The 50,998-nt window shown below is 36.3% G+C and overlaps 4 protein-coding genes and 1 pseudogene across 4 annotated transcripts; 2 read left to right on the top strand and 3 right to left on the bottom strand.

Moving 5' to 3' along the window:
• Positions 1–1,191: 1,191 nt before the first annotated feature.
• LOC113075858 (serine protease 56-like) lies at positions 1,192–3,245 on the bottom strand. Its single transcript, XM_026248518.1, has 4 exons — positions 2,810–3,245; positions 2,401–2,463; positions 2,106–2,212; positions 1,192–1,623 (listed from the first exon to the last, which is right to left on the bottom strand). Exons 1-4 carry the CDS (start codon positions 2,967–2,969, stop codon positions 1,450–1,452), a joined length of 504 nt encoding a protein of 167 aa, XP_026104303.1. The 5' UTR covers positions 2,970–3,245; the 3' UTR covers positions 1,192–1,449.
• A 2,723-nt stretch (positions 3,246–5,968) lies between these two features.
• LOC113075853 (serine protease 56-like) lies at positions 5,969–10,950 on the bottom strand (the record flags this gene model as incomplete). Its single annotated transcript, XM_026248513.1, has 7 exons — positions 10,235–10,950; positions 8,397–8,884; positions 8,033–8,222; positions 6,681–6,789; positions 6,405–6,561; positions 6,143–6,285; positions 5,969–6,037 (listed from the first exon to the last, which is right to left on the bottom strand). Coding segments are annotated over exons 2-7 (759 nt in total), but the record flags the coding sequence as incomplete, so codon positions are not given.
• A 7,573-nt stretch (positions 10,951–18,523) lies between these two features.
• Positions 18,524–35,663, top strand: vwa5b2 (von Willebrand factor A domain containing 5B2). The gene is made up of 22 exons (XM_026248510.1): positions 18,524–18,600; positions 21,310–21,452; positions 21,549–21,764; positions 22,311–22,536; positions 22,776–22,933; positions 24,554–24,685; positions 25,551–25,675; positions 25,783–25,959; positions 26,259–26,369; positions 27,462–27,664; positions 29,531–29,645; positions 30,389–30,574; positions 30,704–30,941; positions 31,343–31,620; positions 32,575–32,806; positions 32,921–33,226; positions 33,321–33,455; positions 33,576–33,704; positions 33,997–34,047; positions 34,366–34,441; positions 34,514–34,631; positions 34,715–35,663. Exons 2-22 carry the CDS (start codon positions 21,314–21,316, stop codon positions 35,282–35,284), a joined length of 3,921 nt encoding a protein of 1,306 aa, XP_026104295.1. The 5' UTR covers positions 18,524–18,600; positions 21,310–21,313; the 3' UTR covers positions 35,285–35,663.
• A 1,931-nt stretch (positions 35,664–37,594) lies between these two features.
• Positions 37,595–41,756, bottom strand: LOC113075849 (dol-P-Man:Man(5)GlcNAc(2)-PP-Dol alpha-1,3-mannosyltransferase-like). The gene is made up of 9 exons (XM_026248509.1): positions 41,546–41,756; positions 41,049–41,148; positions 40,359–40,506; positions 39,552–39,712; positions 39,223–39,343; positions 38,902–39,107; positions 38,616–38,692; positions 38,333–38,477; positions 37,595–38,163 (listed from the first exon to the last, which is right to left on the bottom strand). Exons 1-9 carry the CDS (start codon positions 41,724–41,726, stop codon positions 37,995–37,997), a joined length of 1,308 nt encoding a protein of 435 aa, XP_026104294.1. The 5' UTR covers positions 41,727–41,756; the 3' UTR covers positions 37,595–37,994.
• A 1,395-nt stretch (positions 41,757–43,151) lies between these two features.
• On the top strand, positions 43,152–46,859 carry LOC113075857 (mitochondrial ubiquitin ligase activator of nfkb 1-A-like; annotated as a pseudogene).
• The last annotated feature ends 4,139 nt before the right edge of the window (positions 46,860–50,998 follow it).

Raw genomic sequence — 50,998 nt, 5'->3', positions numbered from 1 at the left:
CAACACAACAGCTGTTTGCAACACTTCTGTGACAGTACTTCTGGTATCCGCCACACCATCTCATGCATTATTTTTGTCCATTCTGAAGTACAGGGGGCCCAAACTGATCCCGAAACACACTCAAGGATCATATAAACATGTCAAACTGTGAAGCTACAGTTGATTGGCACTGAAAGTGAATTTACATTGCACCTAAGGAACCTCTTACGAATTCTTTTTAAAGGTGGAACAGACAATGAGCTGCAACTGTCAACTATCAATCATGCAGCCATGGCATTTCTCAGTGTTCCTTTAGGATCCTCCAGAATCTTTAGTGCTCATTCTGAAGCCCAGAGGATTGTCATCAGCTCCAAATAAAGAATCAGAATGATGTTTGTTAGTAATGTAGGGACACCTGTTGTGGAACAGCACAATTAGGACAGTTCCCGTATACTAAAACCCCTCAGACACTAAATCTGAGCCAAAAAAGACCCCCTGAGTTCCAGCACTGCTTCCTGCTGACAGAGATGTTCAGCTGCCACGAACTGACATGATCATAGCAAGTGCAGATTCAGGGAAGGTAAACAAGCCTTTAAATAAGGTGATTTCTGGCAGACGTTACTTCCTTTTCCCATAAATCTGAAATAGAATTGTTACATGAGAGTCAGCAGTAGTGCAAGTAGAAATATGAGTAGGAGTTAAAAGAATGGGTTAAATAAATACAACAGGAATTAAAGATTAGAATGGTGTGAAATACACACCTGGAAAAAAAAAGGAAGTGAAAAAATTAAAAAGTGAAAGGAGGAGAAGGGGAAGGAGCAAAAATGAGAAAAGAAGGAATAAAGGGGAATGGGAAAAAGAAAAAGAAAGGAAGAAAGAGGGAGGTTAAAATGAAAGTGAATTGCTCAATTTAATAAAAAAAATATTGTAGCTCATACTGTATACCACAATGGTATTTTTATTTTATCAATGCACTGTCATATACAATATATATATATATATATATATATATATATATATATATATATATATATATATATATATATATATATAGGTAATTAAAAAAAGAGTTCTTGACAAGCTCATGAGAACAACCTTTATTTAAATATGGTTAAATCTTTCACTCCATTTTATTCTTGATTTTTTTTTTCATATAAAAAATACAAATAAATATATAACAAACATCAAATATAATATCTGTACAGTTTGCAGCACAGACAGGAGGATCAACCTCTGTTCCTGTGAAATAAGTTAAGTCAGGGTGGACATACAGTCACCGTCAGTCCAGTCTCAGTATGCAGTGACCAACTCAAAAGTGGCAGCTGTCCTGTGATGACTCTAGGAAAGAGGCCCCTTCCAGTCATTTCCATAGCAGCAGATCATATTAGAGAGTCAAGGATGTAATAACGTTTAATGTTGGGGATGCTGTTTCAGTTCAAGTTTACTTTCAGCAGCTTACATGAGTGTGTTTTACGTTTTTAGAGCACCAAAGGCAACAGCAATGATGCGTGGCATGCTGCGGTAGAAAGCCTCATTCTCTAAACCCACCAAGCTGTAAAAGGTCAAAGGTCGTCCACCAACAGTGGCCTTGATCCGTGACTGATACAAACCACGTTCATTCTTAGAATTCAGGTCAACCAGCACCTGAGATGATGAACACACATAAAGAGATACATACAAAATTAAAATCCAGCACCACAGAAACATAACATAAATTACAGATGTTTGGGGTAAGTAGATTTAACTAAGGTGCATTAAATTTATCAAAAGTGAAGGTAATGTAGAAGGCATTTATAGTATTTTTTTTGTCTTTTGAACTTTCTACTCATCAAAGCATCCTTGAAAACCAAAATATTAAGCAGCACGACTGTTTTTAACATTGATAATAAGAAGAAATGTTTCTTGAAAAGCAAATCAGCATATTAGAATGATTTATTAGAATGGAGTAATGAGTGATGGATTTGCCATCACAAGAATAACTGATTAGTAATATAACTGTATAATAACTACTTTAATATTACAAAAACTTAAAGACCCCTAACTTTTAAACAGTAGCGTATATATTATCATCTAATACAACTTCTGCAGAGTGTGTCTAGTACCTTCTGCGACACACACACACTCACCTCCTGGAAGATCATGTTTATGCTGTTAGAAGGAACAGACAGGATCCAGTTGTACATCTCGTTGGTGGTGCTGACCAGCTGTGCTGATTCAGTCACTCCTGAGCAAACTACAAAACACAGAGAACAAAGCCTTTAAAAACAGTAAATAATAAAAACTAAGATTCCTTAATATAAATCTAATGTTAACCTCATATTCCTCCAAATAATATGAATGGCACAGCTGACGTGTGTAGGCTCTATGACACAATTTTCAATGAATAGAAATGCAAAATGTAAATTAAACGAGAAACTGTACCTTTTTCACTGGCTCCTCGTTTCTGTCGCTTGTGTAGATCTCTCTTTCTCCTCCACAGGAGCTCTGAAACAATAATTAGTCTTTATTTTTATTAAATGAATAATGCATTTTTTTGTAATTAATTCAAATAATTATAATCATTTTATTTATAAATATATATTAGGCTTACTATATTAATATTCCTGATTGTCCTAATGTCTTTGAAATGTTAAATTTAGTCTGAAGCTTTTATTTTTGTATTTGTATTTACATTAATTCTTTTCAAAAGTATATATGATTTGAATTTAATAGGTGAAAAAAAAAATCCAGTAATTGCAGAAAAGTCCTTTTAACAACTTTTATGAATTAAAGTTTCCTGTTATTCTTCCTCAATATTTTGGCACTCCGTTTTTTCATTATTAACTCTTACTTTTGAAGAGTGGCTGTTGAAGCAAGGGCATCTGGGTAGGGACAGGGTGTTTTTCAAGCACTGAGTCAGAAGGTTCCTGGTTCTTGAGTTTCAGCGGTTGTGTTGAAGGCTCCACAGATCTGGATGTTGTATCCATGTCATCCCGAGGGGATGCTGTCATCACCGGACGTCCTGTGACACTCCCTGTGCAGCTTCCTCTCAGAGCTTTATATATCAGAGCAGTCAAAATGTCAGCTGACAATACAGACTCCCTAGATTTGGCACGATTATCCTGTTGTTGTTTTCCAGTGCTGGTAATGGGGAAATCCCTCTGAAACAGTTGGTAGTCCAATTCTGGTATGACAGGAATGTGCAATGATTCTAGTTTGGAACGCAGGATAGCAATGGAGGAGCGCAGTGATCTGTCGAGCTGCTGAAGAGGTGCTTTTTCACTCTCCTCATCCTGAAAATTTAATCAAATGACCATCAGCGTTAGCTCATTGTGAAATGCTGCTCCATCATATTAAAGCCATAGTTTAAGTTAGACACGTTTACCGGTGTGAAGAGTTGTTGCTCCTGAGACAGTTCCTGTGAGTTCTTCAGTTCTTTGTTTTGATCCAGATCTTCAGCAATGCCTGTAAGGTAGCTCTCCCAGTCGTCCACCAGGGGGCCCACTTTCTGGAATAGTGCTGGCCGGCCTACCTGCTCTTTGAGAATAATTTGTTGGTTAGATGTATAACAAAATGGAGAATAATAAATACAGATTCTGAAAGATATTTCATGCTGGAACGCACTGTATACATACTCATGTGCTCTGATTGAAGCAAAAAATCAGGAAAGTTTAATGGCTCTACCTGTTTCAAATGCATTTCTGCGTCTTCGTGGTATATGAGCAGAGCTGTACACATTCTCCACCAACTGAGGAAGAGTCTGAGTGAAGAAGGTCAGATCGACTTTATCTCTGATATAGTCATCGGCCCTCTGAAGCAAGTCCAGAAGAGTCTGCAGGAAGGAATGCAGCTCTGTAAAGAGAACGACAGTGGACGGTGAGAAAGGCAGTAGTTGGAGGAAAGGGAAATATATTTTATAATATATATTCAAATAAAACACTGTTTTACTGTTTTTACGTTATTTTTTAAAAGTACACCATGAAATGACTAAATGTAAGCATAGTTAAAATCTATTTATTTATGTTTACTGACATATTGTTTGAGTCTTTATAAAATGGAAATTAAACTTTATTTGGAGTATCACTTGTGAATAACGCACATTTCTTAATTTTAAGCCTAATATCACTACTGATGAGGATTTTATGATCTTTGAATAATATCAGTCTTTAAAAGCAAGATATTTAAAGTGCACCTTAAAGGGGGGGTGAAATGCTATTTCATGCATACTGAGTTTTTTACACTGTTAAAGAGTTGGATTCCCATGCTAAACATGGACAAAGTTTCAAAAATTAATTTGTACGTTTGAAGGAGTATTTCCGGTTTGTCACAAGTTTCGGAAAGTTTTTTTTCGAGTATGGCTCTGTGTGACGTTAGATGGAGCGGAATTTCCTTATATGTGTCCTAAGGCACTTCTCCCGGAAGAGCGCGCGCTCCCGTATAGCAGAGCACTGAGAGCACAACAGACGTTAACTGATCAGAGCGAGAGCATCGCGAAATGTCACAAAAGAAGTGTGTTTTTGGTTGCCAGGGCAACACAACCCTGCACAGATTACCAAAAGAGAAACAGCATTAAGGGACCAGTGGATGGAGTTTATTTTTACAGAGCATCAACAGAGTTGAGTGCAAGTGTTTTTGTTTGTTCCCTGCATTTCGAAGATGCTTGTTTTACAAACTACATGTACAGCTTAAAAAAAAAAAAAACGACATAAAGTGGAACATTTTCCAAAACCGCTAAGCAAATATATACAGTTTCAGTACATACCACATAGAGACGTCGTTGCTGATGCTGCTCTTGTTCAATTTCAGCCTCTGGATCTGATTCTGGATCATAAATATACGCTGAATCTGACTGTTAGCCATGGTTTGTTTTGGATAATGTTTTTTTCCTCAAGGTAAAGTCACAGCTTCCAAACGCTCTCAACGCAAAAGCTTACTCGCGCTCGTGATTCTTTAGCTCCGCCCACACGTCACGCCTCCAGTCGCTCGTGTTTTTCCGGGAAAAATCGGTACAGACTATCTTATTATCTTATAATAAAACGAAAGACTTTTTGGAGTTATGAAGGATGCAGTACTACTCTATAGGTACTCAAGATTAACAGGATATTGAGTGAAAACGAGCATTTCACCCCCCCTTTAAGTTTACTTAACATGAAATCAAATACACTTTAGTTTACAGTATTTACTTTTCACTAGGATAAATTTATGAGCTTAAAGTTAAAGTTAAAGTTACATGTAGATTTCTTTTAAAACTAGTTTAAATTCAAAAAATTTTTTAAATTGATTAATTTCATAGAAGTGAGCCAAAAAGTGTCCAACGTACATGTAAAACTCCTTCGATGCAGTTTAAAAAGCATCACAGAATACACTCTTTTAAGGTGCAGAGCTAGTCAACAAAACTACATATTTCCATTTATGTTACTTCATAGTATACTGACTTTACTATTATTCCAAACACTGAAAAATATTCATATTAAATAATGAGCATGCACATCCAAAGTAGCACTTGTACTGTACTGTACTGTAGGTTAATTCTGTTGAAATATGTAATTTGGTCTGGATGACTTACGGCACTTTTTAAACCGGCTTTGGCATTTGTCCTGAGCGAGACGCTGGCAGGCAGAGGGGTCGAGGGTTGGAGAGCAGGATAGTGTGTAGAAGTGGCAGAGCGTGGTGAATTCTGACATCTGCTGTTCTTCAGACAGCTCTGTTGTCTTAAGCAGCTCAGGACATGTGGGCTCCCGACTCCCAAAAGACTCTGGAATTTGGAGAAGGGAATATAAAAAAGATTTTGCAGGATTTGTGGCTTTCCACACAATTTGGATTTGTTACCTTTCACAGAAAGAGTAGGAGGGTTTAAACTCAAGGCAGTGGAGATTTCTTTGTTTCAGTATTGTGTGTGCAACATGTTGAGCAACTCACTCTGTATCTCTGTCATGACCCAATCAGAGAAGGCGGTGACCCGTGTGTAAACGCCAGGCTTTCCCCTCTCCCCACAGCCATCCCCCCAAGAGGTGATGCCAAACAGTTGAAACCGTCCTGATAAACTGTCCTGGAAGATCAACGGCCCTCCAGAATCACCCTGTTGAAATATTCAAGTCAGATGCAGTGCTTATGAAGCAGATATGATGTTTCTTCATCAGGTGTGGTGTCCATAATGCAAGCTAGGATGATAACGTGGAGATACCTGGCATGAGTCAATGCCTCCAGACAGGTACCCAGCGCAGAACATGGTGTTCGTGAGCAGCTCCTTCCCCAGTGCACTGTGACAGGTGCTCTGAGTCAGCAGGGGCACCTTTGCCTCCATCACCACATCTGCAGAGGGTCCGTCTACACTCATACAGAGAATCAAGACAAACATAACATAACACTTCACGGCATTCTAAGCAAACATTGTGTGATATTACTGAGCTCTTTTTCTAAAATATTAGCTATGCAGATTGTCTTACCCTCATACAAAGAGCCCCAGCCGGCCACCAAGCAGGGTGTACCAGCCGGTGGATCGAGGTCAGAGGGCAAGCAGACAGGTGTGACCCGTTCAGACAGAATAACTGGAGAACTCAGCTCTACCAGGGCAATGTCGTTATTAAATGTCTTTGGGTTAAACTACACCACGAGGAAAACATTGGACACAGATGGGACACATTTAATAATAATAAAACATTCTGCATTGTTTTAAATATTTTTAGATATATAGTATTACAACAAAGTTTTTTTATGTTTACCTTTGGATGAGCGATGATGCGATTGACTTTCATGATCTGCTCATCAGGGTCAGTTTTTGTGAGGTCAAACTCTCCCACTACAGCTGTCCAGTAACTCTCACCACGGCTCCTGTTTGGGGAGATACATTTTATATGTTCACAAAATAAGTACATAAGTACATTCACAAATAGAACAGTACCACAAAGCACAATTTATTTATTTTTAATGTTATGGCACATTTAATTGCTGTTAAAATTGTGTATTGTTCACCTATTTTACAACAAGTCGCTAATAAAACAATCCACCTGTTTTATAGACCTTATGCATCAGAGAGACAAATGCACAGAAAAACTTACATTTTTGCGGGAGCTCACTGTTAAAGAGTAATTAGCTGGTGAAGTGTTTTGACTTATTGTAGAGCTAATGAAAGTTATCATGTTCATCATAATGATCATAGTGTTAGTAACAACAAATGTCAGTTGACCAGGAAGATTTAAAAACTAGCGTTTCATTCATACATTTCTTTTGACTTTGACCTTACGCTGTGGAAATACAAACCATAGGACAGAAGACAACGAGCGCAGTGCTGAAAAGGGGCAGGGCTACGTGAGGTCTATAAAAGTGCAAAATCATTTAGTGCCTTCAGTGGAAAATTTCTTATCCATACCAATAGCGAGATTTTAAAGTAGAAATGCAACAGTTGCGAAGGTTATTTTTTACATGTATTAGGTTGCAGATTACAAGTTACCCTATTAAAAATGTAATGAGCCGTGTATCTCAATTATTTTATTAATGTAACTGATTACATTTAATAACTTTTGGATTACTTTTCAAAATTTCTAACAAATGTTTTATGAATTAAGATTTTATACACACACACACACACACACACACACACACACACACACACACACACACACATATATATATATATATATATATATATATATATATTAAAGCACAGCCACCACAAGATCAGACTTTAGCACTTATTTTTACTTTAAGATCGTGGGAAATAGTTTAATAGCTAAGATAGATACTAAGATAGAATGCCTTGGTCAATCTTAAAGAATAAAACACAAATGCCTCCTCACATATTTTAGAGCAGTAAATGCAATTTGGGAAATATGTCAATTAAATCTTTATGTGTGTGTAAAAATATTCAGATAATCGTTTTAGACATTTTCAAAAGTAACTGTAATTTTTTCTCACTAACTGTAACTTATTATAGTTCTATTTATTTTGTAATTAGATTCTTTAATGCCATTGCACATAACTAATTACTTCCAAACACTGAAGATATCCCGCCTAACATTAAGTTTCTAAATTATGTAGTTATGTATTTTGTAATACATGTATATGTATTTTTTACCCAGCAAAGCAGTGGGCAGCAGTGAGGACCCAAGAGCTGTCAACCAGAACACCCCCACACATCAGAGCCCCATCCAGCCGAAGGTTCACCAGCCATGGCCAGCTGCCCAGAGGAGCAGGAGATCCCCCCATGATACGAGAGCGAGGCTGTGTCAGGTTTTGCGAGACGGCGAAACGCTGGCCACACACAGCTACACAAAGGAAGCCAAATGATCAATGTCAAAGCTGAAATTACATTAAAAGGGAGCTTTATTATTTATATTTCAGTAAAACTGAAGGTTGATTTTTAAAGAAACATTTAAAAGTTCTTAGTATGTTTACATAATCCACTGAATTTTTTTATTTTTGTGTTTTTTTTGTTTTACCCTGTGCTGTGGTCTGTGTGGTCGGCTCCAGGTTCTGCATGGTGTTGAGCAGACTGCACTGCAGGACCCGAGCGCTGCAGCTCTCTCCCATGACTCTGATGCACAGGTCTTTGTTCACCTGTGCAGGTGTGCAACGATGTCTGTAGAAGCCACAGGCCTGACTCAGCAACCAGCTCCTCTCTCCTTCATCAGCTTCCTTCTGGGCGCGAGATATGACCTCACAGCTCGGCTCTGACTGTGTGTCCTCTGGAGATGCTACAGAGTAACCACCACCATCAGCATCCGTTTTTAAAGTCAAAGAGTCAAATAAAATGTGTATTCAAGCTTACCACAAGCGCCGTTTCGCTGTCCACAGTCCTGAAACAGGCAGGGCACACACCCTCTGCAGCCAGCTTCGACTTTACTGCGGTCCGATACGGCAGCATCTACGGCAGACAGAGCGCGGGACAGAGCCGCCTCCATCACTACAGTTCCTCTATCAGACAGCGCTGTAGATAGAAGCAGAAACAGATGTAAGCAATAGTGAGTACATCCCTCAAAACATTTAATACAAAGCAAATCAAAGAAAAACATTAAAAGTAGGTATAAAGAAGAAAATTAGACATTTTAGCTCAGCGGAGCAGAAAATTGTGTTGATTTGGTGTTTATGTGTAAATTAGAGAAGATTAATGAAATATTTTTGTTTCAACAATAAAATGGTCAGATATGCATATAAACAAATACTAAAACTACAGGACAGAGACCCAACTAACAAAATATATACTAAGAATGAAACATTTAAAAACTCTTGGTTGTGCATATGTTAGAAAAACATTAATGGAACATTCCATTTGATCATTTTGCAAACATTATGATAATGTTACTTTTGAATGTTCTCTGAACAATTCACGAATTCTGTGAATGATGTAAAAATAACTTTTTTGCCATAACATTGAGAATGTTATTAAAGACCAGATGACTTTGAATTACATTTTTATTTTAACATTGCTGAAGAGAACCTTGCAAGAATGCTCGTCTGTTCCCTGTTAGGTGGGGAGAAATCCAACATTTGCAAACAGTCTGAAAAGATTTCTTCAGCAAAAACAAATCCATTGGGAGTTTCTCAATATATTACTGGCTGTGATAAAACTACATTTATATAATACATTATGTAAAAAAATGTATATATAAAAAAATCTATATGTGTGCAGTATTTTACTAGTAATGTTTTTTTCATCAGGACAAGTGAGCAAAGTCATGCTCAAATCAGCACTAAAGACACCAAACCCAAAGTTCAAACACACCGATTCACATTCAGCCGTCCTCTCCTCTCTATATCCCAAAGAGTGAGAGAGACATCAAAGCTGATTGAGATCTTAATGAACGGCCTGAACTCTGGCCTCTGTGGTGACTATGCTAAACTCCTGAACACAGTCTCACTGTGATGGCACACAAGTCGCACACAATGACTCTGGTTGCATTTTGGTTTAACCTTTTTTTGTTGTTGTTGTTGTTTTGAGCAGTTCTACATTTGCAACACTTTGGCAACAGGATTATTAAAAAGAAAAAGAAAGCATAGTCATGAGATTGGTTTGGATGTCACAGTGTTATTGCATCTTCAACTTGTAGTTTTACACTCTCAGTCACTGAGGCAGAACCTTAAAGTACAAAATCCAATGATACATATTTGTACTTTATTTACCTTTAAATGGTACATGTTAATACCATATAGCTGTGTATCAGTAACCTACCTAAAGTGTACATATTAATAGCTTATAAAAGGGTTCTGCCCCAGTGACAGTTTTGTATCTTTCTTCTAAGAATGTAGAAACAGCCAAAATGACTAATACCTGGCCTACCTTTAAGTGCACTCTGTGGCATTCTGTACACTTCTCTCGCTGGTGGCGCCCCACCACACCAACCAATCAACATCAACATCAGCAGTGACATTGCACCCATGATTCCACTTCACCTGTCCACAGGTGAGTTTTTCTTAAGAAGTTCCACTTAAAAGCACAGGTGCATGGACACAAATCAGCTCCTTTCGTATCAAGCGTCCCACCTCCTGGCTGGCTTAGCTTTTTCTCACACTTCCTCTCGGAGGACCTGTTGGTGAAAGAAGCTGATGGAACAATGGAAGAGCATGGAGCAGCCCTCCAGATATATGCAAAAGCACTGGACCTCTCCCTGAGGGGTGGGCATCAGGGCCAATGCACTCCCAGTTGAATTCATTAAGACGATGAGAGCAAATCACGAGGAACTTGCCAATGCTGGAAATGTTCTGTGGTGAGAGAAAAAGAGGGTAAGAGAAAGAGAGCTGGATGGGTAGGGGGCGGGTTGTTTGAATTCATTAACGTTAGAGAAAGACCGAGAGGAGGGGGTGAGAGAGAACGAGAGAGGGAGCATCTGTCATTCAGCCAATCTCTGAATGAGAGCATTGTGCTCCTCCCTGAGAGTTCAAAGCGAGCGAATGTGGTGATCACAGGCACGCCGACCTCCTTGATCACTTTCACGCTTTTATGTGCTCCATTAAAATATTGTCAGTACAGATCATTGCATCTTTCTCAGCTCAGCATAGCCTCGTTGCATAAAAACATACAACATTAAAAAACAACAGTTCATCATTTGTTTACTCTCTAGTGGCAGAGGGTTCGTAGAAAGGTTTGGGTTTTGCTTGCTAATTTGTTTGGCAGTCCCAGAAGTTGTTTTCTATTGTAAATCTTTTTCGAAAACTTTTTCAGTGACATTTCAAAAAACAAACTGAAGTTCAATATTAAAATCAAATTTTAACTTTTTTCAATATCTGTTTCACAAAATCAAATCTAATGCTGAGTTCTGCATAAAAGTACGACTAAATCATTGTAGAGTATATGGAAGTCTAATTTCTCCTGTTGTTTCATAGGAATGGCTTGACATGTTTATATTCAGATGAAAATGATTCCTTTTAAAATAAAATAAACATATTATGTGGTAACTGGTAGATTAAACTACTCCCTCATAGTAATTCATAGTTGAATTGTCTTCCATTTTTAAAATTATAAAAGCAAACATCATCAGAGAATAGTTTTTGCCAGTGGTTTGCAACCTTTTCTGGCTCCAATTGATTCATGAAATAATGGCACAATTGAATGACTGTTCTTTTCTCAAATAAGGCAGGGTGTGGTGATAATGAAACATTAATTTTATGTTGTCACATGGTTTCAGGGTTGTAGTGTCTCTTTAAAGTGGACTCATGACAGGCTTTGTGACAAAGTGTGCAGAGATTAGTGAGTCCAACTAAAGGACAAGACAGGAACATTGTGTAATCTACGTGTGCTGAGTCTGCAGTCAGGATAAGAGACCCAAATTGGAGTTATGTTTGAGCCAACTGAGCAACTGAATACAGAGAGGGCATGCGGAGCAGCAGGCCACTTTCAAAGTGCTTCACTTAACGACTGAGAGAGAGAAAGACCTACTTTGAAAAACAGCACCACATGAGATAAAGTGTGGATGTTTGGTAAGAAGACAGAAACAAGCCAACATCTAATTCATCACTTTGTAAGCAATATAAAAGGGTTGTCCTGGTGAATAATGCTTTAAAATACTGAAAAAAAGAGAAAAACGTAAACAGATCGAAAGATATCAAATGGAAAGATGGAATTAAAGAGTAAGAGTCTCCCTGTCTTCCATTCTTCTCCTTTTTTGGCATGGAGAATAATAACAGGAGCCGACAGTGTGTTCCAGGCGTACCATGTGGCCCCTCCACAATGGTTTTGCCATCCTGCTGCCAACTGAAGCACTGAGGGATGGCATGTAAAAAAAAAAAACAGGCGGCTGGTCTCCATTCATCTTTTGCCCCATTCCCTCCCTTTGCCCTGCTGCTCTCTTTGATGTTGCCTGATTAATCTGCCCTCCGGTCCCTTCGGTTTCTCTTGTCCACTTTGTGGTGCTCTGCCCCTCTCCTCCAAGATGCTGATCACAGCACTAAAGGCAAAAGCTGGATTCAAGGAAAAAGTTTTGGAAAAAGGGAGAGAGCAATGGAAGAGACTTTCAGTAGTAGTGTTCTGTTAGGAAAAAGTGACCAGAAAGACCAATGAATAGCAGACAACTTCATACTAAAGCAATGTTCTTGGTTAATTAACCATTCATCTTTACACGATTTGTGGCATTTGGTTGATAACCTCAGAAAATGATTTTTACAAACTAATGTCTAAAGTAATGCACTTGCAGAAGACTGGAAGTGTATGAAGCAATGGATTAGGTTTAAAAGCACAAAAATTTAAAGCTCATATTTTTGACAAACCAAACATTTTTTGTTTTTGTTGTTGTTGTCCAAGTTTAAACACATTATTTTAGAAGTGAGGCAACTGTGCATTTACTGCACAGACAAGTTTTGTCAAAATAGTGTAATGTCAAAAGGTAAAACATAAAAGTTTGTGTCTATACTTGCAGAAAATATTTTCGACTAACACTACCAATGAAAATAATATATATATATATATATATTTTTTTTTAAGAAAAATATTAATTAATGGATCAAAGGAGACACTAAAGGCATTAATATTAGAAAATATATTCATTTCAACTCTTAAATTTCTATTTATCAAAAAATCTTGAACCCCCAAAAAGTCAGTTTCATTCAAAATATTAAGCAGCACAATCATATAAATTGATAATAAGAAGTATTTCTTATGCATCAAATCAGCATATTAGAATAATTTCTTAAGGATCATGTGACATGTGAATTCAGCTTTGCTATCACAGGAATAAATTACATATTAAAATAGAAAATCGTATATTTAAATTGTAACAATATTACTGTTTTTACTGTATAATCAAATAAATGCAGCTTCGGTGAGCATAAAATAAATTTTTCAAAAACATTTAAAAATTTCATATTTTTGAATACATATTGCAAGAACTTTTTTCAAAACTAATTTGCTGACCCAGGACAGTCGCAGAAGACAAGACTGTCTTTATGTAGTTTAGCTCTACAGAAGTTAAGGATGTGAGAAACCACTCATGTCGTCACAGCCTTGGGGTCTGACGCACAATTGGAGCAAATGAGAGGGCAACTTGAGTTTGTGTGTGAGAAATTGTCAGCTTTTTCAAAATTATAGGGGGCAACAGAGGGAGGTTACATAAAGACATGTCACACGAAAACAAAAACGACACCCAAACAAGCCCTTCACATAAAAAAAACCTGCGCAACAATAATGCTGAATAACACACAGGTATTGTGCACCAGTTATGAAACCATTTGTCTCTATTGTCTGGTGCTGAGAACAATTGAAAAGTGGGTCAGTGGGCTGAAAAAAAATCAGCTCCCAACATTTCAGTTTGAGCAATTTTTTTTCCCAGAGAGCATTTTCTCGGTGACATGCACGACCCCATTAGCTCATGTACCAAACTCTTTCAGAACACAACCTCAATGACGATGACATCTGTCTGTATTAGATGATTAATTAAAAGGGTCGCACTTTGTCTTATATTTGTACTAATAATTTTTCCCCTACAGTCCATTTATAATGTTAGTCAAGTTGTTTTGCAACAAATATGTCATTTTCCTCCCCCTTGCAATTCTGATAATTCTCTCAGAATTGAAAGATATATACTCAGAATTGCTATATATATATATATATATATATATATATATATATATATATATATATATATATATATATATATATATATGTATTCCAAAAATATAATCAACTTTGTGAGAGAAAATTTTTTTCCAATTACCTTTCTTATATATATATGGTTGGGTGGATTCAGAGAGAAAAAAATCTGGACTGAGAGATTTAACCTTGAACCTCTGCAAGAAGAAAAAGTCTGGATTTTGAGATATACACTCAGAATTACAAGGGGGGAAAAGTTTGAATTATGAGCTAAAATCACCTACAGACACAAACAAAACAGGAAGTGACATCTGTATAAAGACACTTTCAGTGTTTCAACACTGAAATTTATTTGAAATCTACACAAAACAACATTAAAAAAAATCATATTTTGATTTCAGTTCACAAACAATTATTAAATTTAGCTAAAAACATGGTCTGTATAATATTAATAATTTCTCTAACACAGTATAAATAAGTATTGATTTTATATTCTATGAAGGGGATCAGGATTATATTTAATTGGCCATCAAAAAGCTTGAAACTCCCTTCTGATAGAGACACTCTGACAACACATTACTTTATACACTTAACAAAATAAGTTTTACTTTATAAAAACAAAATGAGTAAACATCACGCATCAAATTAATATAATGTATTAGATTATGTACCTTTTTACCTTCATAATCATGACTGTTACCATAATCAAACTTGAGTCTGTATTTGGGACCATCAGCCTATGTCAGCTGTGAAGGAGAGCGTTCGACAGGATATCAACAGCGCCTTCTTCTGGACAATGACGACTGTATCAGTTTTAAAATTTGATTCCTTATAATCCATATAAAGAGGTTTATCAAAATCATTGGTTCCGCAAAAGCGTGTGAAAAGTATGTAAGAGACCCCGTAGTTGATTAATTTATTAGCAAAAATAAATTATTTTGGGTGAAGGCCAGTAAACGTGGAGTAGAAGGCTACTTGTAGAAAAGGCATGGTTCTGGTAAATCCACAATTTCTGTTAAATCCACCAATTAATTTTGGTTTACAGGCCATGTTAACTCAATGTCGCTGAACGGTACCAAAGAAAGAGTAAGAAAGACATAAATAAATAAATAAATAAATAAATAAATGTTTGATATTTGACTCTAGTCTAGAGGGCCCTTAAGTCTATGTTGACATCAAAGAACATTGTTCTTGTTGTACTATATATATATTAGGGCTGTCAAAAATAGCGCGTTAACGACGTTAATTAGTTGTTTGTCCCTAATTACGTCAAATTTTTTTAACGCATTTCACGCATGCGCAGTGTGTGACAAATTATTCAGGTCAGGAAAGCCTCGTCGATCTCTGAATTCTCAAGATAGTAAAAAACAGCGGCGAGCGCCGAAACGAAAACACCGAAGAAGCTTAAGGTTTTACCCCAGTTACTCTCAAATACATTCATGCCAAGCTCGATAAATAGAGACGACTTTGGTAGTTGATACGCTGGAGCTTCTTCTAGCGTCCTGTGTTTCACACTGCGCATGCGCAGAACGCCTACATGCAATGCAGCGAAAATTACAGCTGTTTGGAAAAGCATATGCATTTTACTTGGTTTTACTGGCACTTGAAGCCTTCAGAACGTGAAAATATCGATCCTAAAGTATTGTGGCAGAGCAAATGAACACCTCCCAAAAACAAGAGTGCCCAGAGTGCTGCTTATGTGATTGTGGCGCATATTTGTGTTTCTGAGTTCATTCTTTCGAGTTTCTCTGTGCATAATTTCATAGATATGTGCAGGGGCGTAGCAGCCATTTTAAAAGTGGGGGGGACAGCTGATGTTCATAATAAATTCTAAATAGAATACCAATTGGCATTTTACTTTTTCAAATTTGGGAACATGACATGATAGCTTACAGGAACCTATTTTTGTTCAATCATACTCAAAATGTAAAAATACTGCAGGACTTCGAGACCAATGGGAGACCATCTATAATTTATTTTTTATTTTTTATGAAATAAAGATATTTTATGACATTTACAATATTTCAGTTGCACTACATTTGAACAATAACTTTTCTTTTTCTCAGTTGGACAAAAACAGGTGTTAAATGAGTATACTGATTACATCTACAGTAATTTTATACAACATACATTTTATGAAAATTATGAGACAGATAATCTGTGAAAAAAATCAAGCTCCTCTGGCTCCTCCCAGTGGTCCTATTGCCATTTGCAGAAATACATCACTCCCGGACCGGTAAAAAAACAACCAATCAGAGCTGCGGTCCGTAACTTTGTTTGTGTTCAAAATGTAGAAAAATGTATATAATAAGCGAGTACATCATGAATCCACTTTCCAAACCGTGTTTTTAGCTTGTCCTGTATCACTAGGGTGCACCGATAATAAGTGTTTATATTCAGACTATTTTAGATTGCTTCGGGGGTACCGCGGCGGAGTAACCCAGTACCTTTGTGATTCTTCATAGACATAAACAGAGATAAGTAGTTCCGGCTACAATGTTCTTCCGCAAGACGCAAGAAGTTCTGTTTATTAACCGCTAGAGCGTCAAAAGTTCCCTACCGCAGCTTTAAAATAGTCAATCTGCTTTTTTTATACAAATCTCATCTGTTACACATTCTGGAGAGGTTGAGCAACTGCCCCTTCTCTCTGCCAGTGACGTCACAGCCTGCCTTTCCTACAGACCAGTTAGAACATAAAGTAACAGTTATGAATTAAAAGAACAAAATTTGATAAAGTATTTTAAGATATTCGTTGCAAAACAAATATGATTTATTGTGAAATTATAATCTTACTCCGCGAGCAGCACGTAGACAAACAAAAGACAGCGGAAACCAATAATATTGTTACGTCTTATTTAGCAGACGCTTTTATCCAAAGCGACAATTAGGAGAGCATTTAACACACTGAATCTGGCGCGACGTGACGAGGTCCATACGGGTTCAATAGGTTAAATAATAACATGAAAACTTTATCGCGCGATTCGTGTCATCGCGACATACTGTAACATACTTACAGTGTGTGTTTGAAAAAAGGATGTTATCGTCCTTTGCTATTTTTCTGGGGTGCATTTTATCCCAGACGGCCTAATAGCAAAGTGAACAAACGAACGAACGAAAATTCAGAAGAGCAACAAGAGATTTGAAGCTCATAGCAGACGCGACCAGGAGATGATTCGCTCTGTGATTGGCTGAATGTTACTTCACTCAAATCTAAGTAACAAATCAGAGAACACTACAGGAAATATTCACGCTGGATCCTAAAAAAAAAAAAAAAAAAAAAAAAAAAAAAAAAAAAATTAGCAGGGGTCAGAATCACCTGTTTCTAAAAGTGCGGGGGACGTGTCCCCCCCGTCCCCCCCGGTTGCTACGCCACTGGTTCACCTAAAACTCTTACACTGTCTGTAGTTAAATGGCATGGTTTGATAAAGTGCTCATGTAAATTTGATCTAAGTATATGTTAAACTTTTGAAATTCAGAAAAAAAGAACCACACGATGAAACAATACATGAAAATTATGTATCTGTGTCCTGTTATTTATCTTTTGGTATGCATTTCAGAAAAAAAAAATGGTTAGGATTCAGGTGTAGTTGCAAATAGTGATTAATCCTGATTAATCCAATGAAAATTCTGATTAATTTGATTAAAATGTTTAATAATTTGACAGCCCTAATATATATATATATATATATATATATATATATATATATATATATATATATATATATATATATATGTTTACCCTCATATATACCCTCTCACATTCAACTTTGTTTGCAATTGCAATTTCATTGGTATTTTTCAGCTTTTCAGCACAAATATCTTATTTATTCATCATCCTGTCTGAACTGTCATTCATACCAGATAAATACAATTAAACAGAAACAATTAATGCTATTTAATCTAATTATTCCTTATCCTGTCTCCTGGCAAAATGGATCTGAAAGTGATAGAGCTGTCCATGGTGCTGAACATACGAAAAACCATTCGGTCTTTTCAAATTAATGTTAATATGATGCTCTGCTGTTGAATGCCTTTTGCCTCGCGTTACTCATCAGACCAGTCATTTTGATGTTTTAATATGAATCTTAATTGATTTCAATTTTTTATTTTATTTTTTTCTTGAAAAGTTGTCTCCCTCTGGTGGGCCTTTTAAGTCAAAACCAAATAAGCAAAACAATTTAATAACTTCAATAGTGCCTGATTAATAAAAGGTGTCAAATCAAATGTTATCATTCAAATGCAGAGCAATAAAGCATGAAGCAGTAACTGATGATATTATGAAAAATAAAAAAACAAAGCAAACAATAGGCTAAATAAATAAATAAAAGAACCGAAATATAAAAACCTAAATGTTTATGTAACCATTTAACAATTACGTAGAATATAATTATAGAACGTTGCTAATTTAAAGCAACTGTGCATAAGGTTTTTTAGCTTGAAATGTATGTTTAATTCCATTTGTCCTTGTTTCCCTGCGCGTGCGTGCATGCGCGCTGTAATGAAGTGTGGCTCGCGCTCGAGTCCCTATATTCCGCCCAGAGAGAGTGACAGATGGAGAGAGACCTGTAACACGCCACCGTCCGATTCACAGCAAACCGGGCTAAAATCCACGAGCAGCTTATCAAGTAAGTCAAAACTCGACGTGTTCGTAAAGTGCATACTTTTCAAAACATAAAACATTTCAGTAGTTATTATATGGATCATTTGTTATTAATCATGCGGACAGTGATGTTATGAAAATGAATGTCTACCAATAACGGTTGATAGATTTGCGTTAAGTTTACTGTTGACGAGAAAAATAAAAAACAACTGAAATGATGTTTATTCAGTTTTGGTTACCGTTATGATTCTCATCATGAAAATATTAGGAATGATTCATGACACAAAGACCTCGAAATTCATTTAAGCAACTTACGCTTATCCTTTATCTTTTTGTTTTGTAAATAGAATTTCACGTACCTTTCTTTATTTCTGTAATGACTTTGATCTAAAACTTGAAATAATCTAATTTCATTTCATTTAAATGCATTTAAAGAATGATTTGTACAGTGTTAAAAAAAAAGAAAAAAAGTTAGTTCAAGATGTGTGTTCACCTAAAGTTAGCAAGTCAAGAGAGTATCTTGAATCCTTTCCTTGTTTATATATATATCTGTGGCATTGTTCCATGTGTTTGATACATATATAGGACACTGTAAAGCTTGACCATTGTTTTTTTTTTTTTTTACTATACAAACAGTTTATCTAAATGCATTTAGATCTATTGTTATTTGAAACGATGTTGGCAAGAATACAAAATATTTAGTTGCACACAATGACTACAACTCAGCAAGTCAAAAGTCAACCTTTAATCTTCGTAAAAGCAATTTACTCATAAACACACACTAGTGTGCTGTTTGTATTCATGCATGCTTGACATTTAATCACGGCACAGTAAATCTCAGTAAGTGGACTTGAGTCCAGGTGGCAGGTGTTAGTGCACCTTGTTCAAGGAGCACCTGAGAGACCTTGTGCACAGAACAAACACCACTGCATCATTAACCAGTGAACCCAAAATGCAATATTCTCCCATTAGATCAGAAAATTATAATGCTCATAATACCAAATTACAGATTTCAAGATTTGAAATTTGATCATCTGAATTTGATCCTCTTTCCCCTAATTCTAGCATCTGCACCTCTACAGAGACAGCAGGCCGTTGACTTGAGCATTACGCTTGCTGCTGATGTTTGTATGCATGTGCTGCTGCACTATTGACCAATCAGTTAATGTTTGACACGTACATTCCCACTGTGACAGGATGAGTGCCTCCCGGTTGCCAGGCAGCATGCGGGATGGACATGTCCAGTAGTGTGAATAAGAGGTTGTGTCAGCTCTTAAAATGTTTCATGGTAGCTGAAGCAAATAATCAGATGGAAATTTGCTGCCACTGACTCAGAAATGTTGTCTGAGATTCGGTTTAGCAAGTTTGCCCATTTTGTACCAGCCTATTACATCTATTTAAAACAGTATAAAACTGGTGGTTTTGCAGTTAAGTTTTATTTTTGTATAAATATTAATATTCTATTATAGTTTTTATCAGTTTTATTTAACTCTGTTTTTAAATTTTAGGTTTAAGTCATTTTGTTCTGTGCTTGTGTCATTTTTATGATTTTTTTTATTGTTTTAAAAATATGTCTATTAGTTACCATTGAGTTTTATTAGTACTTCAAATTAGACTTAAGAAAAATCAGAATTGAGAAATGTTACATTAGCAATTCACTGAAATAAAATAAGTTTTTGCCTAAATAAAATGTTTTTAATATTTAGTTATTTATTTCCCTTTTTAAATTTGGTTTAGTTTTTGATAATAACTCTGGCTGTAAAAATTCTGCTAAAGATTATTCCAGGAAAACTGTAAATACAAACAACTGTCTACGGACAAAAATATTACTACAACACAAAGACTGAATTTTAACCATAGACAGCTGAAAAAGAGACTTAAAGCTGCAGTAGGTAACTTTTGTAAATATATATTTTTTACATATTTGTTAAACCTGTCACTATGTCCTGACAGTAGAATATGAGACAGATAATCTGTGAAAAAATCAAGCTCCTCTGGCTCCTCCCAGTGCTCCTATTGCCATTTGCAGAAACTCCATCGCTCCCGTTAAGAATCAACCAATCAGAGCTGCGGTCCGTAACTTTGTTTGTGTTCAAAATGTAGAAAAATGTATATAATAAGCGAGTACACCATGAATCCATTGTCCAAACCGTGTTTTTAGCTTGTCCTGAATCACTAGGGTGCACCTATAATAAGTGTTTATATTCGGACTATTTCAGATTGCTTCGGGGGTACCGCGGCGGAGTAACCCAGTACCTTTGTGATTCTTCATAGACATAAACAGAGAGAAGTAGTTCCGGCTACGATGTTCTTCTGCAAGACGCAAGCAGTTCTGTTTATTAACCGCTAGAGCATCAAAAGTTCCCTACTGCAGCTTTAAAAAAAAAAAAAAAGAAAGAAAGAAATGGAATGGGTACTGATAATTTTATGCCAGGATCTATCCATTTTCTGTTAAATATCCTTAATTAAAACACATCACTATGCAATGCACAATTCAAAATATGGGTTCAAATTTAATACAGATTTTTTTAGCTATATTAACACAGTATATTGGGTGCTATTCTTAATGACTTTTCTAAGAGTTTAGTTAGTAAATTAACTCTCATGACTACCAAAGTCAACATTTTAATTAAATGAAGCTTATTAATTATCATGCTTAATATTCTTCAGGGATCTCGTCATTAACATCCTCTTAGCAGGCATAATTAGCTTACACAGATGATATTCTCTTAAGGAAAATGCCAGGATTGAAAAATCGCACAACATGGGCTCCACTTTTGCTGAAAACATCCGACATCACTTCCTGTGCAAACGGCTGCTCTCTGGGCATCACGGCTCATCTTACATATGTGAATACTGACCCTGACCCTGTAGAGGGTAAGTGATCACACACACATACTGCAGAACCATTCAGATAAGTAGGAAAATAAACACTTGTCATCAAAATAAACCATGTCCTTCTCACCTGCTCAGGTGTGTTTGTGTATCCTCTGGGGGAGAAGGAGGTTGTGGTGGGTTTTGAGGCAGTAGTTTCCGGCAGGCTGGTCAGTTTGGAGCTCCAGAGCCGTGGGAAGCTAGAGGACTGCTGTCTAGACTGCTGCCCAGGATCGACACTGCACACTCAGTGTGGTCACAGCAAGGAGTGGGGATGCTGTGGAGGAACAGGTCTGGAAATACAGTGCTCCAACGGTGAGCGTTTTAACCTGTTAAGGTCCAGTTCACACCAAGGCTGATAATGTTGGCATCCACACCAATGGACAATAATGTTCTGTTTATTATAGACCGCATACATCAGAGAAACAAGCAAGCAGTCATCTTTAGAATATTGGGAATGAACTTCCTTTTTTTTTTTTTTTTTTTTTGGTAGCTCTGGAATTTTTTCATGTGTTTTTTTAAATATATATTCATTGTTCATGAATGCAGCATTTACAAAATGTATTTGTATTGTTAAAGGCCTTTGTCACTGTTCAAAAGCACATGCTACAAAAATTTATTTGGCTTTCTCGTAAATTTTGTGTTCTCCTTACAGTGGTTTGTATTTGCCCAGCCTGAAGTATGCAGGTAGCATTCATTATTTCAGAGAGCTGTGTTGGCTCTGTGCCTGTTTTAGATGGCCCTTGAATGCATACACAGATTTTAAATTAATCTCACTTTTACGGTTTTGACTTTGAGAGCCAACATTCAGTTTTTACTTTTTTCAGGTTCATGTACATATATATTTTTTTTTCATTTAAGGTCATCTGTTGCTGGATGAGGACCTAGAGAGGAGCACTTTCATTGTGAGCACAGGCCAGATTGGGCCGCTAGAAATTGTGTCCGTTGTCATCAGTACCACCCTTGAACTTCCGACACTTGAAAATGGCGCAATCCACCTGGTTTATCCCACAGTGCTCACACCTATAGTCAGATCACGGATCCATCCAGGAAAGAGTGAAAATGGGGGGAAATCAGATGAGAACAGGTGAAGTAAATATCAATAACAATTTAATTAATCCCAGTTGAATAAAAGTATTAATTTATTTTATCTTGCTATCCCCAAACCTTTTAATGTGTGTAAATAAACTAAATAACAGCAAAATCACAAAGTAATAAATATATTGTTATGAAACACCATTACTCGATTTACAACATCTGAAAAAACAAATAGTGAAAATTGTGGGTTTGACCTCTCTAGAAATCCTTTTCACGTCTCTCCTTCAGCCCGACTACGTGCTTTGGTAGCGTGTCTGGGAAGCAGGAGAGGATGCTGGGAGTCGGGCAGCAGTGCACACATGCCTTGCTCAACAGCACGGCCACAAACCTCTCGCCTTATCAGCTCAGTTTCCAGCTGCTGGTTCGAGGAGCTTGTCTGCTGGCCGGTAACATTCATATATCTCTGTGCAACCTATACAACATAAGTCACTTTTATACTACAGCAAGGCCTTCCATGTAAAAGCAGAAACGATCTAGAACTATGACATCCAGAGGAGTAGACACAAGGTGAGCTTGTCTCTTATCTGTCTCTTTCTCTGACAGAAGGACAGAAGAGCCCCTTTTTCTGTTTGTTCATGCAGGTTCAGCTTGTGTTCTGAAATAATTCAGTTAGCGTAAAACTTGGCATGGACATCAGTGATTATGATAGATATCAGTGCGCCTGCCAGAAGGAGCCAAAGCATGTCTGCGAGGGTGTGTGCAGAGAGAGTGTTTGGCTCAGGCTCCGGGCCACTAGCACAGAGGAGAGAGATGGAGGCAGGGTGATGGAGAGTCCTAAATCACAGTCCAGCAGTGACGCTGTTCCATTGCAGCTGGCTCAACTGTAATATACACTGAATAGGACAGAACAGAGAAATTATTTGACACTTTTTGGACATTTACGTGATTTGTACATATGATTTCATTTAGACGTGAACCATGGTAACATGATGTTTTTGACCACTATATTTTAACATTATTTTTACTTTATATTTACCATAGTAATTTAATGGAGTACCATTTTTGGACTACAGTACCATATATCTATTAACAGTATACTTTAGTATGAATATGGTTCTCTTTTAATATCATGGTGCATTAGTGTTCAAAAGTTTGGGGTCTGTATGATTTTTTTTATTTTTGCAATTAGTCTCTTATGCTCAGCAAGGCTGCATTTATTTATTACAGTAATATTGTGAAATGTTTTATTTGAATGCATTAAAAAATGTAATTTATTCCTGTGATGTCTGAATTTTCACCAGTCATTCCTCCAGTCTTCAGTGTCACACGATCTTTCAGAAATCTTTCTAATATGCTGATTGGCTGCTCAAGAAACATTTGCTATTATTATCAGTGTTGAAAACACTTGATATTTTTGGAAAAAAATGATCTTTTTAAGGATTTTGATGAATAAAAAATTCAAGAACAGCATTTACCAGAAATGGGGATTTTTGTAGCAGTCTAAAAGTCTTTACCATCACCTTTAATCAATTTAAGCATTTGTTAAAGTGTTTGTTTCATTAGCAAAAAAAATAAATAAAAAAATACTGACTCCAAACATTAGAAATCATTTTAAAATTAAACTATACAGGACTGAACTGACGATCAAGCCAAAACCTTAGTTTTAACATTAAACTAACTAACCTTTCCATATATATATATATATATATATAAATATATATATATATATATATATATATATATATATATATATATATATATATATATATACTGTATATATATATATATATATATATATATATATATATATATATATATATATATATTTTATTATTATTATGCATTTCTAGATTTATATCAAAAGTCTGTCTGAAACATAATTAATTTAAATGTCAGGATCAGTCTTCACTTGTGAATCTGTTTTATCATATCTTAAGTTCCTCGAGGGTCAGATGTCAAAGATTCCCACCAGCATAATGTTCTTTCATAGCAACTAATCAAATCAGTGCTGAAATGTCGGGTAAACAGACTCTGTAACCCTTCTTATGCTATCTCTGTGTTTTTAGGTCTGGAAAGCCCTACCCATGCCCTGCGTGCAGACGCTGACCCCAGTGCACAGTCTGCGTCTGCAACCTACATCACACTGGCGGAGGAGCATTCATGTGACCGACATCTGGAAATAATACTACACCTTAGCGGTGAGAACTGACTGCACATGTTAAATCATACTGTTTGGCATTTTCCAGTTATGCATGCCATATAGCTCATATCTGCTTGAATGCAGTAAAAAGTAAACAGACAATCTCTGTGTTCAGTTTACATTTCAGTAGTATGTTATAAAACAGCAACAAACTTAGCATAAAATTAGTTTGTCCAATTTAAATCATGTTACAGAATGATTTTTTTTTTTTACAGCTAACATTGATGCAATTTATAGCATTAAAAACTGCTGATGCCTTTAGCAATAAAACAATTTACTTTAAATTGGAAGATGGCACTTCCTCTCCTACAGTTGCCAAACTGAGCATTGCAGTTTACCATTCCCAAATTTTTGAAGAAGTTTTCAGTTTTAGTACATTAATTTACATAAATCCTATTGTATTTATGTTATGAGAGTTGAACCTATTATACTCCGTGCAATGTAGCAAAAGGCTAATAAGAAAAGCCCAAAATATGACCAAGCATCAGGGTTTTTATCGGGAACTAAACTAAAACCAAAACAATTAAAAAGTTTTGCTTGAAAAGATATAGCCTTTACTGAAATAAAATAAATAAAAAACTATTTTATTTCAGTTAGTCGCCAGCTCATTTTCATTTAAGTTGAAGTACTAAAATAATTCAAACTAAAGAAATAAACTAATAAATAAAAACGTATATAAATATTTGTAATCATTTAATAAAAATGACAAAAACGCACAAGAAAATTTCAAAGAAAATTAAACAAAATAAAATGAAAACAGAAAACTCGAAAAATAAAACCTAAATCAAAATATCAACAGATACTGTAATAATGTATCAATGATACTATAATCACCTGCAAGTCCCTGTCACTGTTGCCTGCAGAGCCTCACAGCCCATTGGTCATCCTAGAGAGGGGCCGACTCACATTTAGTGAATACGAGCAGCAGATCCGTGCTCGACGTGATTTCAACCGTTTTGCCCGAAAAGAGGCAGAGTCTGAGAAGAGGGTAAGATTATTACTACTAGATACCTGCACTGCTGACTTCATCTTGATTGTCTTTTAAGAACTTCATTGAGAATGTTGTTGTTATGTCATGCATGCATGTGCCTCCAGCTGGAGTTTGTGCGAAGACGCTATCACAAGGATCTGCTCTTGAACCCCGTCCTGATGCTTAACTTCTGCCCAGATCTACTGTCAGAACCAACAGAACTGCAGCAGGCCAGCAGAGAGCTCATCTTCCTCATTGACAACAGCAACACAATGACGCAGCACAACATCAACAAGATCAAGGTTCTTGCCTTATCTTGCATGAGCAGCTGCTCTTCTGCCACTAAAATGTGCTATTTAGTCTTCAGTACATGATTTTTCCACTCAAACTGTTATTATCTGCTATAAAGCACGGATCAGTGGTACTTTAAAATCGCTGTTGCCATCAGAAGTTAGCAGCTCTTGTATAAAGCAACCTACAGCAATTCCAGCTACAAAGCTAGAAACAACCAATATAATCGAATAGGATTCCACTCTGAATATGCAGTTTACGCCAGTTGAAAATAACCGTAAATGTTCTTGTGGTTTCATTTCTTTGACAGGAGGGAATGTTGGTGGCTATCAAGAGTCTGCCGACTCGCTCTATACTGAACATCACTAGCATCTGCTCTACAGTCAGGCCTCTTTTCAACTCCAGCAAGCCCTGCACAGATGTTAGTCTTTCTCCAATCTCATCGCATTGCATTTATTTGAGGAGAAACTGAACCTCAGAAAAGATGGAGATCACACAGGGTTCTGGATTAATGTTTACCTTTGAGTGACCTGCTGATAGCAATCTCTGTCCAGGTCGCTACTATTGGTTGCCATGACACTGCAATATCAGGTTGAAGCAGGTCCAGGGTCTGGTAGGACAAATTGTTTTAAAACAGCACGAGCCATATGGTGCCATCATGCATTTTACAGGATGCAGTGATCAAAAACAAACTTGTTTTGCTCCATTGTGCACCACTGCTCTTCACATTTCCACCAAATAGAGCATCTCTAGCCCTCGGTGATCTTCAAATACTTTTGACTCAAAATTGTTACGTTTTCATTTTTTATTTAATTTTTTTAATTGTAACTTCATTGAAAATGGTATAAAAAACTTGGTGACTTTTGTTGCATTGAGTGAACACACAAAAATGTTGGATATGATTGAAAAAGACCAAATGGTCATTAAAAATTCACAATTCTATTCTTCATGGTCAAAAATGACTGCCATGGGAAATTATGGGAAATATAAAAAAATACAGATTCTTCCGTAAAGGTACAACCCACAAAGGCCAATATACAGAAAAAAGCACTGATTTATATTATAGATAAATACAGCTTAAGTTTTAACATTTATTTTTTTCACAAATTAAAACACGGATTTATTATGGTCTCCAGATGCTGTTTTTTTAAATAGTTATATTATTTAAGCCTGGAATATTTCTTTGAAACATCACTTTTGGTTAAAAATTGCCAGTTATTTAGAGTTTGAGGTAATCTTGACCTTTATTTGAAGGGGGGGGGGGTCCCCTTGTCTTGCCTTAACATATAATGAAAGATACTCTGTTAACTCTGACCTGTAAGGTCTAAATGTTTTTTTCTTTTACTCAGTTGTGTATTCAATTTTTATATTCATGTAAGATTTTATTTAAGTTATTTCCTTAATGGGTAATAAAGGGGTAAAACTAAAACATGTTACAGTAAAAACCTTGTTAACTGATGCTCCCAAAAAAAACAGGGCTAAAGGGACATTCTCTCCCTCTTTCATTCTTCAGAGCACAGTGACTCAGGCATTGGCGTACATCCAGAAGATTCGCACAGACCAAGGTGGTGCTAACCTGTGGGGGGCACTGTCCTGGGTTTATCGGCAGCCCATCCACCGCAGCTGCCCGCGACAGCTCTTCATCATCATGGATGGAACCTGCAGCAATGTAGGCCACATTTTAGAACTGGTCAGGAGGAACGCCAGTAACGTCAGGTAAAAACTGAAATGTTTGATTAAATTAGCATAGAAGACACCATGCCAGGTAACACCTAACATAAAATAAGTTAATCTGAACAGATGGCCGTTCACAATAATCATTACTTTTAAGATATATTTTGAAAGTATATAGCTTCCTTTTTTTTTTTTTTTTTGCAATATATTAAGATTTTAGATCAGCAAACACTTTTAGAATTATTTTAAAAAATGGCTAAGCCACTTCACAATCACATCAGCAAACAAGTTTTAAAACCAGCTCCCAAATATCACTCAGATCAGCGCCCAAAAACCAGCTCACTCACATTTTGCACACACTGCATATTTTACGTCAGCAAACACTTTTAAAGGGGTCCTATTATGCTTTTTCACTTTTTCAACTTTAGTTAGTCTGTAATGTTGTGGTTTGAGCATAAAAAAAGATCTGCAAAGTCACAAAGATCAAAGTATTGTAGAGATTTTAAATTTAAAAGAAATGTAAAACTTTTAAAAAACTACAACTAACGACTCGTTTGGACTACAACGCATATTTTCCAGGATTTGTGATATCACAAATATCAATTAATGGGACGAGACCTGGTTGAGCTGCACTAGAGAAAGCAATACGTTTTATCACTATGACGAAGACACGCTAAATTTCCAAGGCAAATAAATTTAGTTACACTTATCTGGGTTTAAATCAGGCTCAAATTGATTGGATTTGATTTTGACTCATATTTACTCTGAAGCTCGAAGCCAGCTGTGGGAGGGGGCATGACATTTTTTAGACCAGACGCCGAGTTCATCCAATCACAACACACACTGGCCCAGCTAACCAATCACATTACATTTCGTATTTCAGAATGTTGGCCTTCATTTGATACAGGAACTATTTGAGCTGTTCATGCCAGACTGAGAAGAGAGGGGTTGTAATAAATGTAAAATATAATGTATTTTTTGAACAACCTAGTATGAGAGCCTATTTAATACACCCCCAAAACAAAATCAAGTCTTTGTGAAGGAGCATAATAGAACACCCTTTAAAACAAGCTAAACACCTTTCACTTCACAGCAAAAAACAGTTTTCACGCTAGCAGACACTTTTGTCACCAACTAAACACTTAGAGCACTTAAACATCTGATCAATTTCATCTAAGGCATTACCATGGATACACCCAATGCCTCGATAATGTATCTAGATGAAAAACTCATTTAGCCAGTCAGATGGGAAACAGCTGTAATCCAGATTCCAAACATACTTGTATTTGCTGCAGTCACTTCCAGTAAACAAAAATAAAGCTGAGGTTGAGAAATGTATTTCATCTGACTGTGCTTACATTATACAGCAAAAAAAAAAGATCCTCCTCCTATAATACACTGACTTATATTTAGAGAGAAATGCTCTTCAGCTAACACACACACACACACACACACAGACATATATAGCTTTCACTGTACTGGAACACAGACTCGTTATTGATACTCAGTCAAGACATTTAAAAGCCTTCGACCCAGGCGAAGCAGACCTGAATTCCAAACAGCTTGTGTGTGTGTGTGTGTGTGTGTGTGTGTGTGTGTGTGTGTCGCCTGGCTTCTGTTTCTCTTCAGACATTTAATTAGTGAAATGGTGCAGATTTTTGTCAGGGGAATACTAAACATATTCTCTTTACCCTCATATCTGAACAATGGGTATCTTGAGTCATGCAAAATGTTTCTTGAAATATTTCTGCAGACATGAAGCCATACATACGCATATATAATCCACTGTAAAAAAGAATATTTCATATGAATATTTATGTCATACAAATGCACTATATATATATATAAAGAGCCAGTGTATTTGCATCAAAGTATCTGTGTTTCAGCATATTCTTGGTGTTGTTCCAGGTGTTTCAGTCTGGGTCTTGGTCCTCAGGCCTGTAGGAGGCTACTGCAGGGCGTTGCCAAGGTTACAGGAGGCAGTACAGAGTTTCTCAGTGAGGAAGAAAGGCTCCAGCCAAAGGTGTGAGAGTTCACAGCGCCCTCTACAGGGACAGACACAGAACCGCTATTATCAACTCAGTTTAAACCAGTATTAAAGTATTTATATAATTTATACTTTTAATAATAATACAATAAAATATTATTTATAACTATAAAATAATAATCATCATTTTTATTATAAATAATATTTAATTTTATTATTTAAAATATAAAATTAAACAAATGAATAAAGACTACTATTACTATTTAGTAACTAATAATAAAGTAAAAATTTTGAAATATGAATTAATACTATTTTATAGTACTATTAATAGTAAAAACTATTATTTATTAGTAGTGGTAGTAAAAATAATGATATTAATAATAATTTATAATTATTATTATTATTTTATTTTACAGAACAACAGTTAATATACAAACCTAATATTTTGTCCTTAATATTAATGGTATTTATGGTCTTAATTTCTTTGGTTTCAATTGTTACATTGTAGAGCATTTATTTTCGTGAAAACAAAATTATGGTTCTTTGAAATATACCATGGTACTGAAAATCTTGTGCTATGGTATTTATTTTATTTATTTAACTCCAAGGTACTTCTGAATATACCGTGTTTAAAATAAGTAAGTACTGTAGTACCATGTCCAAAAAAATATGGTAGTACCTTGATATTTGTCTGTGGAAATCTGCAGAGATTTCTTAAAAACTATTCACCTATATCTGTATTGTAGTGTAGTTATCAGTGTTATGATTATTCTCTACAGTTGATTAAATGTCTAAAGAAAGCTCTGGAACCTGTGTTGATGGATGTAAGGATTGATTGGTATGTGCCGGACAATGTGGAGGCCCTTCTCTCACCCAATGAAATTCCTCCGCTCTACCCTGGCAACTGCCTGATTGGCTACTGCACTCTCTATGACATGTCTGGATTCAGGGCCCAGAAAAGTGAGGTGAGACACTGTACACTACCACACATAGTTTCTCCTGTTCAATACATGCCAAATGAAGATGTGTTGATATAAATGAGATGCATACAGTTGCATAAATTCTTAGTTTGTGTCTGTACACTTGTTTCTAAGCAGGTGAAGCCTCGTCCATACAGAAGCCGTCCACGTGGTTCTTCAGGGTCGGTTTTTGAGTTCTCTCCCTCAACATCTGAGCTTATTCAGCCTCTGGTTCCTCCAGAGGAACGAGAGAGAGATGCTGTAAAAGAGTGCGTGGTGGAAGGAGACTTTGAGGAGGCGCTGCTGGAAATTTCACGCGAAATCTCTTCGGAATTCTCCTGCGCTCATACCACCGATAACGCCGTCAGCCCTGGTAAGACTATAGGATCTGTTTATGATTTTACTACACTGCATTGTGGGATACCACATAGAAGTTGTAGAAGTAGTAGTAGGTCTATTCCATTCATAGAAAATTTGTGCACAGTCTCTATAATGCATGCTTAAAGGGATAGCCCATCCAAAAAAGAAACGTATATGCATCACTCATTATCTGTGGAATTTATATAAAATAAATTTTTTTGAAAAATGTTAATAACACAGCACTGCATCATATTTACTCAATGAAGAAGTCTTGTATTATTAATAAGTCAACAAAAGCAAGCCATACAAGCTTTGAACAAAATGAGGGTGAGTAACTGACAGAATTATAATTTTTGTTTGAACAGTCACTTTAAAAAACGTAGCCATTTCCAACATACCTTATGTGATCCGTAGGTGGCGACACTGACTACAGCACCAGTGATGTGCGCTGGCGTATTCAACAGGACTCCTATGTTCAGGATCAGTACGTGTTGACACACTGTTCTCTGAGCAGTGAGAAGGCCTTCTTGTCTGTTTCTCCCCAAGCAGAGAGCTCTGTGCTGGGCATGGGTTCTCTGCCACATGGCTTGGAGAGAATGGAGCCCACACAGGGTAGAGGACTCTCACGCTGGGAATCTCCATGGACTCAGAACATCACCTCTTCAGGGGACACGGATTCTGCATCAGGGAAGGTGACAGCAGCAGATGTATTTAAGAATTCACTACACATAAAGAAAGTTTTTCAAGTTTTACATATAATGTGTATTATAAGTAATCTAAAAAAAAGCCTGCAACAGAAATTTACATAATTTAAAAATAAAATTGACTGGTTCTCTTGTAACTTTGATTCCACAAAAAAAAAAGAAAAAACATTTAAAAGATCTTTGAGATGATAAGGAACAAAAATAATTCCAGGTGGGTCCACATTTTTGTCATGTGCCATTTACGAAAACCTAAAAAAAAAAAATGGTAACTAAAATTCATTTCAATTTAATTATCCATTTAGCAGATGCTTTTATCCAAAATTACTTAAAATCCCAATTTTTGTAAACATGAAATTCAATGAAATAAATAAATTAGGATGCTAATATTTACAGTTTAAAGTGTACACCTTACAATAAGGTCTCATTTGTTAACATTAGCTTGAACTAACAATGAAAACTTCTACGTCATTAATTAATCTTAGTAAATTAGAAGCTAAGCATATAGAAAGATACAGCATACCATTTAACATGAGCAACAAACAACTGTATTTTTAACAAACATTAATAAATGCTGTAAAAATATATATATAAAATATATATTGTTTATTGCTAGTTAATGTTATGCAATAATGTTAACAAATAAGACTTTTTGTAAAGTGTTACTGATTAAAGAAATAGTTTACCAAAAAAATTAATTAGCAGAAAATACACTCATCCAAGATGTAGATGAGTTTGTTTCTGAAGAGATTTGGAGAAATATAGCAATATTATGGATAGAGGACTCATACTTCAGCCACAAACATTGGTGGATGAGTAAATTTTCTGCTAATTTCTGGGTGAACTATTCCTTTAAATAAATAAAGGCTATACTGACATAAAATATAAATTAATAAATGTCAAAACTATCATTCTAACTGGTAGTCTCCGTCTATGTTTCTGTAGGCTGGCAAGCTCTTAGATGAGTCTCGTCGCAGACAGAAGGCACTAGCTCGCTCTGCTCTGGCTGGCCGAAGTTTCTCATCCCCGCAGGGTGACCTGGACATGCACCGGCTCAGGAGGGCGCTAGAGAAGGTCTCATTTGAGCAGGCCGTAGGGGGCCGCCTAGAGGAGAGTGACACAGACACCCACAGCACTTCACGAGGAGGTCTATCCCGCCCTAGTCTGACAGACTCCAGTGAGGGAAAACACTCGAATAGTTTATGCATTAACATAAATACACACCGATGCATTTAAACATGGTCAAAATATTAAATCATCCATTTCTTTTTACCTACCACTCTCTATCCAGATGGCCTACTGTTTCCTGCTTCCCCGCTAGACTGGGACACCTTCACCGATCCTGAAGGTCTATTTTCAGCTGCTCCCCCAAACGAGTTCCAGGCTTCAGGGGCAGAGTGTCGCTCAGTCATCCATGGCATGCTGGGAGGAAGGGCTGTATCCTGGGAGGTCCGTGTGGATCTGTCTCTTCTGTGGGACACCCTTTCAACCAGCACTGGGTCCTGGGATGAGATTATCCACCAGCTGACCGCAAGATCTGTTATCAGAGACTTTGAAAACATGGCGGAGAAAGAAACTGATATAGAAGTTGAAAGAGGTCTAGTAGGAATAACAGTTAAAAAAAACTGAATTTGAAGTAATAAAGCAGCTGCACCATCCACATATGTTTTCCCCCTGTTGTTTGGGTGTAGGTCCTTCCAGACGGTACAGAATGAAAGCGATCCAGACCAGCAAGAGCTGTGGAATCGTCTCAATGTACACAAGCTTCACCACCACTGACACCAACACGAGAAATCAACCTCAGAGCACACGCATACGACACACAGGTACACACACATGCTGCAGCACAGACAATTCACACTCAGTCTCACAGAAAGCCTGTGACACAAAACAGACAAGTTTAACTACATGGAGGGAATGAAATTCTCCTGTGTGTGTGTTTTTAGGTGTGTTGTTTGGGACCGGACACAATTCTCACTCTGGCAGCAGACGACAGAGGTTGTGCTCGGTGGGATTCGGACGCCGTCCCTCCAGCAGAGTCAGTGAAGAAACAGAAGACACACACACCTCAACAGGTAAGTAAAAAGTTTAATATGCACGTCCACATATAGTACGTTTAAGTAACTTACACTACCATTCAGAAGTTTGGGCACAGCAATATATATATATATTTTTTTTGTAAGAAGGAATACTTAACATTCTGCAAGGACAAATCGTATTGAGCAAAAGTCACAGTGAAGACATTTAAATGCTCGTTTGAATATCCTAGTCATCAAAAAATCTTTTTAAAAAGTTTCAACTAAAATATTAAGCCACACAACTCATGAAAATTGTACAACTGAATTTCTATTGTTTTCTTGAACCCAGACAGAGACGACACACCTGCATCCCCTTGTAGCATGACATCCTGGGACAAAAGTGAGTATAAGAGAAATAAAAAATTTATTAAGGTGCAGTCGCATTTGCGACATATTATTACAATTTCACAAATAAATTGTCTATTGTCAATATTGTAGTGATCCATAAAGCATGGAGTCACTTTAAAAGCAAGCAGCTATTTGTTAGTCAGTGCTGTGAATTTGCATGAGCAGCTTCATAAGTGAAATCTGTGTGGGCAACCTCATCACCTTTATATCACTCACAAAAGTTTGACTGCACCTTTATGATTGTCTATACCTTAAAATGACCCAATATTTCATTGGTGAATTGTGGGAGTAATAATAGTGTGTTTTTGAGGCACAGGAGGAAGCATCAGTCCATCAGCGGTGTCTTCTCGCTCTCAGCGCTCTGTGGAAAGTTTCTTCGGGTCTAAGTAAGTGCTGACCTGCATAAGTAACACACTTAGTAATTAATTTATATCACACTACATTTCTGTGTTCTCCAGGTTCAATCTGGGCAGACTAAAGGGCAACAATGGAAAACAAGCTCCTCTTAAACCTCACTGTCTTTCTGCAGAGACTGAAAGACACATGGAGACAGATACACCTGACTATTTGCCCCTGGTTGGTGTAATTCCATAATGATTTACAAAACTAATCCCCGCCTGAAGTTGAAGTCACCTACATCTCTTTTCGTGTCCTCATAGGTGCGCCTACAGTTGGCATCAGGTGCGTTTCTGCTGTCTGAATCCTACTCCGAGTGCATCCAGATCCCTCTGGACCGGCTGAAAAGAGCGTCCCCATACCTGAGCCACCGCAGCAGTCTGAGCCCCCCTTTCCGTTGTACCTCACCACCCACGTCAGCGAGACACATGCGAGACTCATGGGCCGACCCCTTGGAGGAAAGCTCTCCAAAATTGGTAGGTGGAGTCACGCAGGCTGACAGTGGGCGGGGCTCTGAGACTGACACTTGTGAAGGTCCTCCATTGGATCCTGCAGAAACCCATGGAGAGGAACTGGCACAAATGGACATAGAGAGCTCAAGCTGGGCCACGGCGGTAGCTCTGGCCTGGCTGGAGCACCGTTGCGCTGGGTTTTTCGTGGAGTGGGAGCTGGTGGCTGCCAAGGCAGATTTCTGGCTGAAGTGTCAATCGCTGCCAGAGGGGGTTGACCTGGCAGGGTTGAGGGCAGCGGCCAGGCAGCTTTTCCTGCTGTTGCGTCACTGGGATGAAAACATCAAATTGAACGTGCTCTGCTACAACCCCAATAACATGTGAGAAAGGACCCCAAGAAACATGTGAGCCACCACGATTTGAAGCCTCAAAGATGAAGCTTTTGGCTCTTTAATTGAATTTAACCCTGTTGGCTAGACTCACAATTCAACTTTATAGCAGAATAGAATTTATCGAAGATGTCCTTCAAGATGGAGATAAAGGATTGTGAGTGTGTTCCAGTTTTTTCTTATGCCTAGACCACAATACTGTTCAAGCTTTGCCTTAATCTTTGGGCCTCGGTCTTATTACGCAGTAGAATGCAGTTCACTGCAAATCTGATAGCACTTTATCTTAGCAATAGCATAATTACTATTATGGGATGCTTTGTGAAACCAATCATCAACATATATAGAAGGCCAAAATTACAGATTCTTGCCTTAACTTACACCGTTCAAAAGTTTTGGGTGAGTAAGTGTTTTTGTTTTTCCAGCAAGGACACAGTGAATTAATCAAAAGTGACAACACTTTGAAATAAATGTTATTTTTAACTTTCTATTAATTAAAAGGAATCTTTAAAAAAACATATCAGTTTCCACAAAAATATTATGCAGTACAACTGGTTTCAACATTGATAACATTAAATGTTTCTTAAGCAGCAAATCAGCGTATAAGAATGATTTCTGAACAGTCATGTGACACTGGAGTAATGCGGAAAATTCAGCTCTGTAATCACAGTAATAAATTACAATTTAAAATATATTAAAATAGAAAACATTTCAAATTGTAAAAATATTGTGTTTTTGATTAAATAAATGCAACCTTGGTGAGCATTATGACTTCTTTTAAAAATATTTGAAAAATCTTACTGACCCCAAACTTTTGAACTTAAGTGTACAACAGCTGTTTGAACTTGATGAATCTATTTCTTAGTTTAGTCGCGTTTTAAATCTGATTTATTTTAAACCACCTTTTCAGCATTGACTGATTCTGTCAGTATTTCTCAGTTTTAGAGCGGTTAAGCATATAAACAGTCTAAACAACATTGGTAAATTGTATCTGTGTAGGCTCATTTGTGTTTTTTGTTTTGTTGACAGAAATTGAATTGTGTGTTTGGCAATGACTGCTTGCTTTTAGGCTTCTTGAGATATTTTGGATTTAGGTATTTAGTTTGTTCTTTTTGGAGTCTGCTTAAAAGCATGAGTTTTCAGGTAGCATCACAAAAATAATCTGCAAAACCTTGGGCTTTTTCATGTTCAATCATAGGAAGAATCGGAACCATGGTAACTATGAATGTTATGAAACTGAGACTTTATTTTCAATGACTCACAAATCAATACAATAAAATGCTCTGAATGATTCCAAATGACACTTCTTCAGGTTTTAAGATACTGTTGTTTCAAACAGTAAGGGCTTTAATTGTTCATCTGTTTTGCCCAGACTTTTGTACTCATGAGCCTGTCAAAAAACTGGGAAATGAAATAAAATCATGGACAACAGTTGTATTGTGATTACCGACTACCCTTTGGATTAAGCAAATGCATATTATGCAAAAAACAAATAAAAAAAATCCAAAAGCAAGCAAATCATAAGAATAAGATTCATAAAAACAATAATTCACACTATATCACAGACAAATAAAAATCACACTCTAAATATGAAGCATTTCAGCATTGAATCTCTCTTTCTTCGTGCTAGAAAAGAAACAGAGAACCCAAAAAAAGAAAGACCAAAGACAGAAAACAAACTACTAAAAAGAAAAAAAGCAGAAAAGCAGATCTATGCCGTTTCTTTGTGCCCTATAAATGTAACAATATGATCCTGTTGAGTTTTTAGACATAACTGTGCATGGCTGGAAAAATCAACTACTTAAAGGATAGTTCACAAAAAAAAAAAAGAACATTTAGCCATCCTTTACTCACCAAGGTTTTTCTTAAAAGAGATATTTTATGTTTTGTTTGTTTGTTTTTCCATAAAATGGTACATACAAGATCTTTAAAATGCCTTTCTTTTATGTTGCACAGATGAAAGGTTTGGAACGACATGGGAGTGAGTAAATGATGACATAATTGTAATATTTGAGTGAACCATTTATATGAAAAAATCCCTGAATAATTATTAATGAGCTTAAAGGTATGGTACACCCCAAAAAAGAAAACTTTTTTAAAAAATTTGATGAAATCTAAGAGCTTTCTGACCCTGCATAGACAATAACAAAACTACCACGTTCAAGACCCAGAAAGGTAGTAAGTGTTTTGTGGTATTTGTGCTGATGTCTATGGAGTGTCAGAAAGCTCTCGGATTTCATCAAAAATATCTTCATTTGTGTTCTGAACTTGAATGAAGATCTTATGGGTTTGGAAAAGCATAAGGGTGAGTAATTAATGACAGAATTTTTGGGTGAATATATAATATCTTGTACAAATAAACTGGACTGAATGAGTCAATTGGCCAACAAGAAGACATCTTTGAGGTCTTAAAGGTCAACTGTGTTGATATGCTACATAAAAATGAATTTCCTTCCATTAAAGATTCATTCACATTTCCCACTCCAACATCCTTGACTATGCATCACATTAGTCCTTAAGAATCATGAGAAGCATGTAAACTTTGTAAAACCCCAGTATAGTAACTTCACACTACCTCCATTAACAAAAACCATGATACAAGCTCCGGGCACAGGTCCCTGGCCCCGTGTCCCCCTCTGGTACAGGAGCTTGTAGACAGGGCTGGAGGCCAGGGATCATCCCAAACAGTGCCCCAGTCAGGTTGAGGTTCAATGGCGCTTAGCCTTGTTGTCTAACTTCTGAGATGGAAGAGCTGGCGTTGGGTTGAGCCACAAACAGAGCAGGATGATGAAATGGCAGACATGCAGTGATATAGAGCTATAGTTGGTGGATGGATATGTGTTCCAGGACAGCTCTATCAGACCCAGAATCAACACCCTAAAAGAGAGTGAATAATAATTATCTCTGAGCAACTAAACATATACTCCCAGACAACATATGAACTAAACTAAATAATACACAGATATTATATATATATATATATATATATATATATATATATATATATATATATATATATATATATAAAAACATGAGTCTGTCTTACCTGAGCAGGTGGGCAAGTTTCTTGACTCCTCCACTCCACAGCAGGTAGGGTAGCGTATGGAAGTACCACACATAAAACTGATAATGCAGTGATCTACTGAAGCACATGCCAATAAAATTAGAAGTGAAAAGAACCAGAACTGTCTGTATGATCTGAGTTAAGGAACCATTTTCATCAGATCAACTAGGACTAACAGTGCAAAGTTCAGGAATGCCAGGGTTATTTTAAATAATTTGAAACCAATCCAACATAAATTTGATTTAAACAACCATAAAAAGGATATGATCAGCACTGAGCTTGTGTACAGTCTCTTTTCTCTCAGACAGATCTGTTAGAATAGACCAAATACTGTTCCCAGATCTGTAATAGACACAATTTTTAAATGACACAGTCAGAAAGACAAAAAGACCTTTGGTGTATTTAGTTCTTAACATTGGCCTCAAAACTTGTTGTAATGTTTCTGAAAAAAACACCATCTCCAATATTTTGAATTTGGACTGCAATACCTATCTCAACCAATCAGTGTCAATCCTACAGCACCTTTAATTGTAGTGTTTTGACTTTTGTACCTCTTCCATCTTTTCAGTGCAAACAGAACCAGTGTAGTAATGTGAGCCAAAAGCAGAGCCAGGTGGAAGTATCTACTCAAGAACACATCCTCAGGAAGAAAACGCCAGTTCACAGTCCATTTAAACAGAAACTGCCTGCCCAAGTCAAACGCCCGACTAACATAGCCGACTGGGTTCACCAAGAGGAACGGCAGTCCTAGTACAAGCTGAAAAGGAGAAAAACAGAGTGGTACAATAAAAATTGGTGTAAAAAAAAATATATATATAGGAAAAAAAGTTGAATCACTTAAATATGTGAATGGGTTTGTTTGAGCGTCTAACCTGAATTGCAGCACAGAGAGTGAGTTTGGGTAAAGTTTTCCATAGACCGAACTCACACAGGAGGAGGAAGAGAAGACCAGGAGCAAAGAGCAGGACATTCATCTTCACAGACACAGCTAAACTGTCCACAGCACAGAAAAATATATACTTTAAATGCACACACAATGCTGAAATGTTGAAGTGTTACAGTGTTGAAGAGTTCAGGCATCGAAACATTGTACTGAAGTAGTGGTAACATTAATGGCATAGAGAGAGAAAAAAGTAAGAGTCAAAAATCTCTCTTACCATTCATCTATCACTCCATATAGAATGAAAATGTTTCTACTTGCCTGTAGAGGGCACATCCTAGAGTCCAGCGGCCATCCACAAAGAGATTGATGGCTCCGAATAACAGCATCATGGCCACCGGATCATTAAAGAGACGCAAGACAAAGATGGAGTGAATCCGATATGAAGCACAGCAGACAAAGAAGAACACATACGGAGGAACCTAGAGAAGAATAAACAGACAAGCACTATTACTAAGACGTTTATTTTCTTGCAATAGTTGTTTAGCTGAAGTTGGATATACAGGTCATAAAACTAAATACATTTAGTAAGATATTTAAAAGAATCTCTTATGCTGACCATGACTGCTTTTATTTAATCAAAAATACAGTAAAAACAAAAATATTGTGAACTAGTTTTTACTATTTAAAATAATCTTTTTTAATTTTAATCTAATTTAAAATGTAATTTATTCCTGCAATGCAAATCTGAATAATCCAGTCCTCAGTGTCACACGATCATTCAGAAATCAATTTAACAAGCATGTGATTTGATGCTCAAAAACGTCTTATTTTTAATAATGTTGAAATGCAGTTGTGCTGCTTAATATCTGATCGTAATATATAACCCTGATTCATTTTTCTAGATTCTTTGATGGAGAGAAAGTTCACAGAAGAACAAAATTTATGTGAAACTGATTTTTCTTTAAAATGTAATTTTACTGACTCCAAACATCTGAACAGTGGTTTGTGTATTTCAAATTCTTTGAGAAAAAATCCTGGCTATTCTTGGGGAAAAAACAAAAAGTGACTGAACAGAATGTACAGTAATGGAAAACTACATTGATTTGAATTTTATGGGGTAATTACCTTTTTGGTGCGATGGTAAATGCGGAACACAAGCAGGAGGGTGATGAGGTAGAACACAGCGAACACATACTGACCCAAACGAATATTCTGTCCATGATCAGTAAGATAATACAGCCCAGTGAATACATACACAAAACCAGCTGGATACCTGAAACACACATTCAGTATACAATCCAGTAAATGATTGATGAACAGATTTTCATTCGATGTCATACTGCTGCCAGTGTTGGGGAGTTATCAGTTATTAGGACACATGCTTATTCTATAACAGTTTTATTTCCTATAAGGGTTTATGTATTTAAGATGATCCATTTTCGTTTTGTTGCCAAGGCATTGTTTGATTCCAGTGTTTTCTGTCATAGCTATGCAAAGATTAGAATTTAAAAACAGACTCATAACTTTTAAACTATATCTTGTTATTATTTTAAAACTGTATTTAACCTCAGAATGACCTCAAACTAAGTCTGACTTTGTTGTGGCTGTGCTATAAAATTAATATATCATAATCTTAATTCAATTAATTATGAAGGGTTTTTAAAGTCTGACAATAATCAGTTTTGAAACAATAACGTTACTTATTACATGTTCAATAGGGTAACTTGTAATCTGGAACCTTTTACTTTTCTAAAGTAACGTAATACTGGACATCTAAAAGCTGGAATACTCTACATGTTCTGTGTTGACACTTACACCAGCGGCCCCGTGTCACCCTTCAGCTGGGTGTAGTCATACGTGCCGTTAATAACTCCCTCCACCTCATCCATATACGCCTTCCAGTCGATCTCTGTATCTACACACAGCACGCACATCATTAAACACAGGAATCACGTTGACATTTATAACTGGCATCTCTCTGCATACTGCGATGCCGTGTCATGTTGTCATTTTGGCTATATGATGTGCTAGTGTGACTGACAGACAAGAGCTGTGGTAATGTACACATGTTCCTTTCTCGACGGATCAAATACAAACTGAACCAGACTGTAATTTTGGAAGTTAGGTGTAACAGTTGAGTAACGTTATGCATGAACACTGGAATGAATAAACAACTGCATTAACAGCATGAAGTGATATCCTATTTGAAAACACAGAAATCAAGCAGTATGGTGATTCTTTAGTCTGTTGTTTCATTAATGAGTTGTTCAGTCCTCCATGGTCATGTCAGTGACTGATTCTACTGCACTTACATGAAACTTTTTGGATTACCCATATATTAATTCCAATTTCCAGGCACCATTTGACGGCCGTGACCAAGAACGTGTACTCTGCTTTGAACAACACCATGTGCTTGTCCTGCCATACGGAGGAAAGCGCTTTTTGAAATGTTGACGGTAGAGTAGAGGATTTCTTCTTCCCTCCTCCTGCCATGTTGGCCGCCTTGATGAAGTCAGCGGATTCAAACCAAAAAAGTCAAACACAAACGTGTGCCGGATTCAAAAAACAGTTCCAAATTAAAAGTCCATAGAGTAAGAAAAAAAACATGAAAATTCAAATCGAGACATATTTATTTATTTGCTTGCTTGCTTGTTTGTTTGTATAATTATTTCAACTTATTTCTGAATTCTAAATGCAAAATGTTTCAAACATCTCATTTAAAATATATAAACTATATAAAACTGCAGAGGACAAACTTTTTTTTTTTTCATTATCATAATAAAAACACGTATAGGTTAATATGTGTTTGGCTGCATAAATTTGTGTCACCAAATTAAAGTAAAATTCACAGCTACCCAAAAAGGTGAAAAAGGTAACAGGACGCGCGTTGACGTACCACGTGAGTCAAACTAGTAGATGCGGCAGCCATCTTGGAACGGTCAACTTGACGTCATTTATCTCACACAGAGCCGCCCTGTGCAGGATTGTGTAACATTTTGAATGTTCAGTTATTACTATGGTGAATCAAGTTGACCGTTACAATATGGCGGACGGCTTACGTTTAGCGGCCAATAGAAACTGTCGCTAATGAGTTAAACATTGCCGTTGTTGGGCCGAATTTTGACCCCCTGCCAAATTATTACCCCCTCGTTCAAATCATAGACAGTAAAATCGCTACCTGGTTGCTTGTCTAATCCTAACCCCACCCCTAATCGTCACCGTTTCCGGGAGTGTCGTGAGTGTTAAAGGTAGTTTCCTGTTCTTCACGCGATATTCATTTCTGTTGTTTTAGACAGAACTTTAGGTTTATTCATAAGATGTACATTTCTCATCGTGTTCAAAGTATTAAGGTTAAAGACTTAAAATGTCTTAAATGTCACTTTAATTTTGACAGCCTACACATGCTTTGCCTTGTTTGGTGATTTGTTGTTATTGTTATATATGTTTCATTGTTGTGATGGTGTTGGTAGTGTTAATAAATCGGTTTTCCTTAAATCGACGATCAAAACACCTAAGACTGCATAGACTTGCATAGTTGAAATGTTCAAATCTGCCAGCTGTCAAACAATTCCAAAATGTAAACAGACTAACAAGGCTTTGTCGTCTCTTTGTCTTTCATTTCTGCGACTGTCTGTAATCAGCTAGAAAATGTTGTCTGTTAATCTGTAGGTTCTTTCTAACCTTTAACTTAATAACCTTTAATATTTTAAAATTTTCAAACCAGGATCTTAAGCCAACATCTACGTTTATTATTTATTTATTTAATTAATTTATTTCAGTTTGTGTCTGTTAGGTGATTAATAATTTGTAGAGACTTGCCCCATGATATAAATTATTTAAATTGGACGTTCTGTGAACTCCTATGTAGGGATGCTAAAGAAATTAACCTGTGTTCATGTAATTAAAAGCATTTGCTAAATGAACAGTAAAACGTAAATAGTAAAAATGACTGAAAATATATGCTGAATTAAATCACCATAGGTTCTCTTGATTCATCTTGGGCCAGACTCCTGTTCATTATGAATTCCTTCTGTGTTCAGTAGTCAAGAGAAGAGGAAGAGGGTGAGGAGGAAGATAGAGGATTTCCCCATCTGGACAATGGAGATTGTGTGTTTTGGTTCAAGTGTAGCTCTCTCTGGACTGTTTTATTACATCTACAGGAAGAAATGCAAAACTGTGGATAAACTTAAAGTGAGTAACATTGCAAAAATGATGATTTAGACCATAAATATGGGAAATTAGTGCTTGGAATTAGTTATTTGGATTTAAAATAACTGCTACATAAGATTAAGAGAATTTTCTAAAAAAGAAACAAATTTGTTTTTGATGCAAGGAAGCTACAGTTTTGCCGCTGGATGAAAAGTTATCAGATCTTTTGAATGCCACACCAGGGAAATGTCTGCAGTATGTGGTCATTGAGGGTAACATTAATTTTCCCTTTTTTAATGAGTTAGCTGATCCGTAGAATATAACTGGATCTCTCTTTCACTTCCACTGACTTGTTCTCACTTTCTCTCTCTGTAGGTACAGTGCAGCCCATAGGGGAACCCTTAAGGAGTCCGTTTCGAGAAGGCACTGTGGGTGTCATCCAGACACTGGTCCTCCGAGAACACAAACTTGTGTGGAGCAGTTCTGCACGCACTTGGCAAGTCCTGGTCTCTTGCTCATATATATATATATATATATATATATATATATATATACATATATATATATATACACACACACATAAATAATGAATTTTGTTCAGCAAGGATGCATTAAACTGATCAAAAGTGACAATAAAGATATTATAATCAGTGTTGGGGTAATGCAAGTTACGTAATCAGATGACCTTTTTTAAGTAACCAGTGAAGTAAAGCATTACTTTTTAATTTAGAAGGAAATATTTGAGTTACTTTTTCAAATAAATAACTCCATTTACTGTTTTCCGTGACTTTTCTGACAACTCTCGTGTTACCATGATGCTTACTGTTGTAATAGACTAAATATTAACATGTATTTACTAGGGCCGGGACTCGATTAAAAAAATTAATCTAATTAATTAGAGGCTTTGTAATTAATTAATCGAAATTAATCGCATTTTAATCGCATATAAATATTTGACCTGAGAACAGTGAGAAGTAATTTTTTTCACATGGATTTATAGTATACCATTGAATAATGACTGGATACATAAGCTTAAGCAACAAAATATTATTTATTTTTGTTCAACCAAGTCTAGCAGACCAGTGCAATTTTTGCCATGACGTGTAGCAATAGCATATTTAGAAACAATTTAGAAATAGTACATTTCAGAAATTCAGGAAGCTTATAGGTGCTGGAACCTTCTGTAAAGTGTTTTTTTTTTAAAAGTAAAACACAATACTGTCAATTACAATACATTCAGAACATTGGTAACACTGACTATTAGAAAACATCTCTCTGTTGCTTCAGAGGCCATAAAATACTAAGTCCAACTCTCAATAACCTTGGCCAAAACAATAAAGAGTTTAACATAAACTGCCAGTTGCACCAACAAAATAATACATAGTTCAACATAAAATGTAAAGTCCACGCTAGCTGCTATATGTTTTGCGTTGAGGTGATACTTGAGGCTCGATGTGCTGCAGTGATATGCGAACGCTAGTTGGTGCTCCAGTATAATCGGTCCGCCGAAACTCATCCAGTGAGAAACGTTCCGCGGTGCAAAAATAAGTTATTAAAAATGCGGGAATTTTCTTTTTCTGGAATTAATTAATCTTAGTTAACGCGTTATTTTTTGTGTAATTAATTAATCTCAATTAACGCGTTAAAGTCCCGGCCCTAGTATTTACTCATCTCACCTGCACAAAAATAGATTCAGTATCCCTCGAAATGAATAAAAAATGTCAAATGCAAACTAGGAAGTATCAACAATAATTAAATATGTTTAGACAAATATCATTTAAGAATTTATTTTAATAATTTTATGAACCAGTGTCTTTAAAACTGACCTTTGACAACCCAGTTCAACCACAGAAATGACACATTCAATTAGTTTTTTTCTAAATACTGTTGAACTTTCTTCTCCTGCGTCATATTCTTCATGCGATTTGTTTGAGTTTCGCTCTCTACTGCACAGACATTAATTTATATTTCCTTCAGCTTGAGGCATATTTAATTCACTTTTGTTGTTAAAGGAAAAGATACAATTTTTATATTAAAAACAAACTAGCTAGCCCTATCAAGATTTTACAAGTCACTCAAAAGTAACGTAATGCAAAGTATTAGTTTTTCAGGGAGTTACTCAATAATTTAATGCATTAGTTTTAAAAGTACTTTACTCAACACTGATTATAATAATACAAAACATTTCTATTTCAAATAAATGCTGTTCTTTCGAAGTTTCTATTCATTAAAGAATCTTGAAAAGTACCACGTTTCTTTTTATATTCTTTTTATATATTTTATATATGCAGCACAGCTATTTTCAACATTCCTAACATAAAGAATGTTCCTTGAGCATTAAATCAGCATATTATTTCAGATTTCTGAAGGATTATGTGACTCTGAAGACTGGAGTAATGATGGTGAAAATATGTCACATCTTTCAGGACAGACAGCAAGGGTGTGCTTCACCAGCATGTGAATGCTGTGCCCTTTAACTTGCTGGGTGTGAACAAGGCGTTTGTGCGTGTGCTCTGTCCCCTGGAGGCCACGGGTCCCAATTTGCAAATCGTCCATGAAAAGTTCCACCAGGCCAGTTACGGCTTCACTGACCTGACCGGTCAGAACCTGTGTGGAGAGAAGCCCAAAGGTCATCTTGAAATAGAGGAGATGCTGAAAGTGGGCGCATCTTTGACCGCAGTGGGTGAGCTCATCCTGGACACAGACTGCCTCCCAAAAATCCGCCCACCCACTGACGGCTCAGAGTACTTCCTGAGGACAGACGACTTTGAGACCTTGCGTCTGGAGCAGGAAGGGCAGGCAGGGGTGTTCAGGGTGCTGGCGTGTGTTTGTGCATTGGCAGGTGTGGCCATGCTGATGTGGGCGGGACGCAGGTATTATCGCCAGCTGAAACTGTGATGGGAGCAGGAGAACATGAGGAGCGAGTTTGAACTGATGGGCTCAGGAGAGGAGGAGAATGCAGTGGACGTACCTGAGAACCTGTATGTAAGTAACCCATGAGGCATGTGCTGCTGGACTGCAGACACCTGTGCTGCTGTTTCCACTGCTATCAGGCCTTGCCACAACCCATCTGTCCCATCTGCAGGCAGAACATTAAATGCATCGTTCTTTTATCAGGCCTATGGGCAATTCTGAGAAAAAAGGTCTGAACAGTGAGATATAAACTTTAATGTAAAAACTAAGAAAGAATGTATGAATTGTGAGATTGAGAGTCTTATTTTTTAATCACTGGTAGAAATAAGCTTCCAAATATCTCTGCTAGTTCAATGTGAAAAGTCGAGTTCATCAGAGCTCAAACATGTCACATTACATTAGTTTGGGATGAAATAGCATAAAGTCAGAGCAAATATGCTTTAATATTTTAGTGAATATCCTGATAAACAGATGTCTTTGTGTTTGACTTTCTGTTTATTATTCACATATTTCATTTCAAGATTGTTTTTTTTTGTTGTTGTTGTTGTTTTTCATTAATAAATGTTGGCCATAGCTTTATTGTATTGAGTGGTTGGTACAAATAAACCTAGTATCTAAAATTAAAATGTTGTTTAATATGGTTTAAGCTTAGTGGCTTAATTTATGAATGAGATACTGCACTGGGTAGATTGTTTTTGAGCTTTCAATTTCCTTTAGGTCCAAATTTTAAGCTTGTAATGTAAAGTTCTGGACTACTTTGTGTTGGGGCACTGTTGTGTACTTGCTGTTCCTCTGTACCAGCATTGTTTGAAGTTTTCACATACAGATTCTAAATCATAAGTACCTCAGTTGTTTCTACACTCAGTGATATTGCTGATTTATTAGAGCTTGTGACATGGAAAGTCATAATTATTCTGAGAGAGACGTGTGTGTGTTTGCCAGCAAGAAATCTTGCAGGTTCTTATGCAACAGCTGCTGTGATCCTGTTACAAATAACCTCTGTAAATTACCCACAACAACCTTGCCATCTCCTTCTGACTTTTTGTCTTAAATATAAGCAAATGAGATGCAGAATAAATAGTTGAAGAAGAAAAAGCTTTGCCAAGGTCAAACTGAACTTTTGATGATTCTGCATCTACCACTAAAGCTTTTAATTTTACAGTAAACCACTAGAGGGCAAAAGAGGGACAGAGTGGTAAAGTGAAGTAAATTTATTTGCATGAATCAATGCATCTCTTGCATAAATTTTCATCCTCTGTGCCCCTGCCTTTTGCCCTTCAACTTGAAGTATTCAAATTGGCTGTAAAAGTAATTCAACAAATTATATTAAACTGACTTTAAAAATCAAGTTAAATCTCCTAAATAAAAGAAAATAAAGTTGACACTGATTAAATTAATTTTATGATTGTAAAGTAATAAACATTTTTATATATTTCGAACACCTGAACACTTTCATAAATGAAACATGCAGAGAAGTACTTTTTTTTTTTTTTACGTTTTTTTTTTTTGTTAAAATGAAGCTGAAGCTTTGATTAAAAACAAGTGAAAATAAGAAATTGCTTTTGTGGCAACTAAGTACTTTACAAAGTACTAAAAAAATTAAGCTCAACAGAAATATTAAAAACTAATGAAATGCACTAAAAAAGCACTAAAAATTAGCTAAAATGAAAACTGTTAAATGCAAAATATGTTATGTTATAAATTATTCTAAAATAACACTAGTCTGTACACCAGCAATATTTATATACCATGATATTTAAATAAAAACATATATATTTCGGATAATATCATATGGTCATATATTCAAGGTATATCTTAGGTCAATAGAATTTTAGAAGAGAAGTTTGCATTTTGTTGAAAAATAATGTAAGGCTTATTATTTGTAAGTTAAATCTGTCATGAAGTGGAATCTATATTAAATAAAAGATTATTAAATAAAAAAAAAATAAGATAAATCTCTTATGCTCACCAAACGGCAATTTTGTAAATAACCGTTTTGTTTTCTTATTATAATATACATTTATTATTATTTTAAATGCTGAAAACAGTACTGTGTAATATTTTTGTGAAACTATGATACATTGTTTTTTCAGTATTCTATGATGAATTAAAAAGAACAGCATTTATTTGAAATATAAAATGAATTCTAAATCAGTTTATTTTCACTTTTGTCCAATTTAATGCATCCTTAATAGTAGCTAATAATAAAAGTATTAATTTTATTTTAAAAAATAACACTTTGGTTTTACCCTTTTCCTAGACCCAGACATTCAAATAACCATACAAAATGTTTTAAATAGACAAATTAAATTAGGTAGACAAATGAAACTATAAAACTATAACTTGTAATTTCATAAATTTACTGTTAGCGTTTTAAGTATGCTAAATAAAATTAGTTAACTTAACAAATACTATTTTTACACTTTAGGCATAAATTAGCAAAATGCAGATTTCTGTTTTCTTTACTCATCACTTATCTTACTCTAGGCATATTCTTCACTGACAATGTAGTTGATTTTGCAATTAAGTACACTAACTGTGTAGGCTACACAAAATTATTCCTTGTTTTGGAAATCACATTTGAAACATCATATTTTTTCCTAACCAGATGCTTGCTGACTTTTCAACTGAAAAGAAGGCGCATATATCGGACATAAAGACTGCATCTGCAAATTTCATCGCCCAACCCTGAAAAAAATTCTGCTCCTTTCTGTTCTCAGTTTTTCATTTGACTCAGGTTTTTGCGATCTGGTGTTTTTTAATGCTGGCTAGAGATTACAGTGCATAAGTCAGCAGAGGCCAGTGTGAGTGCAAACACTCTCCCAGAGGACACTTTCACACACAGCCCACTTCTGTGACTGAACACAACACCTGACAGAGGAAACACAAAGGAAGGAAGAACTTGGAGGCACAGTAACAGGAAAAAATGGCTAGGCTATTACTGTTAGTTGCAAACTCAAGTGACTTATATCATTGGAATCACTGAACAGATTGAGTTCAGTGGCATTATAAAGTCTAAGTATAATAGACATTCACCCATTTGCAACACCACAGTGAAGTGCTGGAGTTTTCCAAAGATCCCTAAAAATGGTTCATTTCAGAGCCCAAACCGCTATGGTTTCCAAATGACTTGTCAGTATGGATCGGCCTACTGTCATTCATTCATTTACTTGAGCAGTGGAGCGGCACAGACTATGAAAATCCTTTTGCTCCGGAGGACAGTGAAGATATGAAAATGAGCTTTGAGAACTGCAGTTTTCTGAGGATTGTTGCCATGCCAACAATCCAATGCTTGAGTTGATTCACAGAGAAAAGCCTACATGCTCATTAGTTGTAATGCTACAGGGGATACAGTAAAATATAGGTTAGAGGTTAATGTTTTGCATTAGTAGTTTAAAAGAAAAAATACAAATAAGCCATTTAAAGATCATTTTAGGGACCTTGTGAGCTCTATCCAGGGTGCTGAAATATGTCTCATAGTATATAGATTGAGAGAGAGAGATAATATTCATGCAAGGCATGTGCATCATTACCATAAACCCCTACTTAGCCTTCATTCAAACACAATTAATTCAAAGGAAGTATCGGAAAGGCAACAGGTGGGCCACGGTGATGAACAACTTCCGGCATCTGGAGACCGAGGACAGAAGACGCTGAACGTGACGTGCGCTGATGACGCCTGAACAGCAGCAGCGGGTGTCACGTGAAATTTCCCTGGAACACCGTCGAATGAATCTAATCGCGGTAAACGAATCAAAACAACTGATACGCCTTTTCCAGATTCTTCTTACCCTCCACTTATCGGGAACCGGAAGACAAAAGGTCATTACAATTATAAACATAACAGCCTAACAAAATAAACAGGCTACTGTTCGTGTACAGTTCATTCGAGTTGAACTTTAAAGCTACTGTGTGAGCAAAGCGAAGAGAACCATAAAAACTGCTTTGGATGTGAACCATATTCATGTGGCCAAGACTACTTTTACGGAATTTACATTTATGGCATAACATGTCAGCCTACCTATAAACTTTTTTTGTCCCGCTAAAGATGTATGACCGTTCACCACGAGACCAAAAACAATATTAGCGTCCACACCAACGGACAGCAAAGTTCTGTTTTTTCTATTATTATTATTTTATGTAAGCTGTAAGCAACACGAAGTTCACGTTTTTACATTTATATAAGCCACGTGTGGATTTTACTATTCTCATCAAATTAGAACGATTATTGAAAGGTTATCGTTTTCGGTGGTCCTTGAGGGGCCCCAAAATTTCACAGAAAGGCCTCTAAATAGACACACTCTAAGAATATTTTCACACATTTTTCATCCAGCCTATTGATGATTTTTTTTATTACAAATTATACCAGATTATCTGGGACAAAACTATTTTTTATGGTGGAAATGAAACCTTTAGACCTTTAAACGAATAGCTATTGAAATTATAACTTCTATAGCCTAAATGTTTGTTTCATTTTCATGTTTCAAGAAATGTTTATTTCTTTATTTTTGCTTAAGCAATTTTTTAAGAAAAAATAACATTTAATACTTTTTATTTTAAGATTGATCTGGGTCTGGATAAGCGTAAAAATCATGCATATTAAAAAAAGTAGCCTATAGGTAAAAAATGCATTTGAAACGTGGCAACAAAAATTAACGGGAAAGGAATGGGGAAAATGTACTAGCCTGTGTGACCTTTAATAA

Source organism: Carassius auratus, unplaced genomic scaffold, assembly GCF_003368295.1.
Source record: "Carassius auratus strain Wakin unplaced genomic scaffold, ASM336829v1 scaf_tig00017776, whole genome shotgun sequence".
NCBI lineage: Eukaryota > Metazoa > Chordata > Actinopteri > Cypriniformes > Cyprinidae > Carassius > Carassius auratus.
Note: the sequence above shows the minus strand (reverse complement) of the source record. Positions and strands in the feature narration are given on the sequence as shown.

What these genes read in the sequence shown, in the direction of transcription:
- LOC113075849 (XM_026248509.1), bottom strand. Translation starts at nt 41,726, where the DNA reads ATGGCAGGAGGAGGGAAGAAGAAATCCTCTACTCTACCGTCAACATTT. An exon ending in CTCTCTGTGCTGCAATTCAG is followed by an intron (nt 39,108 to 39,222) that starts GTTAGACGCTCA and finishes TCTCCTTTTCAG; the next exon opens with CTTGTACTAGGACTGCCGTT. An exon ending in ACACAAGCTCAGTGCTGATC is followed by an intron (nt 38,478 to 38,615) that starts ATATCCTTTTTA and finishes CTCAGATCATAC; the next exon opens with AGACAGTTCTGGTTCTTTTC.
- vwa5b2 (XM_026248510.1), top strand. Translation starts at nt 21,314, where the DNA reads ATGCCAGGATTGAAAAATCGCACAACATGGGCTCCACTTTTGCTGAAA. An exon ending in AGGCAGAGTCTGAGAAGAGG is followed by an intron (nt 25,676 to 25,782) that starts GTAAGATTATTA and finishes ATGTGCCTCCAG; the next exon opens with CTGGAGTTTGTGCGAAGACG. An exon ending in CATGACATCCTGGGACAAAA is followed by an intron (nt 34,048 to 34,365) that starts GTGAGTATAAGA and finishes TGTGTTTTTGAG; the next exon opens with GCACAGGAGGAAGCATCAGT.
- LOC113075858 (XM_026248518.1), bottom strand. Translation starts at nt 2,969, where the DNA reads ATGACAGCATCCCCTCGGGATGACATGGATACAACATCCAGATCTGTG. An exon ending in TCAACAGCCACTCTTCAAAA is followed by an intron (nt 2,464 to 2,809) that starts GTAAGAGTTAAT and finishes TTATTGTTTCAG; the next exon opens with AGCTCCTGTGGAGGAGAAAG. An exon ending in TAAACATGATCTTCCAGGAG is followed by an intron (nt 1,624 to 2,105) that starts GTGAGTGTGTGT and finishes TCATCATCTCAG; the next exon opens with GTGCTGGTTGACCTGAATTC.